This window comes from Rhyacophila brunnea, unplaced genomic scaffold (assembly GCF_057557595.1).
Source record: "Rhyacophila brunnea isolate RB1 unplaced genomic scaffold, BYU_Rbru_1.0 scaffold_14, whole genome shotgun sequence".
Classification (NCBI taxonomy): Eukaryota; Metazoa; Arthropoda; class Insecta; order Trichoptera; family Rhyacophilidae; genus Rhyacophila; species Rhyacophila brunnea.
In genome coordinates, this window is record NW_028232796.1 from 30,867,009 (window position 1) to 30,939,097 (window position 72,089).

Consider the following 72,089-nt stretch of genomic DNA (forward strand, 5'->3'; position numbering starts at 1 on the left):
ATTGTTAGATGGGTACGTCCAGTGTTCATTTCTTTGAAGAGCTCTTATTTTCACGCCAGTTATATTGACTGACTTAATTAATTTTTTATCCACTGAACGTTGCCCTGGTGGTCTGTCCAATTCAATTTTAATTGGAATTCTGAGTGACTAACCTGCCAAAAATAAGGGTTGTAAAAAATTTTAAATTCACATTTTATTTTTTATTATTATCATCAGTCGGGATCAAAGACTATCTATACCTAATAAATATGTAGTTCCTCTCTTAAAGTCATTTTTAGTCACTTATACATACTAGTGTTTGCTTGATATAACTTCATTATAATGCTTTTAAAACGTTTTCTTTGTAATATGGTAACAAATTAAATTAATATTATAATTAAGATTATTTTTTAAATTTATGCATGACAATTATTAGTCTTCGTATAATATGGAATACATATAAAACGATTTGATGATTAATAGTGCCTGTACACGTGCATTGATTTATTTGCAGCAATAGTGAGTATTTTAAACTATCGTGACAAAAACGGTGTACACGTAAAAGTGCTGACTGTCTTTCAAATCTCATTCTTCAAGGGTAAACTAGACGCGATGTTGTCATTTTATGGTACTATTTGACAGATCGTAAAAGTCGGTTAATCTTAAAATGAGTCTACGCGGTGTAGTTCGTTTTTCAACCGGCAGCTTCGCCACTATCGTTATTGTATACAAGTTGTAAATCCATGCACGATCATAGAGCGAGAAAACTCGCTGAAGGCATAGAACCGGTTTAGAAAATAATAAAATATGGCTGATGACTGATGAAGATAATAGTATGTAGACTTTTGCAACTAACTTTTCCTTTACCTAATACTATTTTACTAGCGAAATAGGCTGAAGTATCACCGTGAAAAATGTTTAAAAAAAAAAGATAATCATCTTTGAAACGAATAGTTTTTGGTATTTATTTAAAAACATCATTTATCGTTCGTTCAGTGACATGAATGACAGTTCAATCGAAACTATCTACATTTTTTTTTTACCAAAATTTTTACATGATATCCCTTTAGACCTTTACTTTTATATTGTTCCGTTTCCCTCATCTACTTACGGTGAGTTAGGATATTTGGGTGTACAGATTGAAATTTAGTAGTTTAGTTTTGTTTTCGAGTCCTATTTTTGTGACACATTTTCCTCTTTAAAAGGTTTACGCACGAAAACAAAAACAACCTTTTAAGAGGCTCAACTTTACTGATATATTGTTTTAATTTAACGAAAAAACTATCTAAACTTCAAACGTTACAAATGTCTTGCCATAAGTGAAAAATATCACTCTTAATTTTCGAAAATGGAAAATAAGGAAAATACGTTTCGTTGTCTTCCATTTATATTTTGTTAAAATAAAACGATAAATATGTGAGTGTAATATAAATATATCTTTCGTCTATGGTTTATGACTTGACTATATCAAATATTCGTCTTAGCTGTCAGTAAATTTCGTGGTGTTAACCACAGAACCAATTAATAATATTTAAGGGCGGACGTGCTCAGCGTGGGTCAAAATGGAGCTTTTATTCGATTTTCAAAGCATGATCCTGGACATTCCTTAAACGTTGTAGATAATTTATTTATATAATTTTGAAGCCTCATTATCCTTTATATGCTCGCATACAACTCGCCTCGTGTGCCTGACCGCCATAAATCAAAACTTCCGAGAACGGGCGGCAAGTGTTGCATGACACAACCTCGCACATCTATCTAGCGACAGTCGCGCGTAGCCTTCGAAACGCATGGATATTTCAATGCGGTGATCGGCGAGCCGGTATAGGAATGACCAATTCTTAGGTGTTTCTTTCTGACTTCGACCCTCCGACTCGGACCCGAGAAGGATGCAACATGTCGAATGCAACAGCCAGATGTTTTTTTCAGACGAAACAGTTGCATTCTATCAATCTGCGAAGCTCCACATTTGGCAACACGTGTTATGTTATTTCGTTAAATAACGATGACGTCACATCGACGTATTCTACACGTTTTTAGGCGATACGAGTTCCAATGTGCGAGCCGACTTAATATCGGCGCACTCGCAACGATTTTTATGATTCAAACCATTTACATACGATTATAATAATATATAAGTAAAGTAACTTATAAACATCAGTCCACTATTCCCAGATCGTGAGAAAGTGGAAAAAATAAAATGAAATGAAAAATTAATTATGCTTTCTGTACCACATAATATAATTGTTGATTATTTTTCATCGATAGTATAATAGTTTGTCTGATTAATTATTTCATAAAATGTATTGTCTACACTATGAGCATCATCATCATCAGGGGCGTGACAACCCGGTGTGGGTCCTGGCCTCCTCCAACAGCTCCCTCCACCTGTCCCTATCCAGTGTGGCCGCTTTCCAATTCGGTACCCCCAGAATAAGGCAGTCACTGGCAGCTCCGCACATACGCATTATGAGCACGCACGTGAATTATATTATTTTTCATGATTTAAAATATTATCTTAAATAATAATTTATGAACTTCCCGCCATTAAAACAATATTATTATTTTAATTCCAAATAACTTAGTTAGTACCTATTGAATTACACAGGTATTTATGTTTATTAATTAAAACTCAGGTTTAATGAAGTCTTAGCTACGTATTTATTTTCACATATGATAAGTATATTATTTTCATTTTGCTAATTAGAGACTAACTGCCGTATTCATATACATTTGAACCGCATTCAACGTAGTAAGCCGTTTATCGGCCGATTAAGGAAACTATAAAAAATGCATACGTCACGAGATGCGCACAGGAATGCGCACCAAACTTAAAATGGCGGCAATCTGCACGAGCTGTCAGTGTAACTTTAATACACAATGACTTCATCACAACAAGCGTTTAGTAGGAGGCTTGAAACCTTCGTAGGTTTTATAAATTATTGCGAAAATGTGTGTGAAACAGAAAGGAGGAGACGCTTGCGACTGCAAAAAAGATACATCAGAGATATGGACATTTGTTATTCCTTGGCTTCGCCTATTGAATTCGACTGTTATCCTAGCCCAGGCGGCACGTTTCGCGCGTTGCTGAACGCATTTGTTATCCGCGAATTTATTATCAATGTTTCCCTATCGGCACAGCTAACTAATAGTTCCTTTTCATCTTGCGTGAAGTTAAATGCCCGTCGTCGTTGTGCCACAATAGGATGCATGATGATGCTAAAAAATGAATATGAAAATGATGCTAAGCTTGTAAAAATGATCGAGATCGTGGGTCAGTGAAGGTGTTTGTAAATATTGACAATAATCCGTGAAGCTGTATTGCCATATTATGGAAATATTTACTGGGTATACTTTGATCATTTCGTGCATTATGAAGTATAAAATAAATATGATTTTATAACAAATAAATTATTTAAAGTTCATGATAATTATTTATTTATAATTATTAAATTTATGTGGTACCGTTTGCACATTTTTACACCGATTAACAATTTCAAAATTTTAAATTAATTTTCGGGAAATTTAAATTTAAAATTAGGTAACATTACCCATGGCATGACGCGTATTACGTCGGCGACGTGACGTCACTATTCGTCAGATACATTTAGGTTTATGCATGCAAATTTGCAGTAAATAGCTTGAATGCAGTTTGCTGTTATATGCATACGCCTGTTAGAATATTAAATACAAATATATACTATAAGCTTATATTCAGAGAATATTACATAATAGTAATATAAGAAAATGCTTTATATTACTATTATGTATTTCAACTCCTTATTGAAAGGTGAAATCTTTTGAAATGTTTAGCCAAAGTATACAGTATGTTAAAAGCATTTACCATTATATTCTGGAATAATAATATAGCATCGTTACGTGCATATTATGTTTTCTTTTTTATTGTTGTGTATTTTACTATTATGCGTAGGTAAGTAATAAAAATATGGATTTGTAAAAATTGAAAAAGCTGAGTAAAAATAAGTTTACTACAGTAGTTTATTCAAAATACCTATTCCAACATAATAAAAAAGCTTATTCACACAAAGTTTGTGCGAATGAAAAGAAAGCTTATCGAACTTTTTCTACTATTAGGTACACGTGTAGAACGTTTTTAGTATGGTTCAATTGGTAACTATGGGAAGATTATAGAATAGTTTTTGTATTGACAGTACACGTACGACTCATTGAAACTGTATGAGACAGAAGATACTCGTTAATCGGTCATACACCATGACTGACCAAATGACAGCATGGCTAAAAAGCTACGTTTCCATTGAAATGGTGTGACTGTGAACGGTTTTATAATAAGAGTGAGTCAGAGCGTTTTCAGTGAACGTGTCCGACAGAAAATAATTTTGTTGGCTCAAATGACCTAATCAATCAGAACGAGGCACGAAATGTAGTTGACGTGAAGATTTACGTTCTTATTTAAGTGACTATTCTTGCTTTGGTTACTTATGATCATGGACCCCACATCGTGAAGCGGGCACCCAGGCTAGGATCTTTGGTGCCTCCCCTACCTATCGTTAAGGATAAAGGCAGTATGATGCTCTACAGTAACGTTTTCCAAATGGTGTACGCAGTAAAATTAATGTGTATGTTTAGTGTTTTATTGTATACATCCATTTGAATTATATAGATGTTGAATATTGATACACAATTAAAAATTGTATCGTATAATTTTAATTAATACTTTTTTTACTATTGAAGCAAATTTTTGATGTGCGTTTATCTCACTTATCTGGTCGACTCGCCTCGTCGGGCATCTCCTGAGCCCGGGCTCCCAGGCTAGAGCCCTGTCAGTCCCCCCCCTTCCTCCTTGTGGGGGCCATACTTATAATCATAAGATACGTTTTGTTATTTACGATATTTCATTTAATAGAAAGTGATACGTCTATATTTTAAGCTTCTAACACTAACGCAATACGTTTTTATCTCAGTATGGTCCTAGAAAATAAATTTTAAATTGCAAGTTTTTTAAACGAACCTCCAATGCAAAATGACCTCTAGCTTTTTCAATCAATAACTTTACTGACATTATTATAATAATAAAATCAACTTCGCGTTTATTTATAAAAAAAATCTCCAGATAAAAAGGGTTTCCTTCAACATCTTTCTTAATAGGTACGCGATGATGAATATTATTAATTTTAATAGGATTTAGTCAGTAATGCCAAAAAGTTATCAGCATCCCAATATTATGATCACGATATTTCTAGTACATCATTTCTAGTATATCATTTCATCAGTTTAGCAACATTTTTTTAGGTAATAATATATAATATTCTTTTCAACACTATAATAGTCAATGAGGCCTAATACTAGTAGTGTCGTGTAACAGTAGTGTAGATAGTAATATAAGTAAAACAATCACAAATACCCGGACTTTGAAATAATCATATAAGGATATTGTAATTTCACTGAGAATCTAACCCGGATACCACGGATAAAAAGCCATCCTTACTTACTGGATTACGAGGATATAATTTTGTATTGTCTGATCTTTTCGTGTTATGGCCAATATGCGCCGCTTCCAAGCCACATTATGCTACACTATTATTAATTTATTTTTTTATTATAAATTAAAAAAAAACTTTCATAGAATTTAATTTAATGAAATTTTTCGATGTTTCGATTGTTCAACCCTACATTAAACGCTGTGTTTAAAAATTCCTCATTTAAAATGTGTATTACAGGCTGTATTCAGTTGCCGGTCGAGTTTCCGTAGGTAGGTATCTGAAATAACACCCCCGTGACTTTTCCAAAGTGAATGTAATTTTGATTCAATTTATATTTCTGATTTAATGTTTTTCCGATAACTTTCATCGCTGAGCTTTCTTGGAAACTTATAACGAAATCATTAAAAAATAACTATCAGTAAAAGCTCCCATTTTTTCTTATAAAACTTTTTTGTTATTCATATTATTGCAAATTATATACTGGAAATATAATTGCAGTTAAACCAATACATATATATATATATATTTATATAAATATATAGGTATATAGGTAGTGTAGGTAAATGTTTATTTAATATTTCAAAGCAAATCTATTAAATAAACAAAACGCAGACAACATTCTGTCCAGTCTTGTTAACCGAAAAAATCTTGATTCTTATAAATATAATCGCAAATTATTGTTTAATCGATTTTTAAAAGTAAATAAAGTTTAATAATGTTTCATCATATGCGAGTTTTGGACGTTATAAAATCTATTATGTACCATTACATAATATTGTGTTAAATGACAAATATTATACTTATATATCAGTGTCTTTTTTAGATTTTTATCAAAATTTTATGTAGTCTTTATAAACATCGTAATATTTTAAATATTTAAATACGTATTCACTGACGTCATCTGAGGAGTGAGTGGGTCCTATATTATTTTTCGGCACAGTATTTTTTTTAATTAGTTTCAGTATTGACTTAATTATAAAACAGAGTGCTTGCAAGAAAAAAATCTTAAAAACGTATTTTAACATAAATAAAACAATATTATAAACACGTATGTTTTGAGCAAAACATTTAAATTTAATAAAACTTGAGAATCTACAATCATCGCAAGCTGGAAGCTGCGCATTACCTTTTATAAAAAATCTAACAATATGGAACCCAGGAGCTATTTTTCATATTCCGTCAATATTAGCGGCCATATTTTCTAGTCTTGAACACACGTATTAATTAACAAATGGTAGAGTAGCTGCATTTGGTGCTTGCGTCAGGAATTTTTCTGACATTTACAGGTGTGCTATAGACAAATTTCTCAAATTTATTTCTCTTACATACCCGCACTATAAAGTATCTTAAAACAATAGTGGTTGTGATAAAAGCGACGGTTGGTACTTTAAAACTGAACCACGACTAAACGTACGAGCTCTGCTAATATTTATTTTTTTTACTAAATTTTAGTAATATCATGCTTGTATTTTATTAATAATTTTAATTGAATTAAGTATGTTTTATTCTTATAATAATTATATGCTATGACAATCATTTTCAGGAGTAACTGAATTACATCACCAATCCAAGGCACCAAAATTGATTAGCGATGAATCGAATGTCCAGCAATGGGGTTTATCCCCAGTCTATGCCCAAGACTTATTTCGCTCAGAATCCAAATCAGAAGCTACAGAATGAGAACTTGAAGAGACTCAACGCGAGAAATAATGCTAAGAATAAGGAAGCCAACGGTAAATCATGATTCATAATGTTTATTCTTTTGTTTTCTGACGTTTTAAGTCGTACAACTCGTTGATATCGACATGGACTATGATAAAATAATAAATAATAAATGCTCACAATACTGGTTAGGGTAGCTTTCAACCCCCATAATCTATCTCTATATATATAAAAATCTCGTGTCACGATGTTTGTGGTCGAACTCCTCCGAAATGGCTCGACCGATTTTTATGAATTTTTTAATGTGTATTTGTTAGGTATGAGAATATGTCAACAAGTATATTTTACACCGCTAGGTGATTAGGGTATCTCTATCCAGAAAAATTTTCTTTTATTTTTTTGACAATTTTTTTTTTGTATTTTTTTTATTATTTGGCATAAATAAAATCTATAACCCCAAATTTTCACCCTCCTACCCCTACCCTCCCATTTTTTAATCGCGATTTTATTATTTTTATATGAACAAATTTAACCGTCGTTCGTATTTCAAACAGAACGAAATTATTTATGTTGTTAAATGACAGATGGCGCTACGTCCGAGAAGAATTCAAGAGAAGCGTCGTGTCATTTTGACATTTCATTCGGCATATCACAATGCAGTGCGTGCAAAATTTTGTACGATTTATTTTAATTTATCTATTTTTATGGGCGTGTATTACAGTGCACAATGCCAGCAAGACGCAAGGGGGGCCATTTGGGCCGTCGAACGAATAAAGCAACAAACATGCAAAATAGTAGAGCAGAAAAAACAGACGAACAAATCCAACAAGATAACAAAAACGTGCGTGTAAGCATGTTGCAATTGCGTGCATCTCAATCATAAGAGGCACGAGCTGAACGAAATCAACAACGACAATTGGAACGGAACCAAGCGCGCCGGTTCGTAGTTAACACACGCAGAGCAAATGACCGACAACGCCAACAAGTACATCGAACATTTACATCCGCTTCGTTCCTTCGTCTCGCATTCGAGTACGAGCCAGATATTGAATATTCCGCTCATCCGAAAGTGCTGATTGGTGTTATGGACAAAGAATGGCTCCATTGTCATGCGCTCAAATTCAAACATGAGTCAGCCGGGATGTGTTGCTCATCAGGAAAAGTGCAACTACCATAAATTGAGATACCACCAGAACCATTGAACGGCTTGCTCATCGGCACGGTTCCAGATTCAAACCTGTTCCTGAAGTCCATTCGCACATTCAATTCATGCTTCCAAATGACTTCGTTCGGAGCAACAGAAATAGTTCACAATACTGCGGCAAATGGTCAACAATTCCATTCTACGTTCAACATCAAAGGCCAAGTATACCACAAAGTAGGCTCATTGCTGCCAATGCCAAACGAACCCCATACATTTTTACAAATCCACTTCATGGGCGGTGAGGACATCAATCATGTGGATGCACGTTGCGGCTACAATGGCCTCAATTCACCTATTTCCAGGCGCATCGTCGCGCGAACTGGATGCCCTGTTGAAGGAGCACAATGAATTATTGAAATTCTTCAAAGCACACATGCACGAATTGCAAAGTGACAATCACGCTATTGTCATCAATCCTGATAAAACACCAGCTGGAGAGCACATGCATCGATTCAATGCACCTGTTGTTGACGACATTGCTGGAATCATGGTTGGCGACCGCACATCGACGCGAGAAATCGTGATTCGAAGAAGAAACAATAATCTGGAGTTCATCGCTGACACACACCGTTCATACGACGCTCTCCAATATCTGCTAATTTTCTGGTAGGGACAAGACGGATATTGCATAAACATTAAACAACGAGATCCTGTCACAGGTAATCCATTCATTATGAACATCATTAGTCATTTTGAATTGAGAAAATGAATGGTTGATGTTTTTTTTTATCGGCAGTCATCGTCTACAGCGCTCTATTCCTCTTTTTGTCATAGATCCCATCCCCACACACTTACGATACATTCGTTATTTTTTATTTAACAACCAAAATATTCACTAGAAATAATTTATATGGCAGAACAACGTTTGCCGGGTCAGCTAGTAATATTATAATATATAACAACGAAGTAAAAACACCGCTTACATTATTATCAGTAACAGCATTAAAATGTATTTTCAGTTGAGTATTATACACATATGTAGACTATTCGGGATTATGTAACTATTTCCACGCAATCACTCCATGGAGGAATTCACATTTATTTTCACTCACTTAACTGAGGCGCGAGAGGGGCATTTGAAAAGTTTTGCTGTCTCATATTATGGAGGACAGAATAATTCCGATCCCTCCTTAGATTCATCACTTTCAACTCCTGACTCCTCTGTTTCAGAACACGGATACAGAGGATACTAATAGTCACTAAAAATAAATGACAGCATAGCAAGTCCATGATTCTACTTTTATTCTCTAAACTCTTTCTTTAAACACCAAGGTGCGTTGTTATTACATCAGTGCCATGCAGCTTCGTTTCAGGACAAAAAAGAGTGGCAACTAAAGTTTTTTCATTCTAACACGTTTATAGCGTTATGGATGGCGGCTATGTACAAACCACGGCTGCATATGGGGTACCTAACTCAAATTATGGTGATTTTTGTGTTATACCATACCGTTTTTCATCACATTTCTCTGAGATTACTACAGCACGGTTATTTTAAAAGGATGCACAATATAATGGAACATAAAAAATATATATTAAAATATAAAATTTCTTCTAAATATTGTAAAAATAAACTAATATATTGTATTAAAAATACCCATTTGTTATGAAAAAAATGTCTCTGACTTTGTTTGACTCGTGCACCCTCTTAAGTTTTATGATATAAATAAAGAAGTTATATTTTCATAAATAAATACGCTTTGTCTGATTTAATAATATAAATAACGCTTTTAAATTAAGCACAAAGAGAGTTCAAGCAACATTTTGTAATATCAACTTCATATTTCCGAACGCAACTTGTTTGACCTTTGTTTGGAAATAACTATGCACTCTTTAACAGTAAACTTTAAAAACTTATACTTACTGTTATTTTCAATTTTGCTTTAAAGACTTTCACGGGTAGGTATAATATGTGTTTTAGGTATTTTATTATGTTTTCAAGTTGTTACCCTCTATTATTCCGTCTCCACGAGTGCTAGCCGCCTCTGCCCCCGCCAATCTCTGTCGACTGTCTACCCTGCGCAAAACGATAATGCAATATTTATTCTCCATTATCACGAAAAGTAAATCGATGACACAAAATATTTTTTTTTATATCTTTCTATCTAGAAACCATCCATCAATAATTTATTATCGATCAATAGGATCATTGAAGACAAAAACAATTTTTTGGATGTTTTGTGGAAATTAACTATTTGGGATACCGGACTGCTCTCAATTTTTATAATAATTTATTGTCCCCAAATCAACACATGTGTAACATCTATATGTATACGGGAGGTAGGCGAAAATAAAATGTCAGAAAAACGTGACATATTTTAGCTTCTTTCTATATTATGGGGTGGATATTAATATTATAAATAGTATGGCTCTTGCATAACCAAAATTTTATTCAAACAATATGAATAGATACTGTCAGTAAAGTCATTATTTAAATGAAATAATAACAAAGCCTTGTTGTTTTGCTACAGAACAAAGAACACTTCATTTTAACGTTAATCAAATTGAAGGTCACATAATTTAATCACCATTCTCTAGTTTTTCCTAATAAAATTATACTTCTTATTATTGAAGCAGGAACTCTGAACAGTTATTCTATGGCAATACTACCAAGCAGGCTCACTGTACCTTACACTGTATTATGGTATATGCATGGCAATAAACCCTACCCCAGACAATACCTAAATACCTTTCCCCTTGTCCTCGGATGATACTTAAATATAATCGAATCAAATCATGTTCATGTTTATCACTTGTATATTATTATTACATATAATAAGTAAATTTATCAAATAAGAAATATAAACTTCTATTATAATATTATTATAATGCACTTTATTTTAGAAAGTATATAGTTATAGTTGGCGACACTGCTTTAAAATTAATAATACATGACTCTTTTTTTTGTTTTTTTTTTAAATCTGCTTTTGTTTTCCTTTCTGCTGTCACTATTTTTAATAATATCACACGAATTCAAATTTAAACTTGAAAAATTCTAGCCTAATAAAAGCTAAAATCATTATAATGGAGTTCTATCAGTTGTATTTTATAATAATATTATTATGGGTAAAATTATCAAATAATAAGAAATATAAATCTATATAATAATAATAATATATACTTAATACATTTTTTTTTGGGAAAAGTGAGTAAAAAACAATTATTTATGGCACTTGGTTATATTATTATAGTTGGCGATACTGTTTTGAAATATATGACGCTCTCTTGTTTCTGTTTTTTTTTTCAAATCTGCTTTTGTTTTCGTTTGTTCTGTCACTATTTTAATAATATCACACGTATTAAAATTTAAACCTGATACATCTCAGTCTAATAAAACCGTTATAATGGAGTTCTATCACGTAAATACTGGTTCAATTAATATTATAAAGCATATTGCATTTATTATAAAACCTTGATAATAAGAATGCGGTGTCCCTGATAAATCCCCAGGTCGTTAAAACCCATTAGCTGCAATTATTGTTATGACGGGGCAATTGGACTGTATTAAAGGAGTTTAACTGCATCTACGTGATAATGGGAGACGGGAGGAAGGTGGGTTTATCGATTGGAGGCATTTGCCTTTAAGTTATCTTAAAGTTCCGTAAGCGATCAAGATCCAAGGATGTGCCTTTGAATTTAATGTTCACTGTAATTCTTGTACCTAAAAGCAATGCGGCTTCGTCGACGACAATTGGAGTATTTTAGTGATTATACTTTGTTTTATCGGTATTTGATTTGAGACTGAATTTTATTTTATTTAATTAACCCAAGTGTTCACTGCATTAATTTGTATATAGCCCCCATATTAAGGAGGAACATAATTTGTTCAAACACTCACATTTAAGAGAATGTACAATTTTTTTTTATTTTTTTTCCATTTCTTATTCGATTGTATTTATTAATGTATACTTTTTTATATTTATTTAGGTGGTGAAATTGTTGACCAACCACACGTCCGTCCAAAGGTCAGGGAAAATGACGGTGATCTCTTGGAAGAGCATGACAGCTTTTACCATACTACTAAGAGTCTACTGACTCTGTTCCAGATCATGGGAATTATGCCCATCATGAGAGTTCCAAAAGGTAATTTATTTTGACCATTAGCGACCGAAAATTATCATAATTAATTAGATATATTATAATGCCGCAGATGACCGCATGACCATTAATCATTTTTTTTTGCAGAAACAGTTTATCCCATGTTGACAATTATAAATACCGTTTTCTGTCGGCGGAGATGCTTTTCGATCCAATAATTGTTAATTTAGAGTTTGATAATATCTTCATACATTTCGATGCATCATTACCACACACAAGATTAGGTTAGGTTAGATTAGGTTGGGGTAGGTTAGGTTAGATTAGGTTAGGTTGGGTTTGATCTAAAAAGAAAGTTATAAAAAGTCATGCGGCCATCTGCGGCACAATTACCATCAGTGGGTCTATTCTATACTTATCGACCGCTAAAGTGATAGTTATTATCAAACTTAGGGTAGGTTTGTATAAAAGTATTAGCACTTATTGTAACAATTACAACCCACGTATTGTAATTTTTGCAATAAGTGCTATATTTTAACAGCAGCAAGAGAGGCGCTGTTAAAATGTAGCGCTTATTGCAACAATTACATCCAACGTATTGTAATTGTTACAATAATTGCTACTTCTATGATACAAACCTACCCTTTGTTTGATAATATTTATCACTTTATCACTTTAGCTGTCGATAAATACAGAATAGACCCACGGGTGTACTTTTTCTGCACCCACGTTGGCCGCGGCTTCTATATCGAGACATACACTTCACCGTGGTCGTTTCTGGAACTAAAACCGTTAAAATATCGCCACAAGTATCGTACCGACACGTAAATGTCAATACAGGCGCACAGTAGTGCGTAGAACAGATGAAATTTCATGTATATTTGATTCAGTGCGAAGACCTAATCTGTGAAATCGTAAGAAAAACTAATTTTTCCTCGAAAAAATCTGTGAATAGAATTTCCACCCTTTGGAGGCCGGTATGCTCCGCTTAGAATCGAACATGGTAATTTGCTGAATAACTATCCTTTTTAGTATAAGTTATTTAATACTTCTATATTTTAATAAATATTATATGTGTCTTATTCTCCAAAAAATATTTACATATTTTACACTGATTGAAAAAACATAATAATATGTAATATCATCGTCATCGCCACGATCGATCTACTGACTGAATGAAGGCCTCCCCATCCCTGTGGTCATTTAATATCATAGCATCTGTCCAGCGTTCAATCTTCAAATGTGTACAGCCCATTAACATTTCAACTACTTGGCGACATCTGTCACATCACGTACCTTTGTTTGCCTTGTTACCCGTTGTTTTATCTTATTTTTTCGTTATGACTAACGTGCACCTATCCATGCCACATTGCGCTATTCGCAACTTTTGTATCACTTGCATAAATAATAAATATTTAATATAATAATATAATTATTTCTTTTATTGTGTTAACTGTCAATCCATAGTCGAAATGCATTGTATTATTGATTTTAATAAATCGTAAATTTTATCGTCGTGTTTTATAGTATATTTTTTTAGTTAAAAATGTACCCCTGAAGCGGACGAAAACGGTTCAGTTGTTTAATAAAAGTGGAATCAGTTTGATATTAAATTATTTATACAATATTATACCATATTATTAAGTTGTTATTATAATGAGATTCACGTTGCGTACTGTCACGTTGTCACTGCAACAAATTTAGTCTATGGTTTCCCCATTTTGCAGAATATTTTGAACGAACACGATCTCTGTAAATTCAATGATGGAGTAACCTAGTAACGAGTCACTGTAAATTCAATAATATTTTGAACATAACCCAACCTGCAGACCTAAAATGCATAGTGCCAACCGCTAAAAACAACAAAAGACGCGATTTAGATATGAGTCGAAAATGTGTAGGCATATAGAAAATGATAAAAAACGTCCATTGACTCATGTAGGCGTCGATGCAGTACGGTACAACTTGAGGTGACCTCATTGTTGTTCTTGTGATTTTGGCAGATTTTGAACAAGAACTGACAATATTCGTTTAAAGCAGGGGTAGTTAACCTTTTTATACCTACCGCCCACTTTTGTATCTCTGTTAGTAGTAAAATTTTCTAACCGCCCACCGATTCCACAGTAATGGTGATTTATAAAGTAAGGAAGTAGCTTTACTTTATAAAATTTATAAAGCAATGTTACAGCAAGTTAAAGCATATAATAATAATTACTTACCAAATACTTTTTGTCAGACTTTCGCTAAATTTGACAGAATAAATCGTTATAAAACTCACTGTAGTTAAATCTATCTTTTTATTTATACATTCTTTGAATACATACATAGAAACATGAAGTCTGATGAAATTACATTTAATTAATTAAATTATTTAGGAGATCCCTGAGGCTTATGCTGCGAAACCAAATACTTGATATCTGGCTCAATTTTTGAACATTTTGATAACATAATGAAAATGTTTTAAAAACCGGGCGGTAGGGACCTAGTTGACTACTCCTGGTTTAAAGGTTCAAATTGTGCTACGGGATGGGAGCATCAGTCTGATAACATTTTAAACACCAAGAAAAACACATTAAACACTTTTTCCCGTACTTACTGTACGTCACGTGATAGTACGCGACGTGCAGTATAATATAATCACAACTTTATAGTATTTAAGATGACATCACAACTATTTTTAATTTACTTTCAAACACAGATTTCACTAATTGATTTATTTTATCTTTCAATATAAAACGTCGATAAAATGAAATATTTCCGCCAAGTTATTATCAACGAGAAATATTTCGGAATAATATTCCAAATTGATAATCTCAAGTACCTAGTTACTTCTTGCTTCCAATCCACTAAACAATAAAGCGCTCGGCTTGTGTGGAAGTACTTTAACCCAGATTTTGACGTAGCCAGCCAGCGAGGCATTTGCATAAAAGCGTACGGCGTCGGTCCCCCCCTTATGGTGTACTTATTTTGAAGTGTCCCTGAGATTTTCATCACACCGTGGGGAGCGATAATGATAGGAGAAAATAGTAACAAAATGCAGAGAATCGTGGTGAATACAATAATTGCTTTAGAGATATTTAGAACTAAGATAGATTATTATTATAATATTAAATCATTCAAATGACCGGCCAACCATGAATAGTTAACATTTTCTTTGTACATATAGTGATACAAAGGCTTAAAGTACTTTGTGGATAATAGCGCCTATATACGTGCATGGATTTACTGGTAGCAATAGTGAGTATTTTAAACTATCGTGACAATAACTGTTTACACGTAAAAATGCTCTAATCTCATTCTTCAAGAGTAAGCGAAACGCGATGTTGTCATTTTATGGTACTATTTGATAGGTAGTGAAAATCGGTTAACCTCAATCATAGTTCGTTTTTTTTGCGGGTAGGTTCGCCACTATCGTTCTACTGCGCAGGCGTAAGTCAAAAAAGTCCCTACTGTCGCATGAAAATTCAAAACCTTCCAAACTTTTCTGATTCATTCATACAAGCTTGCAACTGCAGGATAATACATGTTTACCCACACATTTTCTTATTATATCCGCGATAATACTTACTGTCAACAGTAAATCCATGCACGTGTAAACGGGGTATAATGACAAAAAACTGGGCACAGTCTTGAATCGAAGGGTAGGTATTTGATAACGGGTACTTAGTCTATGGTCGGATTTATTTCGGCATTAATTTACACATTTGACAAAGCACATTTTATATGATAATTATACACGGTTTTGAAATTGATTTATTTGTTGATGATGAAGCATGATTTTTTTCCCAACCATGTCCGATCCTAATAAGATCTAATGGGCCTCCACGGAGGTTTGTATTAACAGATTTTGTTTTTACGAGAAATGGATGTCAGCCACCTGCTCAACCTATTAGGTGCATACTCGGACTCATACACAGATTGAAAAACAATGTGTACTTGCCAGACCCAAGATTCTAACCTGGGACCCACGAAGCGATAGGCTGACGGTTAAGCATGATTTATGTTGGATAAAATGATGGACGATGAATGCGCTGCATATATATCTAAATATCTAACCTAACCTAAAACCGCGTTCTCACATGGAAAATTTTGACATTTAACGGTCTGTTGAATGTTAAGCAAGAAATCGAAATAGATTTTCCCACATATTGATTAATTAATTGAGTTTTATGGCGAAAGGGACATTACAATATTAAACTTCCGAAAATAACACACTTGCAACAATAATGCATCACTAGTGAAGTGAGGTTTTAGTATAACGGCATGCATCCAAATCCAACCGTTATCGATCGCGATAGCTCAGTTGAGTGTGATACTAGCATTCGTGTGCAAATATACCGGCTGGACATCCATATAAATGAAACGGTTTGGTAATAGGACACGTCCCAAATAATCTATTTCTACTTTTTCCGTATTTCAAGTAGGTACACGAAGTCACAGACTATCGCTAGTTATAGGTACATAAAACGGTAGCATTTTACGATTAAAGATTTTTCGTTAGAAGTTTTCGTTAAGGCTCAGTTGAGGCATGGTCTAAAAAGATCGTCGCTAGGCGATGCGCGGATTTTGCAAATGACGCGAGCCGAACAAAATACAATTTGTCATAAAAATCCATTTAATGTTATGTTTATTGTTATATTACTAATAATAATAGTTTATTCATTGAAATGTTTTCTTTTTTAAGTACATACGTAAAGTTTTTTAGTCATATTTATGAGATTTAAGAATATTTTCATCCGACGCCATGACAAAACAAATCGACGATTAATATTAGGATAAACAAAAAAAATCATTTTTATTTAAAAATCATGATTAAAGGAAACCTCAAATTGTGCCAACCCAATAATATTATAAATTTGATTAATTCTCACAATTTGATAACTTTCCTAAGTATTTTTTTTAAAGTTATGGACTATTTTTAAATTAAATTTTAATTTAGAATGATTGCCAGACTCGTCTGTCTCTAGAGTGCTAGTCGCTAGGTCGAATACCACGTCACGAGATTTCACATGTTTATTTTTCATGACTTTTTTACGCAATATAATGTGCCAATGTACCAATCATTCCCTGTATCAATCTTGTTAGAAAAAAACTCCAATCTTTTAAGGCCTATTTGCTACGTTTAGAAGGAAAATTAGTAATTAGTGCAATTCACCCGTTTTAATAGCTGTGTTCAAGAAAAAGTGTACCTATTATCCTAGCATGATTAAAACTAACTGATACATATTATTCAATTTATCTTTTCAATACATTATAAATACGTTGGATGCTTTTATTTTCACAATTTATTTAAAATTAGATAAATTGATTTTGATTAAAAATATTTTACGCCAAAAATTACGTATTTAGTTTTTAAGCTCATATTATTTAAAAAATATGAAAACTTATAATTAACTTATTATATTATAATATTACCGGAACACTTTTAATAACGGTAGGTACATCAGGCATTTTACCACGTTTTTATTAGCTAGTATTCTTGTTTGTCTGGTACAGATTTTTTCTTGTGCAGTACAACTTTTTTCTTGTTTGTCCAAGATTTTTAACTAACTTTCCGACTAGCTAGACATTTGGAACATTTAGAATATATCAGAACACGACGACAATGCATTCTTTTAATACTTTTGGCCATCTAATTGAATTCATTTTCAGTGTTTTGTATGTTTCGGAAAAATCGTTAAAAGTAATATTTACTACTCACTATTATTGGTGTCTAAAGTGGGTCCTAGCAACTAAATTATTAATATATACGTGCGTTACTATGGAAATCAATATGAAATGTCAAAATGACATGTCTGTATTATATAACATTTATTCAGTATTTCTATCAAGTACAATAAAAAGTTTTTATTAATACATAGAATCGTCAAGTTTATATGATTCAACATAAAATTTAAAAACGTGGTACATAAAAAGTTATTTTTATCTTGTAAATATTGATATTATAACCTATTCCATATTTATTATTTAATCAATAAAATAATTGATCCGCATAGTTTTTAAAATTTGTTTAAGTATAATTTTCTTTGAAATTTTAAATATGTTTCTAAAATAAATTTATTTTTGAAATGTTACATGACTCTTTTTATTTTTGGATTATATTGAAGTGGGGACATGCTCAGCGTACGTCAAAATGGAGCGGTTATGCTATTTTCAAAGCATGATCCTGAACATTCCTTAAACGTTGTAGATAGTCTATTTACGCTATGTCAACGCCCGTGTTTGAACATGTACCTCACCGATTTTTTTTAAACGGTACATGTTCAAACACGCGCGTTACCATGATCTTACTCCCTACTTCATTTATCGTTTGTCAATTTATGGCTACGGCCGTATGTTGTAGCTTAGCCACTGGGAAATGCCAATAGAAAAGGTGTATTTCAAAAAAATACTACCTTATTCTTATGTCAATAATTATTATAAAGCAAACATTATTCATATAATGATTATCACATTTGAATTGTCAAAGACATAGCTTATAATTAATATCTTTAGAATTATCTTCAAATTTGTAAATTTTGCCCATTTTTTGAATAATAAAATGCCTAATTCTTGTCAAATTTGGGATCACAGAGATTATCAATATAATTTTTTATCTTAAATATTTTACAAAAATAATCTCGTCATAAATTATACTAATGGTTTTATAGATGCGTTTAAAATTTAATAAATGTAAAAAATCTTAACACCGCTGCACATTCATGCACTGAAATATGACTATATTCTTAAACATTAGGGCGAGAGCTTTAAAAGAACACTATTTTATGTAATAAAAATACTTTTTGCAGTCATCAAATGTTTAAAATAAATATAGAAGATAACAAGGCTTCAAAATTATATAAATAGATTATCTACAACGTTTAAGAAATTTCCAGGATCATGGTTTGAAAATGCAATAAAAGCTCTATTTTGACCTACGCTGAGCACGTCCGCCCACGCGATTTTGAACAAATGAAAGCAATCCCCGTAAAGTTAACCTGTGTTAAAGCGCCTGTATACGTGCATGGAATTACTGTCGGCAATAGTGCTTATTTAAAATATCATGACAATATCTGTTTACACGTAGAAGTGCTGACTGTCTCTCCAATCTCATTCTTCAAGAGTAAGCGAGGCGCGATGTTGTCATTTATAGTACTATCTGACAGGTCGCATTGAAAATCGGTTAAGCTCAAAATGAGATTTTTTTACCGGCAGGTTCGCCACTATCGCTCTACTGCGCAGACGCAGATCGAAAATAATCTTACTTGCGCGTTGAAATTCGGAACCTTCCAAGCTTGTTTGATTCATGCACGTAATCTTGCCAACTGCAGGATAATACATGTTTCCGATACATTTTCTTACTGTGTGCAGTAAATCTATGGACGCCTAAACGGGGTATTATACACATATACCTATGTTCTTATATAATTTTATAGTGCTAACAATATTTTAATTTTAATTTTAGCCGCAGTAACTTCGTTACGTACTACGTACAAGTGGATTTCCCCCGCAACCTTTTGGGCGTACTTCATATGGACCATGGAATCTTTGTTAGTTATCACAGGTGAGTAACTTTGTTAATTTTATATGGTCAAGTGTATATTGTTTCAATTAATTAGTTCATCCTTGAAAAGCTTCCTCTCACTAAAAGATATCACAAAACTGTACCAGTATGCCAAATAATAAATTGGTTAAGGCGACGTCTTTATATAATGGCATTTACATCAAACTGAATCTTGCATCTTTTATAAAACGTATATCTGGATGAAGATTCAATATCTTTGGACTTCTGTCTCTTGCAGTAACTGAAAAATTACACCATCAAACTCTTTTCTCTTACAGGAATAAAACCTTAGAGGGATGCAATAGCTACCCACTTATTGTATAATCCACACAGGCTTTACCAAACGCAGATAAAGCGTTTTCTTCTTCATTGACATATTTTTTTAATTCAATCTAAACGATTTTTCTTATTTTGAAAAGAAAATCAGCCTCACGTGATTGCTGCCCGGTGTTTGAGTGAAAATCTGTTTGATTCATTTTCTCTCCGATTCCAATCAGAATGTATTTAAAATATATGAAGTGGTGATTCAACGTATAATAGTAAGACTCGAATCTGAAATCTCTAATCTTTAAAAAAAAAATCGGTTAGGTACATGTTCAAACACGCGCGCTACCATTATCTTACTTCCTACTTCATTTGTCGTTTGTCAATTTATAGCTACGGCCGTATGTTGTAGCTTAGCCACTGGGAAATGCGTATAGAAATGGCGTATTTCAAAAAATACTACCTTATTCTTAGGTCAATAATTATTATAAAGCAAACATTATTCGTAGAATGTTTATCACATTCAAATGTTTAAAGACTTAGCTTATAATCAATATCCTTAAAATTATCTTTAAATGTGTAAATCTTGCCCATTTTTTAAATAATAAAATGCCTAATTCTTGTCAAATTTGGGATCACAGAAATTATCAATATAATTTTTTATTGTAAATATTTCACTATAATAATGTCGAAATAAATTTTACTAATGGTTGTATAAATGCTTTTAAAAAATAATTAATATAAGAAATCTTAACACCACTTCACGTGGAGGTACTGAAATATGAATATATATTCTAAAACATTAGAGCGAGAGGTTTAAAAGAATACTATTTTATGTAATAAAAATACTTTATGCAGTCATCAAATAATTAAAATAAATATAAAGGATAATAAGGCTTCAGAATTATGTAAATGGATTATCTACACCGTTTAAGGAATGTCCAGGATCATGTTTTGAAATTAGCATAAAAGCTCCATTTTGACGTACGCTGAGCATGTGGGCCGTTAAGTTTAAAATTTTTACCGTGTAGATTTTTGACTAATTCATCGTTTTAATACTTTTTATATTTATTTTAAAAAACATCGATATTTATAAAAAATATAAATGTGTATAACTTGAAATTCTTTTTATTATATTATATAATATATTATATATTATACATTTATATTAAACAGAATTTTTATACAATTACTGCAGTCTTAGGTCGTGTAAAATTATAATTGAAAAATTGTGATAAACTAGTAACAGTAACAATTCTGCATTACACTTATATAATATCGTGGCGAGCGGTTAAACATATACATGTCAAAATCCCCTTCTGTTCCTAAATGTGCGTGTTTTTTTTTACTTGCAGCTAATCTTTGGATTACGCTTTATTGTGAATATGTTTAAATATCACTGACATAATACATAAACTTATGGGTAGATAATTATTTCAACTAATATCTCCATAATATTGTATTCAACAGTATGTAGAGACCGTCTATCGCACTTCATTGCATCAGAGGAAAAGAAATTCGACGAAATAATTTACTATGTCATCTTCCTGAGTATTCTTGTTCCTCACTTCCTGCTTCCGGTGGCGTCGTGGCGCCATGGAAAGGAAGTCGCCAAGTTCAAGAACATGTGGACACACTATCAGGTGAAAGGTTTCATTTAAATTATAAAATAGGTGCCGATCTAAATACCTATAATTAAAAATCGAGCTCTTCAAATAGATTTCATTTATTAAGCTGTTTATTACAATATCGTTAACATAGATAGCGATAGATTCACCGCTGTGTTGTGTAAATTTTCTATACGTTCGTAAACAAAGCTAACTGAATACACAATATTATTATATTCACACAATAAATATTTACAGGCATTATAATTTCCGTTCTATACTTTGACTATTCAAATCATTGATAGGTAGTAGACATTTCTTTGAAATATATTGGAAATCTTCTTGTATAAAAATTAGTATTGATGATCTTACCACTCTTGGATTGATTAAAACAATCATTATCAAATTAATTAATTAATGTTAAGGGGAGACGTGCTCAGCGTAGGTTAAAATGAAGCTTTTGTTATATTTTCAAAGCATGATCCTGGACATACCTTTAACGTTGTAGATAATATATTTATATAATTTTAAAGCTTTCTTATTAAATTTTATATTTATTTTAAACATTTGATGACTGCATAAAGTATTTTTATTACATAAAATAGTATTCTTTTAAACCTCTCGCTCTAATGTTTTACAATATAGTCATATTTCAGTACATAACTGTGCAGTGGTGTTAAGATTTTTTACATTTATTAATTTTTAAACGCATTTATAAAATTATCAGTATAATTTATATTGACATTATTATAGTGAAATATTTACGATAAAAAAATATATTAATAATCTCTGTAATCCCAAATTTGACAAGAATTAGGCATTTTATTATTCAAAAAATGGGCAAGATTAACACATTTGAAGATAATTCTAAAGGTACTCATTATAAGCTATGTCTTTGACCATTCAAGTGTGATAAACATCCTACGAATAATGATTGCTTTATAATAATTATTGAGCTAAGAATAAGGTAGTGTTTTTTTGAAATACGCCATTTCTTTTGGCATTCCCCAGTGGTTAAGCTACAACATACGGCCGTAGCCATAAATTGACAAACTATAATTGAAGTAGGGAGTAAAATGATGTTAACGCGCGTGTTTCAACACGTACCTAGCCGATTTTTTTAAACGGTAAACAATGCGTCACATAATGGTTATTCTCAGTGGCCATAATATTTTTTTAAACAAATAAAAGACAAATCCTAGCAGACTTAACCCAATGTTTACGGGCTCTTTTAATTATTTTTTTTAATTAACGTGTTAATTTGCATTTGAAAAGCAATTAGCAAAAACACAATTTTGTGCAAGCATTGGGTTAACAACTGATTTTTACCATCTGTCTTGATTGTGAATTATTGTTATTTTGAATCTTTACATCGAGTCGTCGGCCGAATAGAATGATTAATATTTTCCAACCCGATTCATGTCAACAATTATATCAACGGCTTCAGGTCAGTGTTGCCAACCGTACTATAATCATTATAGTATTTGTACTATCTTGAGTTGAAACGGAATCACTTGATGTTGCCTGTAAGAATTTATCTAAAAAAAAGCTCTCGTTAATCACATACGTGTATTTTTTTTTGAAAATGCAGAAAAGTATACGTCGGTCATTCAACGCGTCCAATATTTTTTGCCGAAATAACATAATTATTATGTCTGCGTACTATAATTCGGTGACAAAAATATGGCAACACTGCTTTAGGTTGAACCGATACAGTGTTTCCAACCGTACTATAATTATAGTATTTGTACTATAATTTTGGTCCGCGTACTGTGTACGATATAAAACAGGTATAGTACGCCCAAAATACTATAATTTTGAATATCTGAAAAAACCTATAAATAGTACTAAAATTTCGATATTTTCGTTCGATAGATTGGTGCAAAGTACTATAATTTCGCAATATAAGAATATTCGAAGAACTTGGAAAAAAATGCTCGAATAACGTAAAAAAATCCCTTGACTTTGGTTTAAAATGAAATTTGTTGAATTTATCGGTAAGAATTTTTGGACGGAAGAGGTACCTACATAAAAAGGGGTCTTAGAGTTTCTCAAATTCTCCGTTTTTTTTTTCTTCTGAGAAACAAAAAACCTATACATTTTCAACAGATGATAACGCGTACTATATTTTTTTCCCAAATACTATAATTTTGGAGGCTCTGTACTATAATCCCACTTTGAAAAGGTTGCAACACTGAACCGGTATTTCACAGTGCGCTCGACATGCTCTGTCAGTGCTGTCACTTTGACATTTACTTTTAGAATGAGAGTCATCTGATTGTATTAATGATTTTCAATTTGATAACATTCGAATTAAAACTTATTTTATTCGACTCCTGTATTTGAATGTACCTACCTATATAACTATTTTCCTTTCGATAATTTTTGAAATAAGTATTGTCCGATCATCTTTCTTCAGTGACATACTCGCTTTTCAATATCTATAGGTCGCAGGTTACTTCTATTCTTAAAGCATTTTCCTCTGCGTTCTCCAATGGTTTCCAGTCCAAATCTTTTGGAACATTTGATACGTGGTCGCAGCCATGACCTATTCTGGGTAAAAACTGTTTTCTCGTTCAATGAATAATAGGTACGTTGAATAAAAAAATAGTTAATTAAGAATTATTAGTAAGTTCATGTAAGTTACAACAAAAAATCTTGGGGTAATCCGTGACGTCGGTTAGTAATTACAGTAATACCTACTTTGATTTTAAATACAAAAGCTGATCGCCAATAGTAGTTTAATTTGGAAAGCGCTTCAGTGAGTATTAAAACCAATTAGTAAAAATTAGTACGTGGGAGCGATACCCGATAGATGCAGGTTCGATTCCTGCGGGGTGTCTTACTTTTTTCAAATGATTTTTTCTGTTGGTTATAATATATTTTTTTCAGAAGTGTTTTCATAATTATGTAGGTATATATGATTTACTTATAATTTTTAACACTAGTAACGCATCGTATGTTTTGGACCAATCAAACTAAGCGTCATATATAAAATTGGTACTGAATCATTGCGTAGAGTAATGCAACTTATTGATATTTATGTTTTACAATAATTGCTGACGACGACCTCGTTAAATTGTCGAATCTACAAGTGTACTCATATAAATTAGACAATAATATTTAAGTAAGTATAATGGTGTGACAAGCTAAATATCTAGCAACCAATATACAGCTCATTTGAGGAATATAGTTTACCTGTTAGTAATTAATATTATAATTAATTGTTATATTACTCTCACCGTTGCCAAATACCTGTCAAATCAAACAAAATGATTAATACGTACACAAGGTTTACCTAAATAAGTCAATCGACATTAATATACAGTGACTGAATAAACCAGATGATTTTCTGCTTATAACACGACACGGTACACTTACTATACAGTCCTCCGCAACAGCTGGTGTCTCGCGAGACGTTGGCTAGTGTGTTATTAAAACTATAACCAAAATGTTAATTTTTCGTAGGTACTGTTTTAAGGTCTCAAAAAAAGAATTAAAAGACTATACTAGTATACCTAGAATGATTTACATGTTTTTCTATATTATAATATTTGATGATGATTTCTGGCAGTTTATAGTGTGGTTGATTTTGTACTCATTGAAAAGATAATATTACATTCCTAGGCAAGAATGTAATATTATAGTGGTATTAGTAAAATGGTTTCAGTCTTTTATTGCATTTTGTTTTAAGATGTATGTATGTATTTTGATTTACAATTTTTGTGATTTTCTATTACATATTATAAATAATTGTAATTCTTTGTTAGATAATACTGATGCGAGGCGTTTTTTTTTCAATACAGATTTGTTAAATAACCACCTTTACCGGTCTGTTTTGATGTTTCGTTATTATGTATAAATAACATAATATGCTATTACCGCACTGTGAGCATCAGTGAAACTATTATGAGAGTATCAATAATTGTTTTCTTTCATGACCCGATTAAAATAAACGATTCCACTGACTTTTTCACTTTTTCACATCTAAAATTTGCGTTGTTTGTTTAATGTAGTATAGTAACATATATTGACATAAAATGGAACTAGCGGTCTCAATCTATAATGAAGTTGGTACTCGCGACTAAAACAAACAAAAACTGACGTTAAAACATACAATATATACTATATATTATAATATGTAGATTATAAGGCATAGTCGATATCAAACCTTTCAATGAAACAGTTCACAAATAATCTCTCAATTGAATAATCGTTCCTTACAAACTGTGTTTATCAGCAATAGACAAAAAACTATCAAAATAATAAAGCCATACTATCATGACATGTAATATAAAAATAGACATAAAACAATAAAAAACAGTTCTGTGTTTATTAATCAAATAATCATATAAAAAACTAAACTTAGTAGGTCGAACGAAAACAATATTAGATTTTATTCTGGCAATGCAATAATGGAAAGGTAGCGCAGCACTGCACTAAGCCCTTGGTTAGCCTACAAGCGGCCAGGTCGAGCGGAGCCGAAAAATGTATGGGGACCACCCTGAAAGCGCGGAGAGTGAGCGGTAGACAGTCTGGCCGCTCATCGAATTTGCAGCGTTTCCAGCGGCTTATAAGCGGTGTGTCAAACAAAATTGACTGTTCCCCTCGCCCTTCGTTTGCCCGACTTCCAAAAACGTCTGCAATCGGTAGCGTTGGGAAGCCGCTGCTATATTTAATTCGGATCACAAAACATTTTGTGTTTTACGCGCGTCTTAGTTTGCTAATCATTTTTATTTGAAGGAAAATACCTACTAAACCCATAGTATTATAAATTACACTAGCATGTACCTATACTTTAAGTTTTTTTTTTAAATATGTACAGGTATAAATAATCTAATCCATTTAAGTTTTGTACTATGTATTCCGTTTGAGTCGTTTTGTGCGACCCGGTTTTTGACTTACGGCATCTTCAGGTACTATGCACACTCACGAAAGGTAAATAAACATTATCAACAAATGCAGTTAATTATATCTAATATACTTAATAAAATTAATACAACAAAGTAGGTAAAAAGCTTATTACCTACCTATTGAGTCAAGATTACCTACATATTGCCTGAAGATGTTGAATGCAGAGATGCAGAATTCCTCCTACTCACATGTACTTGTACATACAAAAAATAAACCACTAATATTATGTGTCATCACTGTTATCTTCAATAATAATTGGATAGGGAAATAGATATATTGTTATTTTTATTAGGTACGTTGGTAGTATTCTTTATTGTGGGGGGACCTCAACATCAGTCAGTGAATCGGCCTTTCAAGTCTCTAAACCCGCCACTGATATAGGTAGACTGATGAAATTTATTTAAGTTAGTTTTAGATTTAAAATACACATTAACCTTGATTTGATTTATATTGAAATAATAATCGTAATATCGTTTTTTGAAATTCATATCTGGAAACTGACTAGTACAAAAAATCTATTTATGTTATGAAGACGATTTCAAAGCATGAAAAACATAAAGTTGTTTTTTGGAAGAAGGTTGGTTGGGGACCACATGTTCGGAGCACAAAAAGAAGACGAAACTTTAGTAAATTGGTACCAATAAGCTGCTGTTCTATAAGTTGTGTTCTATAAGATTTTCATCAATCATTACATCATCCAGGAGTTTTTGAGTTATGGCCACGGAGCACAGAATTCCCAATAAATATATTTTTTTATGTTTTTGAACTGTGATAAATATTTCTTACTTTAACACTATCAGGCTCAATCATCGTAGTGCAAGGAAAGCACAAGGTCGCGCCATTTCCCTCGCCCCATCGCCATCATCTCCGGTCCAACCGCTTTGTGTAGGTGTATTATTAATTGAATAAAACATATTTTATTGTATGTGGTGCATATTGTTTCCAATATGTATAATGAATTATTATTAAAAATACAAAGGAATGTTATAACAGTAGGTATGCACATATACTGTGGTTTCATTCGTATAGTTATATCAAAAAATACGGAAGAACGAAGTGCAAAAAATACGCTCGATATTCAAATAATCTTCAAATACTAGGTAACTATGGAAGTACATAAGTAGGTACGTATTTATGTTACACTTTTTCTTTCACAGTTCAAATCGTGAATGTTTGTTCTGCTCATTAAGATATCATACGTGAAAAACGAACTCCTTTCGAGATGACATAACATCCGAGAATGATTTGATAAAGACATACTATTTAATATTATTAACTGGGTAGGTACTGAAAATACGTAGTTCTAGTTTGAAGTCATTGTGTATACTAACTGAAAACACGGCTGTCTCGACGTCACTTTTTCACATAGGTAGGTACATACATACATACATAATAGGAACGTCAACAAACATAAGAAAAAATATTATAACTAATGTTTGGTATCACAGACCACAACTTTCAACTTGCAAGTGTAGACAATAGTGTTAAAACTTTTTAATATTATAAAAATGCAATATATTCTTGAAAAACAACAAAATACAAAGTTATTGTGAGACATGTTTTCAAATATCGGATGAAATTGGTGGTAAATTAAAAATATATGTCGTTCGTTCGCATCTCTGAATAAATTTGACCTATTCTGAGCGAAATAGAACGAAAAATAAGTAACTGCTAATAACTTAAATGTTTATGATTGGATGCGAGCTGATAACAAGGTAAAACATTTAACAGAGCAAGGTTCCAATAAATTCGGCGAATGGCTGATAACCGTTCCTCGTAGGTAACCAAGTTTCTTTGCCAGCCGAACTATTTGGCGTATTTGGTCCGCGCACTATGTACGATATAAAAAATGTCTATAGGTATAGTAGGTACGTCCAAAATACTGTGATTTTGAATGGTCTCGGAAAAAGTTTATTTTTAAGTAAATACAAATACTTACCTACTATAATTAAGTTATTGAAGACATTATTATTATCATATTACCTCATCCAGTGTATTTTTTTAATTATGCGGAACAAACAATGAAATATTATTATTTTTTTATATTGTTCGCGACAAAATTATTGTGTTACGGATAAAATAATAATAATACAGACTAATAATAATACGCGGCACGTCGATAAATTTCTTATTTTATTGCACGGCGCGTCATATTTCTTTTCAAAACCATATGTGGTCAGTTCTATGAAACCTTTTATTATTTTATTATATTATTTAATTCTGAATAAAATAATATTTAATTAACTTATACCAGATTTCATACAATATTATAATTCACGTTTCAAAAAATGCGCTTGTGCGTTACTAAACATTTCAAAATTTTCAATTCTTATTGTTTTTTAGTAGTTCGGCATTTTTATGGTTTGGTTTGGTTTGGTATGCTGAAAATTCACTGTTTTTGTGAAATACGGGATTTTTACATACACAATAAAAAAAATCCGGCTTCTGTGTGGGAAATTATATACTTTAACCTTATTTTGTATATCACTTTTGATCTAGTGACTGTCGGGCTATGTAAATTATTTATGTTTATTTACATCATATTTTTAATATTTAACTTTGCGTGTATAATAAAATGAACACTTTATAAAATTACACTTGTTTACGTAGGCGTGTGTAGTCGAGATCTTTCAATATGCCGACATGATCTCAATAATTCTTCTTCTTGATCGTGCACTCATGGCTGAGGAAATTTGAATTTCGTCATCCTTTGAGCGACCAAGACTTTTCATCCTTCTCGATCTTCAGCTTCTCTCAGGGCAGAATGGATGGTGCAATAATTCTTACTTGATAACAAATTCACAAATACTAAAAACGTTGTGGAACCGCCATCAAGTGCCGAGTTATGCCAAGTCTCAAATCAAGATAAATAAAAAAAAACATTATATAAACAGTTTTAAAGTTGCATATCAATTCTTTGCAAACATTTGTATAAAAACAATAATTCATAGATAATATTTTAAACAAATGTGCACTTTTTTGTATTTCGCCACGAATAGAAAACGTATGCAAACCCACAAAGAACCATGCGAGTGTGGACGTGTCTATAGATGTTGTTTCACTAAAAGTAACGCCGTGTGGTCTCGACGAATGTTGTTTTGGTTAAATGTCATACATTTGTATGATACGGGCTGCCCAGACTACATTTAATTGATAAGAATGTGTGCAGGTGAATACGTGCGTAGACTTCCAAATGTTTGTAACGTGCATTTGTTAAGCGATATAAGTTTACAAACAAAGTGGGTATTCTACAAAAAGATCATACAATACCTTCTGGTTATAATCCAAATAAGTCTGTTCAGGTTCTCAATTTCATTAAATATATTAAATAAATATTTATATTGAAAAGGTGAAGTGCCACTGGCTCAAGCCGCTGGTAAAAGACGCTCCTACGTTGGACAGGCAAAACATTTGGAGCGGATAATTAGTCTAGACTTCAACGCGAGTCGCATGAGCGTCTGTACGCTAACCGCAGCCTTAAGGGTTGTATCGCATTTTGATTGATGCAACCCCTGTTTAGGTAACCTTTATCAAATGCCAGTATACCTGTTATTTGTCAATCAATCTACGGACTAGCTTCCAACTCCGCCGACTAATTAAGTTTGGGGCTCAGCGGTAATCACCAGTTCAAACAGCGACAAGCCAACAAAGGAACGCCAGAGGATATTGAATACTTTGTCATTCCGTATACCTTTCAACTTCAGTTGATAATTGATTGCTTTCGTGTGATCGATTTACGACTTTACGAATTGGACAGGATAGATTTTATTCGATTCAATTTTAGAATGATATTGACCGCCGTTCATAGAAATTTATTATTTCGCTTCGTGGTTTGGAAAACTTATCGAAATAAGTTTTTTTATAAAAAAAATAACTGTCTCTATACATGTAGTGAACATGCGTGACAGAAATTTAACTTTCTGGTTTGCTTTCCATTTTTAGAAATGTTGTGTTTACCAGCGTGCGTGTATTTTAGTGTAATTGCTATTTTTATTGGAAATAAAATTCTTAATTTAAATTTAAATTAATACTGCACCCTATTAAATTTTTAAACAAATATAATAATAATATCATAATATTACTACCTGTTAATAGTAATACAAAGTTATTTTGTAATAGATAATCTATTGGGTTGCGTCTACAATAAGAGTTTTCTTCTATGTCGATGAACGAAAATTATATAGATATAAATTAATAATCGTCACCCCCATTTCTAATCTGTACTATAATTATTTGAAGAATATGTTTGGATGTTTGTATGTTTGTTTGTACCATCCATCGGTTTTTCTCTATGTATGCATGGGCAGTCAGATTTCGACAAAATTTGAACAGTAGACGGAGGTCAACGAGCCGGGGTGCGTGGTTGAATTTCAGATATAACCCGTTGCACCCCGGGGACAGTTTTACAATAATAAATTGAATATATACTACTTTTATGATATTTAAATGCAATAAATGTACAAAAAAATAAAAATCTCTAATATTATATTTTTTACTTTTTTAAATTCAATCCTTTGCACTCTACTCCCGGGCAGCGCCGGGTGATATAGCTTGTTTTCTATAAGTGGGAAACTATTTTTTATAAAGTATCCATTACCGCAAATGTGCATACTTTATCTTTAGTGGATATTTCAATAAAATTGTATATGTTGCTCCATTGGCTTAAGGGCCTACGTGCAGTATGAAGGTTTAATATAAAGATTATGGAGTATCTTTGGCAAATAATCTTGAACTGTCTATTCATTTTCTAAGAAATATGCCCAAAACCACCAGTATCTCTAGGTTATCCGGTCTACGCCGAATAATACGTCCAAAAAACTGCAGAGTGCGTCTCAGACATATTGTCGAGAGCCGTTTCTTTATCAGACGTCTCTGGATGATTAACTGATTTGTCAAAATATGCTCCGTCCAACAAATATAAAGCATTCCCTACCAAAACCTGTTTCATAGCGATAATAATAATTATTTTTGAAGCTATACTTATTTTGGTGCGTTTGGGAAATCAGATCAGAGTGTATTTTTGGCGTGTGACGTATAACATATAATTTATTTTTTCACACAAAAAAAACGCGCTCGATTGGATTCGGCCGAACGCACTACATTTACGCCACGGTATGATACTGTAATCGTGACAATTATACAGTATAATATTATACTTAGTTTAGAATTGTTCCGTTGCCTAGGCAGCGAATTTATTATTGCCGGCCATTTGCAATTCCTTACGTAAACAAACGATTAAACGTCAGATTGAAAAAAGAAAGAGAAACCATTATATAATTTAGTAATATAAGTTAAAGTGTATAGAAATAAACCAACGTAGTTCCAATAAGCGGTCCTTGTTCTTGAGTATGTAATTTAACAAGATAATTAAGAGCTAGTCAAAGAATCTAGTTTATCACAAGTTTTGTTTTTGTTTTGTTACGCCAAAGAAGTATAACTTCTAACGCGCGTACATAAGTACACACACCGATTTTTTTTTATCTTCTGCTCCCTTTATCTTACGGTACATCACTCGACACCGTACAAAACCCATACATTATCCAGGAAAAAATATAAGTATGCGAAACTTAGCTTTTAAAATTTTAAAAAGCTTACGAAATTTTAGCTAATAATTGTTTCGTAATTTTGGAAAAATTGTAAAATTTTGCGTTTTATATTTGCCGTGATATAATATGTATTAAATAATAACATTGTATTTTTCATCTGATTGACATTTCAATAACAAAAAATGAGACGAAACGCTAGAATTAACACAATATTATAGTAAAACATTTTATAAAGATAATGAACAAAAAGTTTTTGAACATTTTACTATCGTTCCAATTATGCCAATAAAACATTTGCTTTATGATTAAACGCTTTCAATGGCGTAATATTTTATTTACAAAACTTGTCAACACAGAGTGATCAAAGGGATAAAAATTCTTTGAAATAAAATCCAGCAAAATTGAGCTTTCAAATATACGCTACGCTTGGGGAGTAAATTCTAGGCAAAATATTTTTTCTGTACAAAATGTTTATTCAAATGTTTACCTAATAGTCAGATGTTTATATAAAAATAAGGAAGTTCCTTCACCATTTTTCATTTAGATAGAGTAGATGAAACCTACAATCTAAAATTATGTCTATAAAAGGTATTGCTTGCGCTTTTTGCAGTGGACTGTAATTACAAGGTGATGGTGGATTACGGATCTGGGGGGGAAGGTTTAAACAGAATGCCAGACACTGATCTTTCATGTTGAGAATTCTGGCGCGCGTTGGAGCTGGTTTGATGTTCATGCACTCACATACTGGTAAACGGACGGTTCAGAATGTCACACTCACGGTTTCACTTGGGTTTTGGTATAAATGATGATGACAAGTTAAGGATGGATGATAGACGCGACGTTTGCTCAAACCGCATCAGATTTGGTGCAACGAAGGTTGAATAGATGCGTTTTGGATGAGTCACTCTGTGGTTAACGCGACCTCAGTCGTATTATATCAGATATAGTGCGATATATTGATTCTTAGATTTAACAAGCCTAGGCGCGTCGGCTGTCTATGTAACGTAATTACGGTCGTCTCATTACTCGTGATTTCTGGTCGCCTGATCTTATGATAATATCTGGGGATTTGAGGTAGGTGAGAAAAGCGACCATAATTGGCCCAACCAGATATAAACTTTAATTAAAGGGGTGAAAACAGTGAGGGGTAAGTGAAGAAAATATACAGATGAATACATACATAACATTATTAATTAATTGAAAATATAGGAACATATCAATATAACTTTCAACCCGGACTGCAACGCATCATGTACGTTATCTAAGCTCGATAGCGTGACAGTACAAACAGAACATCTATTAGGTACCTAGATAATTTTTAATGTTGACAACAGTTATCACTTATCAGTCTACTGTAAAAGTCTCTTATATGTTAAATTACCTACTTACTGCCTTTTATTAAATAACGATCAGGATATATTTCATGCGCAAAAAAGAACACCTGTCCTGATCGTTATTTGCATTAAAAAGGTAACTAGGTACTATAATATAATAATATAATATTATAGTGTACTCGATGTATTATTACATGGACGAACTGTTTGAAAAATATAACATCATCAAAGGTTTTATCCGTTTATTTTAAGTTTAGGCTACCAGAATCATTCTATAAATATATATAGGTAGGTACTATCATAATAATATATAGATTAGTATAAATAAATAGATGAAAGTGATGGAAAAATGAACTCTGACTGTGTTGAAATAATTTCCAAATTGACTTAATTGGTATACGTATTTTTTGTTATTTTACAACGTTTTTCTTAGCTCGTATTCTTATTTTTTTGTCCGGTACAAATGTTGCAATCGAGTTTTAACTAACTTTCCGACTAGCTAGACATTTGAAACTTTTAGAATATATCAGAACACGATGCCAATGTAGTTTATTAATACTTTTAGCCATCGTTAAGTAGAATTTATTTCATTTTCAGTTAATTCTGTTTTGTATGAAAAGTTATTTCGGGTAAAAAGTAAAACTATTATTGGTTGCTAAGTGTAGCTAAGTGCAAGTTTATATGATTCAACAGAAAATTTAAAAACGTTGTATATAAAAAGTTATTTTTATCTTGTACTTATTTTAATTTAAAATATATAAAAAAAATTTGGCAAAAGTATTCATTTCTCTATTCGGATATTATATGAAATGGTGTATAGCTTTATACCGTAAAAATATCGACGATACTTAAGGGGGGACATGCTCGTCGTAGGTCAAAATTGAGTTTTTATTGTATTTTCAAACCATGATCCTGGACACTCCTTAAACGTTGTAGATAATCTATTTATATAATTTTGAAGCCTTATTATCCTTTATATTTATTTTAAACATTTAATGACTGCATAATGTATTTTTGTTACATGAAATAGTATTCTTTTAAACCTCTCGCTCTAATCTTTTAGAATATAGTCATATTTCGGTACATGAATATGCAGTGGTGTTAAGATTTTTTACATTTAATAATTTTTAAACGCATTTATAAAACTATAAGTATAATTTATGACGAGATAATTTTAGTAAAATATTTACGATAAAAAATTATATTGATAATCTCTGTGATCCCAAATTTGACAAGAATTAGGCATTTTATTTTTCAAAAAATCGGCAAGATTAACACATTTGAAGATAATTCTAAAGATACTCATTATAAGCTATGTCTTTGACTATTCAAGTGTGATAAACATCCTACGAATAATGATTGCTTTATAATAATTATTGACCTAAGAATAAGGTAGTGTTTTTTTGAAATACGCCATTTCTTTTGGCATTCCCCAGTGGTTAACCTACAACATACGGCCGTAACCATAAATTGACAAACTATAATTAAAGTAGGGGGTAAAATTATGTTAAAGCGCGTGTTTGAACATGTACCTAACTGATTTTTTTTATTTTTTTTTAAACGGTACATGTTCAAACACGCGCGTCAATATTATTTTACTCCCTACTTCAATTATAGTTTTTCAATTTATGGCTACGACCGTATGTTGTAGCTTAACTACTGGGGAATGACAAAAGAAATGGCGTATTTCAAAAAAACACTACCTTATTCTTAGGTCAATAATTATTATAAAGCAATCATTTTTCATAGGATGTTTATCACACTTGAATGGTCAAAAACATAGCTTATAATAAGTATCTTTAGAATCATCTTCAAATGTGTTAATCTTGCCGATTTTTTGAATAATAAAATGCCTAATTCTTGTCAAATTTGGGATCACAGAGATTATCAATATAATTTTTTATCGTAAATATTTTACTAAAATTATCTCGTCATAAATTATACTAATGGTTTTATAAATGCGATTAAAAATTAATAAAAGTAAAAAATTTTAACACCACTGCACATTCATGTACCGAAATATGACTATATTCTAAAACACTAGAGCGAGAGGTTTAAAAGAATACTATTTTAGTAACAAATATACTTTATGCAGTCATCAAATGTTTAAAATAAATATAAAGGATAATAAGGCTTCAAAATTATATAAATAGATTATCTACATCGTTTAAGGAGTGTCCAGGATCATGGTTTGAAAATACAATAAAAACTCAATTTTGACCTACGACGAGCATGTGGGCCGTATTGCACTCGCGGATTGATTCACAAATAATGAACGTAAGCAAAATAATATCATCCAGTATTGGATACCAATTTAGTAACCACGATATTCAGTACAAAACAATAATTACTTTACGTACTGCGTTTCATCACATATAACTTTTAATAATTTCGGAATGAAGTATCTCCTCTATAATTAATTGTAAAAAAAAATACTTATACCAGTGGATTTTTCTTTATATCCATAAATCGAAAAAATGAAACTAAACTTGTATGCTGAATACACAAAAACGTTGTTTACCTCAAATATTTAATTGTGGATTTAGCTGTAAGTGTGTGTAAATATACGATATATATAATATTATGTATGTTTAGTATAAATAATATATCAAAACATCGGTAAACAATTTATTTACTTACTTACCTTAAAATATTTTCATAACTAATCTCTTATGGGTAAATAAATTAATTGCAACTTTCGTATAACTCACTAACTACATTCGCGTTAGTGAACTGTTACTAATTATATCCTTCAACGCACTGTATGGAACATTTAAAGTTCTCATGCTATAAATTTTATTAAAGTCACGCTAACAGTTTTAAATAGTTTGGTATAGTTTAAAGCACGATTTACTTTATCTAATAAATTAATGCTGAAATTTTGACATGGAATAATAATTATTAATCTCATCTCGTAAAACTTGACATTGCTAAACCGATGTGTAATAATAGTAAGTATGTATGTTGATTAAATTATAATTGAATTTTATAATATGGTAAAAAGAATTTTCATAAATTCAAGTGATAATAATATTCACTAGCTACCATTTTTTTTTGACGCTGAAGATAGATTTCGAAACGGTACTACTTTTTTAGCGATGACTCGAATAATATATTCTATCCGACTGTTTGGTTAAACTAATACAATTGGTAATCCTTCCATGGGAAAGCTACCGATGAATCAGAATTCGTGAAACTATCACAAAATGGCTCGGTGGGCATGACCGGAGTCAGGCAGGGTTGCGCCCTTGCCCCGTTACGCCGATGACGCTGTACGTCTGACATAAAATATGCTTGTAAAGGAGTTTGGGTATGCGGTGGTATAATTTTAAAATGGATGCAAAGTGAATGGTGAAAAAACTAGAACATAAAATATAAAATAAACTAAAGCTAACGTCAAATTGAGAATCAGAGTAGAGCAGCTCGGTAGTCGTATCCCATTTATGTTATGCATTAAAAACAGAAACTGTCAACTGTATTAAACATATTATATTAGACGATTTCTGATTTAGGCTTAAATTTATTTTGCAATTTATGTGTATCCCCAAACCATTGAGTCAAATAGTATTACAATACGAGTATTATCCAGATACGTTAGAGTAGGTAAATACAAATAATATAATCAGTGCTGAAATAACCAAAACAATATAATTTTTCTTTTTGTTATTTATATTAAATACTTTTCTATATATTATGATGTATTGCAATTATAATAAGCTTATGTTCTAACGACATAATTTATTTGACATAAAAATAGCCATGGGACGTGGATGGATTTACCCGTCCGCATATTTTTTTTTACTAATTCCTTTGTACATTTTTAATATGCTACTCTATCAATCAACGACAAACCCTTCTTACCCTAATAATGGCTTTTACTTGTATGCCCTCCGACGTGTGTAAATATTTAAAGTCTTTGTTAGAAAAACCATTATTCTTTTAGATCAAAATAAACCACGATACGTCGATACCTATACTATTTTTAATCATCGTATTCCATTAATTTGGATCAATTCTGAAAAATCTGGAATAGTAAGACCCAATAGACAATCTGATTTAGTTGGCCTAACATAATATATTTTACTCTATGGTCAGTCTGAAAAATTAAGTCTTGCATATAAACGGGCAACGCATAATTTGCACAGAAAGTTAGAAGTTAAAAATAATAGTTGTCATCACTCGATTTTTTTGGCTCTTCTGAAAAGAGATGATTTTATACTTATTTCCATTTTACAACGTTTTTCTTAAGTCGTATTCTTATTTGTCCGGTGGTTGTTTGTCTGGTACAAATCTTGCAATCGATTTTTAACTAACTTCCCGACTAGCTAAACATTTGAAACTTTTAGAATATATCAGAACACGATACCAGTGCATTTTTAATACTTTTGGTCATCTTTAAATAGAATTGAATTCATTTTTAGTCAATTCTGTTTTGTATGAAAAGTTATTTCGATACCATTATTATTTGCTAGGGGGTTCTAGCAACTAAATTATTAAATAATATATACGTGCGTCACTATGGAAATCAATATGAAAAGACATTTCATTATTCAGTATTATTTCTATCATTTTCAATTTTTTTGATCATTTAAGATAGTGAAGTCAAGTTTATATGATTCAACAGAAAATTTGAAAAAGTTGTATATAAAAAGATCTTTCTATCTTGTAATTATTCCTTTATGCATTCTTCGAGAATATTATTAATATGAAATTATGATATTCGTGTAACTCTCTCTCGCTTGGTAATTCTCACCCCGTAACACATCATTAGCTGTGCTCACTGATTAACTGGGTCAATTTTGTAATAATATTCGAGTATGTCATTTACTTACATCAAAAACTCGTCTACTAGCTTGAAATAAGAACAGACCTTAGGTAATCTTCACTGATACTAAATTTACCAAAATTGCTTTTCAAAATAAGCATTGTCATTATTAATTTATTATTTATCAAGATGAAATGAGCCAAGTCATCATCATCAGCCGGGGTCAATCCACTGCTGGATGAAGGCCTCCCCAAGCTTTCTCCAACTCTCTCGGTCCTGTGTCGTTCGCTGCCACGTATTTCTGCCGAACTTTACCAGTTCGTCAATCCAGCGGCTTTTAGGGCGACCCTGTGGACGTTTCGTGCCCCTTGGGTACCATTGGATGACGGCATTTGTCCAGCGGCCGTCCTTTCGGCAAGCAATGTGCCCCGCCCATCTCCATTTTAGCTGTTTGACAACGTCTATTACATCGCGTACTCTTGTCTGCTTCCTAACCCATTCGTTTCTCTTACGGTCCTTTCGCGTGATGCCCAACATGCACCTCTCCATGCCTCGCTGTGTGACTCTTAGCTTTTGGACATCTCTCGTGTTGAGGGTCCACGTCTCGCAGCCATACGTGAGCACGGGTAGCACACATTGGTTGAACACCCTACGCTTAAGACATAATGGTAGGTCACTCTTGAAGATACTATTCAGACGTCCGAAAGCACTCCATCCCAGCTTTGTTCTTCGAGCAATTTCATCGTGCATGCTTCCGTCTGTGGACACCTGCTGTCCGAGATAGATGTAGCTGCTGACTTGCTCGAGTTGGGTGCCAGAAATACAGATAATCGCAGGGTCCGAAAAACAGTTCCTCATCACTTTTGTCTTTGAGACATTTATCTTTAGACCGACCGTTTGACTGACATCCGCGAGTTCTTGCATTCTACCTTGAAGGTTTTTCGGGTCTTGTGAGAGTATAACAATATCATCTGCAAAGCGCAGGTGACTGAGGTGCTCTCCGTTAATTGGAACACTTTTTTCCTCCCAATCAAGTTTCCTAAATAAGTCCTCAAGAGTAGCGGTGAATAGTTTAGGTGAAATGGTATCACCTTGCCGGACACCTTTGTTAATGGGGAATTTACACGACCGTTTGTGGAGTTTCACGCATGCTGTGGCATCACTGTATATACTGTTCAATATGTTTATGTAGCGTCTGGAAATTCCTTGGTTGCTAAGGACGTCTATAATTGAGAATTTTTTGATGGAATCAAACGCCTTTTCATAGTCTATAAAACCAAGATATAATGGCAGTTTGTATTCCTGGTAGCGCTCTATGATTTCCCTGACGACCTGTATATGATCCATAGTACTGTAGCCTCTTCTGAATCCGGCTTGCTCTCTTGGTTGGTTCTCGTCTAGAATTGTTTCGAGACGGTTTGAGAGTATTTTCGTGAAAACCTTATACAGAATTGGCAGTAGACTAATTAGTCGATAGTTTTTCAGATCTTTAGTGTCTCCTTTCTTATGGAGAATAATAATGGAGGCATTTTTCCATGACTCTGGGATATTCTCTTCGTGCAGACAAGACGTGAACAGACGTGCGAGCACTTCGCTCACCGTCCTCCCGGCCCGTTCGAGAACATCGATAGTCAGCCCATCTTCTTTCGGGGCTTTCCCACTCTTCATGCACACTATATCATATTCAACCTCTGTGGTAGTAACCTCGGGAAGAGGATCTCCATATTCTTCGTTCACCGGAAGATCTGAATTGATGTCAGTGTCATCTTTGTATAGAACGCTGTAAAACTCTACAACAGTGTCCAGTAGATGATCCCAGTTACGCACGATACTTCCATCTTGCGGTTTTAGTGTCGTGATCTGCCGTCTCCCTATTGACAGATGCTGCTTGTTCTTATGTAAGCTCCTTCCTGACGCAACAATTGATTCTACAAGGTTCATATTGAACTTACGAAGATCTTCTCGTACGTTTTTACGTAGAGTTTTGCACAGCGTGGAGTACTCGAGATCATTTGCAACTTGTTGCTCGCTTTTCGTACTCCTACGTAGCTTCATAAGATCCAACGATTCCTTTGAAAGTTTGCTTACTCGTTCAACCACAGCAGCAACTGTCTCTTCCGAAGATTCTATAATGATTTTTGTTATTGCTTCGGTGTTTTGTAGGGAGATGGGGTCATTTTCAGCCTCGAAAGCCGCTAGCCTGTTCTCCAGCTCTTGTTGGAATTCGACTCTGCTTCTCAAACCTCTGCGGACTCTGGGCTTCTGCATCAGTTTGGATCTCTCACGTTTGATGTTAAATCGTACTTTACACCTTACCATTCGGTGGTCGCTGCCAGTATTAAATCTGTTAATGACTGTGCAGTCTAGAAAAATATCCTTCTTGTCGGTGAGGATGTAGTCGATTTCGCTGGTTCGTTTTGCTGGGCTTCGCCGTGTCCATTTTTGGGAAGCCTTCTTTTTGAAGAATGAGTTCATGATGTAGAGATTGTGGTTTTCCGCAAACTCCACTAACATGTCTCCTCGGCCATCCCTGGTGCCATGTCCGAAGTGCCCGACCGCTACATCATCCTGGTGTTGAGATCCGATTCGTGCATTTAAGTCCCCCATGATGATAGTGAAGTGACATTTCCGTTTATTTTTCAACATACTGATTTCTTCATATACCTCCTCCACTTCTTCATCAGGTGAGTTTTGAGTAGGCTGAAGTATTAAACTTGCTACTCTATCTGAGGAGAAATCAAATTCAACTATGCGATCTTTCCAGAGTCTGTGGATTAAAAATCCGACACCGCTTGTGCGTCCGGTCTTAGTCCCATTATAACAGAATACATGTCCGCTGTGGAGATTGACGATATCGTCTCCTTGTCGTCTTACCTCGCTGTGCCCGACAACATCCCAATGGATTTTTTTGAGTTCTTCTTCGAACTCTAGAAGTTTGGCGTTGCTGGATAATGTTCTCGCGTTATAGGCAGCAATGGTCATCGGTAGGCAGCCGTTACCGTCTTTCCGGGGATTCTTAGCACCCTCTGCCTTCCCTTGCTGATTGCTGCAGTGATCAGTGTTAGGTTGGCATCCGGAGAATAAGGGCCGAGATTTTTGTTCTTGTTCCATGGGGGTATTTGGACATAACACACCACGCTGTCCAAACGGGTTGGTGTATGGTTTTCTGTCTGGGTTTTCCTTCCCATAGCCAAGAGGTCTCTCGTTTTAAGGCGCCAGAGTTTCGCCTTTCACCCTTCTCTATTAGCTACAGATGAGTTATACTGTCACAAGACACACCACATCTGCATTGCCCAGGGGACGCCGCGTGGAGGCTAACGATAGGATTTGTTGGCCATCTGTAGAGTAGCGTCTCAACACTTTATAAAAATGTACCTATTGGCATTAGTGCATTTCATTGAAGCCCTAGCCAACCATTTGCCCGCCCTTGTACTCAGTACGTCTGTACTTTTATTTTTTATGAAACAATATTTTTCATGTAATGTTTTTCGTTACATAACGTCGCCATAGGATTGGTTTGTCAAAATCGACCTTTTAATGCACAATGTTTTTTTATATCTAAATGGACTAGAACCACCCTTTTCTGTAAATTACCTTGCAATGGTAATGAATACGTCATAATTCATATGCTGTAAAAATAACAATTTAAATATAGGATTAAGAAATTTGTTTTTCGTCTCCTGAACATTATTGCTCTATTCGACAAACCAATCTATAGCGACGATAAATGAATGTAATAATGTATTCATGGCTGTTACTTATTTCGTAAATAAGTTTATTTCACTTTTACGTGATTTTTATTTAGTATTATTATTATTATATAACTGACTTTGCCTTAATATTTCGTTAGTCATAATATAAAACAGTATGACATTTTCAAGTTTATTTTTTACGAAAAGCTTTAGGTGGGCACAGAAACGATTTAAATATATTATATACTATATATTTAATACATTAATATTTTTTCAACATAGTTTCTTCTACATCTTCTTCAATATGACCGTCATTAAGATGTGGATGAATTTTAGCTCTTTAGTCCATGAAACTAGCGAGAACGACGTGAGCTAATTACTTGATCAAAACATATTTATAAAAAATACTAAACGTTTGTTTAGTCACCACTTGCGCCGGCTAGACGGCAGCGACTTGCTTGCGCTATACAGTTTGTGCAAAAAATACGGAACACTTTTACAGCGCTTTTCGGTTTGCGCGAGCTACAGTTTTCCCGTCGCTGGGAACACACGGGCTTCCCGATACAAACCCGTTTGCGCATGTAATCTTGTGGTAAAGCATGAGCGCTTAGCCGGCGCTAAATATCATAATTTAAGTATAGATTATCACAATGCATCAAAGTTTTTTTTTTCAAAAATGTAAGTTTAAACACTTTACTTCTCATGGGTTCAATTGTATTTTTTTTTGTTTCCAGCTGACGTATTACCGCGTCACCGGTACCAAAATCATTTTTAATACCCTCTACGTGATGACATGGGGACTGTGCGTCTTTGCCTGGACCTTCAGTGCAGTTATTATCTTAGCCCAATACTACCTTCAACCCGACTTTGAGTTCTGGCATACATTTGCCTATTATCACATCTTAGCGATGCTGAATGGATTCTGCTCACTTTGGTAAGATAATATTATAATAATTCTAATATTGTTTTAGTTATAATATAGGTAACAAGCAAGGTAAGTAACTTCAGAGGAATAATTCTCTATCAGTTTTGCTTCGGCCGTCAATAAATTAGAATATTTGTGCTTGTAACGTTGTAACCGTAGGTACCTACATTGAAAATCTTATAATATAATTTTACATGTTCCAAATGTTGACGCCTGAAATGTGCACTAGTTTAGTCTTATGTACAGTTCCAATGAAAAAAAAAACATTAGTTAATCAAATTTTATCAAACAATAGCTTGACAAAGGAAGAAACCAATTAAAAATGGCATTCCTGTCATTCGCATTACGCGCTGAAAAAAAATATTAATTAAATTACTTCGCCCGCAATGTAGTATAGTAAAAAAAGTGATAAATGGGATAAGCTAGAAACGTAGGCAATCTTTTTTTGTTGTTTTAAGTGAGGAATATTCCTAAACTATATTTTTCTAATAATTAATAAGAAATTAGATATTTTTAATGGACTTCCATTGAATGAATGAACTTTCCATCCAGTGATTTAATAACGTAGTAAAAATACAAAAATGTGATCGCCAATATTAATAAAATTTGATAACACGTCGGATACATAGTTATTGGTTTATTTCGTCGTATTTAGTTACGGTGCAAGTGGCTTAAATCACATTGGCCGAATTCCGATGGATGCGGGTTTGAGTCCTACTCGGCACTACTGTTATTTCAAAATTATTTTATCTAATAGGTATATTTGCGAGGTATATCAGGCTATTTTTTATTTATTTAATAACAGGATCAATTACAGAGAATAAATATAATAATGTTTAATAAAATAATATGTGATGGTCCCAATAACAGGGGGATAGAAAAAACATAATATTATATAAAATCAAATTAGATCAAATTATATGTACAGCTGTAACAAATATAATTGGAGAGTTATTAAAAATGGTTAAAAAAAGAAAAACACATCATTAGCAATCATAAGAAAAACAATAAAAAAACTATATAATAGTAAATAGATAAGAAAGGCAATATAAGAAAAGAAAAATATAATAAGAAAGGCAGTCGTCCAGATACAATTAGTCGTAGATTTTGAAGCAACTTAATTTGAAAGAGGTAAGACAACAAAACAGATCCACTCGCTTACTGAAGATAAAAGAGGTTATATTGTATACGTATGGAAAGAGAAAGGCAAGAAGTTGCAGCTCTTTAGTGAATACGATAATAATATATCGGTGTAGAACTGTTTGTAACATGAAGTCGATGAATTGCAGGAAATACATAATTGAATCTCGGAAGGTGTGTAACTAATAGTTTTAATATCATATTATGTTAACGCCTCCATGTCGCTATTCTCGCAGAATCTGAGACCGAAATCAATTTGCTCAGCTTGAATGAAACCGTCCTCATACACGTGTCTAGCACTTCCGACTTGTTCAAGTTGCGGACACGTCGAAGCGAAGCGGCACAAAATGTATTTTTATGTTTAGTATAATACTACTTAGATTCGGAATTGGTTTAAAAGTGTTTTATAATTTTCCCCATTATTTGTGAACTGGGATTTTGAGAACAAAACTTTGAAACCCTTTTAAAGAGCTGTATTTACCATAAGGGGTTCAGAGCTTTTAAAATCTCACATTTGCTTTAATAATTCACAGTATATTCATTATTCTTCTTGGACGTACCCTTATGACTGAGGATCGTGACTATCTTCGAATTTTGTCACCCTTTGAGCGACCATGACTTTCCATCCCTCTCGATCGTCCGCTTCTTTCACCGCAGAATAAATGGTGCCCCCAGTCAGCTCCTTTACTTGGTCGCTCTAGCACGCTGATGTTTTTCCTCTGATTTGTCTTCCCTGGAGGCCACCCAAAACGACCAGTCTCTCCTGGTTGTCCGATCCGCGGTGGACAATATCTCTAAAAAACTGCAAACTACGCCGCAGACATATTGTTAAGAGCCGTTCCTTTACCGTAGTCTCTGGATGATTGAAATACGAAGCATTAAGCGCCAACATCACATCTCGAAGGCATCAATTGCCTCATTCATTATACATATTGTCACAAATTCATAATAATTCCTACAACAGTATTTGCTAAGATCGAATAGTTGAATATTTCTTGCTTTAATGTCAATTGAGCGTTTTTATGCAGAAAGCAGTCAGTACATACAGAGCATAAGCAAGAAATAAACATTTTTGTGTTAGGTGTGATTATTAACTATAAAGTTACATAGAGCGTATTAGCTTATAATGATAAAATATCATCACGGAGATCTATACTTATAATAACTTTTAAGGAGATAAATGAAATATTTATGTTATTTTAATATGTTTTACCGTGTTATTATGCTATTTTAGAATAAATGTTGGTGGTGGCTAATTTTGCTATCAGTAATATGTTATTAACGAGTTTATATATAATTTTTAAAAGAGCTTTGTGAGCTATATAGGACATAGAAAAAAAATATGTTACAACATGTTAAAGATGATAACTCTTTTTCTCACAAATTGTGGACTAACTGCTTTCTGCATTGCAATATTAAAAATTAAACAATATAAATTGCTGTATTAATTTATTTCTCTCATCTACCACGATAACTAGGTACTATGTAACAATAACGCATGCTCGGACGCTATCCGGACCCATATTATATCCACAATCACCGTCACCAAGTGCTATATATCCATAAAACTCGTTGGAGACTTAAATTCTCAAAGGTCAAAAAAGGTACTGGACATAAAAACTGAGTAACTATCTCAATTACATCTTGTTTCTTGCTATCTCTAGTAAAGCCGCTTTACATAACATGAATGTTATATTTCTTTGATTTACATTTTAAATGAAACTGAATATTTTTGTACCCTCTTCGCTTTGACGCGTACGTAACCTTACTTATACAAATTCTCCGACACATTTATTCGTGAAATTAACAAAAGCCCGTCGAATTTCGAAGAGAACGAACGCTCTTTTCATTAAGTTATCGTCGGTGTTTACGGGAAACTTTGAAAGGAAATCGATGTTCATTGGAAGCTTAACTTCGAAAAGTTTGAGTTTTCGGAAGTTATGTATAACACGAGGTAAAATATATGTGGGTACCTACTACCCTATATACTTATATATTGAATAATATTCAGATAATGTACAAAAAAAGTTAATTTGTTCGGCCCACTTAATACAAAGGAAAATTTAAGAAAACTTCATTCTGTTGAATATTAATTTTACTTTGTAGAAATTAATTCAAACTTAATTTTATTATAAAAATTTTGCTGTTGTTTATCTGTATTTATAGTTCTACTGTCCTATGAACAGCGACGGCTCGACGACTCTCTAGGTCAGGGGGGGGGGCAAACTGCGGCCCGCGGGCCGCATGTGGCCCGCCGGGTATTTTTTTGCGGCCCGCCATCAATAATTGTACTTCTGATTACGAATAACTTTTTTATAATTTTTTAAGAAATATTGACAATAGATTAAAATTTGAAGAATTTGTTGTTTCGTAAATGTGTTATCTCAGTAGGTACGTCTTCCTTGCGTCTCGTCTCACACTATGTAACCAATATTTTCGACGTTGAACATCGTGACATATTTAAATACTTTTAACTCCGCGTTGCAAGGAAAAAAAATATATGCCCATGATATGGTAAAAAGTTTGATTGGATTTCAATTAAAACTCAAGTTAATCCTTCGACAAATATCGAATAACAACGTGGACCACTTTCCAACTTTGAAGTTGCTGAATATACCAGAATATAAATTTGAATAATATGGTAAAATTATTAAAGCTCTGAATGACGATTTTTCACAAAGATTTGGTGACTTCCAAAAAATTGAGACAAGTTTAGCAATAGTACGCAATCCATTTTCAATAGATATTGATAGTGTACCGCATGGCCCCCACAAGGGGGGAGCTGACAGGGCTCTAGCCTAGGGGCCCGGGCTCAGGGGGGGCCCAGCGTGACGGGTCGACCAGATAAATGAGATAAACACACATCTTAATTTTGCTCTAATAGCAAAAAAAAGTCGCCTGCGGCGCTAGCTTACTTCTAACTTATTACCATTTTAAAACATATAGTTGTTGGGACGTGTTGAGAAATACTGTGTTAAAAAATCGCTAAATTACACTGAATTTTATTTGACCTCGAACACCATTTGAAAAACAATACTGGAGAGCGTCAGACTGCCTTTAACCATAGCGATAGGTAGGGGGCCCGCCCAAGACCCTGGCTTCGGGGCCCGCGTCAAGATGTGGGGGGCATGGTGTACCGACAGAGCTACAACTTAAGATTATTGATCTGCAGTGTGACACTGATTTAAGAGAATTGCATCGTCGTGAAGAAATCTCCAAATTTTACAAAGCCCTTAATTCAGACAAATTCGACCAACTTAAAGATTATGCAAGAAAAATGTTCGTTATTTTTGGATCAACCTATATATGTGAACAAACATTTTCGATCATGAACCTCAATAAAAATTCTTCACGATCAAATATCTCCGATGCCCATTTACAAGCAGTTTTGAGAATATCAACTACAAAATTAACACCTGAATTTAAAAAATGTTAAAAAAAACAGTTTCGTTCTTCTAATTAATTTTTTTGTAATGTTTATTTTTCGTGATAATAAATAGTGTATATCTAAAAATGGTATTTTACTTGCGGCCCGCCGCTCATTTTGAATACTTGAATTTGGCCCTCCATCCAAAAAGTTTGCCCCCCCCTGCTCTAGGTGGTAGGGTTTAGTCATTAATTATTATTAAATATACATACCTACCTACTTTCTCATGGTATACAATTATGTACCAAGCTACTTATAATAATATGATTTTATTAATGAAGAAATGAGTAATTTTTCAGATTAAATAATATAATTATCTGAGTCGTTACTTAATCACATCTAAAAAGCGTGCTTAAAAATATTTTAATTATTATACTTACCATTATCAGTTTTGAACAACGACATACAGCGACCATTTATACTTACATGTGGTCATTTGATTCGCTCCCCAGTATGCGTATATGGGAATGGGACGATTTGGCACCGCGAACTGGCCTCCGCCGATTGGCCTCCGGTAATTGGCCGCCGGTACAATCGGACGCCGGCCCAATTGGACGCCGACCCAATTCGACGCCGACCCAATTGGCCTCCGGGAGGATTGGACGCCGCACAGTTGAATTAAATGCGCAAAGGAATAGACGTACGTTACGATTTGTTGGAGTAAATAAGCAAATCAGTTTAATATGCTTCTATCTTCTCAGTAGTTGTACCTTATACATTTCGCGCTTGACACATTTTTAATATAGATTGAGAATAATTATTATGCCTTATGATGTTTATTAAAATAAAATAATTCTTCCCTCGCTAAAACTTAAAGATGTGCATAATCAATTAATTTATAGTCTATACATGGGTACTTATTTATATTTACAACAAATATTAAAAATAATGTTAGATGTTAGAATGAAAATAACATTATATTTCAGCGTTTTATCGACTTAATATTATAATAAAGCTTAAACATGTATATTATTATGCAGAAATGCGTATTTTAAGATAGTATGAAATTACAAACAAAATATTAAGTAAGTTATCTGCTTAGTATAAATGTTTCAGTAGTTTGATTGATAAACTACTTAGGTACTGGGTGCCGGACGAAATCCCGAAGGCCGAAATCCCGAATGCTTAAATCCCGAATGGCCGAAATTCCGAAAAATAAAAAAAAATACAAACATCAATAATTGCGCAATTTTTGCAAGAGAGACAAAAACCAATTTTTTGTGGAAATATAAAAAAATGTAAAACACAAACATCGATAATTGCGCAATCGTGAGCGCAATTTTTGTATGAGAGACAAATCCCATTTTGCGGAAAATGGGTTTTCCGATTGCGCAATTTTTTTCAGGAGAGACCATTTTGTAGAACGAATGGATTTTGTGTCTCTTTACATTTTTTTTATATTTCCACAAAAAATGGGTTGTGTCTCTTGCAAAAATTGCGCAATTATTGATGTTTGTATTTTTTTTTATTTTTCGGGATTTCGGCCTTCGGGATTTCGGCCTTCGGGATTTAGTCCGGCACCCAGTACCTAAGTAGTTTATCAATCAAACTACTGAAACATTTATACTTAGCAGATAACTTACTTAATATTTTGTTTGTAATTTCATACTATCTTAAAATACGCATTTATGCATAATAATATACATGTTTAAGCTTTATTATAATATTAAGTCGATAAAACGCTGAAATATAATGTTATTTTCATTCTAACATCTAACATTATTTTTAATATTTGTTGTAAATATAAGTACCCATGTATAGACAATAAATTAATTGATTATGCACATCTTTAAGTTTTAACGAGGGAAGAATTATTTTCTTTTAATAAACATCATAAGGCATAATAAGTATTCTCAATCTATATTAAAAATGTGTCAAGCGCGAAATGTATAAGGTACAACTACTGAGAAGATAGAAGCATATTAAACTGACTTGCTTATTTACTCCAACAAATCGTAACGTACGTCTATTCATTTGCGCATTTAATTCAACTGTGCGGCGTCCAATCCTCCCGGAGGCCAATTGGGTCGGTGTCGAATTGGGTCGGCGTCCAATTGGGCCGGCGTCCGATTGTACCGGCGGCCAATTACCGGAGGCCAATCGGCGGAGGCCAGTTCGCGGTGCCAAATCGTCCTAGACCCTGCGTATATGAACGCTTATGCATTCACATCTAATAATGTAATTTATTATGACAATGACAACAATATCGGACGTGTATTTTTTACATAGGAACATCTAAGGTAGAGCCGTATACTGCCTATGAAGATCTTATTCTAATATTTTCATTTGTTTTGATTTTTATATCATATCGAAATATATATTATCTAAATAACGTACATATACAGTGATTCATGACATATAACAAAGACTCAAAGCAACGTTATCTTAAAGCTTCGAAAACAGATGCTTCCGGCGGATACCTGGTAGTTTAACTTTGAGAGAAAATTATGAAATAAGAGAGTGGGCTATGCTATTTTCAGTCACAAATCTAAAGTTGAGTTGTGATGAAAGGTCTACGGATGTCTTTTCAGTCGCGTGGAACATCTCAAGCGAAATAATTCTAAAAGACGAGCATTTCCTCCCGATTCGTCAGCTTCTTGTATTTTCCCTCGATTATAGTTTGAAAAGCTTTATACTACATTTAGGGCTGCACACAGCAGTAGGTATTGTCTCAGCATTATTTTTTGGGCATCTAGGTTTCTCTCGCACTCGGTTCAGGTTTCTTGAAAATTTTTATTTCAGTACATTAACTTCAGTCGTCTCTATTCTTCTTATAATCGATACTACAAGTGCAAAAGCCCACGTGAGACGGTATGGCGTATTATAGATTTTTAGCTTGTTTTGTTGGTGTTAAAGTTAAAATTGTTAAAAATTAACACTCATTATTTTCTAGAATTTTTTACTTAGAACTACACTCGTTATTTATATCTAAAAACCACAAAGAATGGTTTCTTGAAAATTCGAAATTGATTTATTGAACTCGTGATAACCAGTCGAGAGCTTTTTTTAGCGTTCTTCCAAAAACGTCAGTCAAGATCGATCTTTTGGCCGCCACGAAGAGGTTTCATTACAAATGTTTGTTTTACAAGAAATTGATATTAAAAAAATTCTCAACCTATTAGGCCCATGCATTTGTATCTAATCATACATTGAAAAACAAACATATATATTTTGCCAACATAAACATTTATAAGTCGACATATTACCGCTCGGCCATCGCTCCTACTATAATAATATATATAAATTAATTATTAATAATATAATATATTATTGGTAACAAAAAAAAAACTAATAAAAATTACTAATTTCAGGTTTGTCAACTGTACTGCATTTGGGTTTGCATCAAAGCTGCTTTCGTCGAATATTCAAGATGCACTTCTGAGTGACAATGCATCAGGAAAGCTCGCGGATCTCCGCCAACTTTGGGTTGATCTCTCACACATGATGCAACAATTAGGTAAGCTTACGGTACTTACCGGAAACAACTACTTTTAATAATGTACCGTAAAGTCCCAAAAAAATCTTGTAAGAGCTTTTGGTTAATCGTGTGTGTAGGTATGTTTTAGTTTCAACATAACTCTAGTATTTGGTTAAGTTGGGGTACAATAAGAGGTAGTGTTTGAAAGTTCTGTAAAGGGTGAATATTATCGCGAAAATTTTCTATAGGTACTGCGAATATTTGAAATAAGATAAAATTATACGTGAATAATAATAAGAAAAAAAATCGGTGTGTGTGCTTATGTACGCGCGTTAGTAAATACTTCTTTGGCGTAACAAAATAAAAACAAAACTTGTGATAGCATAGATTCGACTAGCTCTTAATTATCTTGTTAAATTACACACTCAAGAAAAAGGACCGCTTATTGGAACGCCGGTGGTTTGTTTCTATATACTTTAACTTATATTACTAAATTATATAATTATTTATCGTTGTTTTTATTTTTAAAGTAACAACTGCCTCTATGACGTTTGATAGTTTGTTTACGTAAGGAATTGTAAATGGCTGACAATAATAAATTCGTTTCCTAGGCAACGGAACAATTCTTCGTACATGTAATAATAAATTCGCTGCCTAGGTAACGGAACAGTTTAAAACTATAATATTATACTGTATAATCGTCACGATTGCATTATCATACTGTGGCGTAAAGGCAGTGCGTTCGGCTGATAACCGAACAATCGTGGTTCGAATCCAATCGAGTGCGATGTTTTTCGTGTGAAAAAATAAATTATGTATTACATGTCACACGCCAAAAATACACTCTGATCTGATTTTACAAACGCGCCTAAAGAAGTATAACTTCAAAAATATATAAAATAGTATTTTGTATTCGTACACATTTACTAAAAATATTCGTTCAACGAGATTTTGAATCAATTCTACAAGTGTGTTTAATCGAAGTGTAATAAAATTATCTGTAAATAGGTATGTAATTTCAAACTTTACCTTCGGGGTTTGTTTTATTACTAAGTTAGATTGATAAACTCGCAACATAATGTAGATAATATTATATTATTATCTAGTCAATATAGAAATGAGTCTATTAGAAATAGCCAAACGTCAAAAATGACACATACAATGTTGTCAGAATTGATATAAACATATTATTATTCATAACATAATACGTTTATCCTTCATGAAATAATTCATCTAGATATATTATAACGAAGGAGAATATTTTAGACTCACTTCATGGCAATGGATATTCGAGGTATATAGTGGCAAAATTACGAGACATAATTTTAAATACAATTTACTGAAATATTCTCTTTGAACACAATAAAACTAGAGGAAATAATACAAATTGTTTTAAATAATTTCATGAATTACCGCCAAGTAAACTCCGAATCTCTTTAAATTTATAAATATACGTATTTGACTTTTTGTAAGAATGTCTCAAATAAATAGTGGATTATTAATAATTATCCAGAAAATTTAAATTATAAACTCCTATAATATTATTTATAAAACTATCCCAAAAAATTCTAAAAAATGTCGTCGTTACAGTAAAGCAGCTCGATTAATTATAAATAGAAAGGATTTAAGTTAGCTATAAATGTTGTTTGTGTCATTGACACATCACCATTATGTTTTGTTAACGTTGACACTTTTGGATTATTTATCTATCACTTTCCAGTGCTTCTCAAATAGATTCTATTAATATTAATCTACTTAAATATTTCGTCATCAAAAACCAATAAGCAAATATGTATCTGTTTAGTTATCTGTTATATGCAGCGCTCGAAATGGACAATTTTACGAATCGGAGCGCTCGACGATTTTACGAAAATAATAACCTAATTTTATGTGCATTTTCCAAAAAAGTGTGTTTGATTTTTTGTTATAATTGCCTAATTGCTCAAACGGTCAAATTATTTTTTCCACGAGACGAATCGATAATTTTGGGGATTTTATGAACCGGAACGACGCTCCGGTCCATTTCGATCCCTGGTTACATGTCTTATTAAAAAAATCGGGGAGCTTTAATTTTTTTTCCAGATTTTGACGGTCGTACAACGAAAAAGTTTGAGAAACACTAGACAATCAGCCATTTTATAAATTTTTAATTTCACTAAAAGTTCAAGCTTTTCAGCATGGACCCTGATTGTTTTCAGCGTTTTAGGCTGCGAAAACAAGTATAAAACTGCTGCATTGCGAATACGCAAAATATCATCAAATTATCCACAATCCTATCAGCAACAAATTCACCTACATGGATGTATAATTTGCCAATAATCTATTAATTCAAACAAACAGTTATTGTTGTAGAATATAGTATAAAATAGTCTTTTTTTATTGAATAGTCAAGTGTAAAAATAAAGAACACGAAACCGTTATTAAGTTTAAATTACAACTCTACACCAAAACAACTGATAAAATCAACATGGGGGTGCGGAAATATAATTCAAGCCTCTGTGAAGGCAGAGGTGGAATTTTGCATTGGGCATGTGCCAAATAATTACAGTAAACTATCCACAGCATGAGCTGGAACCAGTGGCAAAGACTGTTTACTAAACGGTTATTTATATTTTACCTTAAAAATACCAGTGACGAAAACTCAATGGCCAACGACTATTGACTTCAGACATGTGCTTAGTACTGGAAATATTGCAAATCGACATCAATAGTTATTTTCGCTTATTTTTAAGTACATCAATTCTCAATGAAATCTTAATTATTATTACTGTAAAACGGGGTGAATAAATGAGGTGGTGAATAGAATATTGATATATGGTATTGTGTGTTATTTGACAGATAATTTATTTTTCTGCCTTATGGAAACTTCAATATTCAAACCCGCTCGGCCATCGTGGCGACGTCTTGTCGGTTACCCATGGCTTACCTCCCTCCGACCATCACCACACTTCGCCACTAAATGTAATGAACCTATTGTTATTTCAGGTCGAGCCTACTCCAACATGTACGGAATTTATTGCCTAGTGATATTCTTCACGACTATCATATCGCTATATGGCGTGTTATCAGAAATTCTTGAACACGGCTTAAGTTTGAAGGAGCTTGGTCTCTTCGTCTTGGGAGGCTACTGCATGGGACTTCTCTATGTCATCTGTAATGAGGCATATCACGCATCCAAAAAGGTTCATTTTTAATCAAAATCGTACTTAGTTTTATTTCTTAATTAATTTTAGGCACCTACATAATTCAATAAATCAATTAGGGTGGTTTTTAATCTCAAACAAAATTGTACAATCTTGCATCATGATTTCAATTTATACCCATTTATATTTTTATAAAAATCGATGTTTTTTAAAATAAATATATAAAATATTATAAAAACTATGAATTAATCAAAAATCTTTTAGTATCAGCATAGAAAACTTAATAAACTAAATTTTAATAATAAATATGACCATAAAATACATTTAATAATAAGATGGGGTCAAATTCAACAAATGAGTCGCTTGGAGTCATAACTCATATATTGCAATTTTGTCGTTTTTTAGTTAAATATGCCAAGTGATTCTAAATGAATTAATCTATATACAGAAAAATAGTTGAGTATCAAAAGTCAATTCAAACCATATGAAAATCGTTGACAAAGTTCATTGTTGGTGTAATAATTCGCATATTTCAAAGAATAGAGTTTTGTCACCAACGCCTTCCTAACCAATCGGGGACCTCTATTTCTCATAGTATGCTGTATGTCTGCAACGCTATGAGTATTAGGTATATATATTTAAAAAAAATAAGTTATTCGACTCTCTCACTCATTATTATTCAAGAGAGTTCAATACTTTTCTTCTAATTACAAAAAATAGTGCTCTGTTGGTTTTTTGCGATTATCTCAAAACTTGATTTTTGAAATATGTGAGTTATGACTCTAAGCTACTCAAATTCACATTTTATTACATTTTTGCAATAATTATTGTGAGTTTATCTTTGTCTTAAAATAAAAATATTTTTCTTTTTAATGTTTTCAGATAGATAATTTATTAATTAACACAGTTGAAATTGTAAATTATCAAAAATATGTCTCAAATTGAAAGCTTCGTATTTTTCCGCTAGGTGCCTCTGGTAGGTAAAGACATCGCCTTAATGCTTTCTGTCAGTATACCTTCGATATTGAGTTTGATTTTCATTCTATCTCAAAATGTAGATGTCTCTGTATACCTATATGATTATTTAATAATAATACACCGCCCTTGATTTCAGGTTGGACTTGATTTTCAAGACCGATTATTGAACGTGAATCTATCCCTATTGGACCACAACACTCAACGCGAAGTGGAAATGTTTTTGACTGCCATATCAAAAAATCCGCCGATCATGAACTTGGATGGGTATACCAATATAAACAGAGAGCTCATCACTACGGTAATAAAATTAATATTAATGAATAAAATTGATTCCTATCCAGAAATTTGTACGTATGCCGTTGGCTGTATCACACTTTACGTGAACAGATGACTTTATAGTATTGAGATCAAATTCATGTCTACATAAAACACTTAAAAAAATACGTACTAAAAATCATCGGAATACAAGGGAAAGATAAAAAGAAATAGGTAGGTAGAATATATGCTTCATAACTTAGCACTCCGGCTCCAGCAATGACATTATTAATGGACGACGCACTCAATACAGTAGCTAGCAAGTAAATTCGCGCATTCTCATGTATAGGTAGACGTCACGCAATTTCCATTATGCGATATCACGCATCGGGAATTTATAGCAATATGACCTTTATCGTAATGGCGTTAGAGCAGTGTTTCTAATGGCAATGTTCATTTGAGCGAACCCGTTCGAACCGAACCATTCGGCAGACCCAACAAAAAGCATCAGGAATTTATAGCAATAACACCTTTATTGTAATGGCGTTAGAACAGATTAATATGCCATTCGGCAGACCCGACAATAAAGTGAGTGTCATTTTCTTTTCCAGATGATTCGTCCATATTAATGTCATTGGGCTCTAGGATGAAAATTGTGTAATATAATATTCTAAAAATATTTTTTTGATATATATATCTATTATTATATCTATTTATTTATTACTACATATTATAATATAGTACAAGTAAATATCATTTGATCTAAGTGTATGTGAGGTAATCAGGCAAAGAGGCGTATCAGTGTAAAAGATATAAAACGTATACTCTAAGTAAATTACAAATACATTCATCTCATATTATATTATATTTATAAATGGTTCAAAAGTAGGTATTAGGTGCTTGTAAGTATCAAATTAGTGTTCTTACTACACTACTGTCTGCAGTGATTCATGGGCAACACATCGTTGTTTGATCTCAATGCTATACGGTCATCTCTTTCCAATACGATAGCTTACGGTTAACTGTGATTCGGCGAAATGTAATTTATGTACAATTTACATACTGTCACCTAATTGATTTATCTAATATAATATATTAATCATTCTCAGTCGTTCCCATTTAGGACAGACATACCTACAATTTGATATGACTTAAGGGGTCGTCCATAAATGATGTCATATGATATTTGTTTTTTTACTCTCCTTCCCCCCCCCCTCCACCTCACTTTATCGTTGGGTACACTCCATCACTATTTTTTTTTCTCTAAATTACGACACATTTTATTTAACTCGCCCCCCACACATTTGATAAAAAAGAACTCGTTGAAAATAATCGGATACTTAACTAATTTTCATACAAACTCCTGGATAAAGGGATATGGGGTTTAATTTTGCCATATTTTTTATGCTGATTGTAATACAAGGTGGACTATAATGTATTTATGAAAATTAGCATTTTACTTACATACTTTAATGTAAGGAAACGTAGGTAACTCATTTTTTCTATTTTGTAAAGTTCTCTTGTAAGAGAATCTAAATACAATTTCGTTCCACTGATTAACAGGAAAGTATTTTCAGGAGATGCGTATTGAATATGTTTTTGTATGTCCAGTACCATAACGTAACTCAAAATCGTGATAATGAAAATGATATTGGTTTCTTTTTAGCTCATATGGGTCGAATTATAATATTGTAATATACGTATATTACGATTGCCAATGATGTTTACTTTTGAATAGTATTGCATAAAAAGAGGCACTTAAGTCAAACTGAAAATGCCTTCAGAGCTTTTATTAATAAATCATACAAGACTCGACAGAATAAGATTCGACATGTTTGATAGTATCAAATTGTAATATCAATATGCAAAATGAATGGCGTTACCGATTACGATGAATTATTACATAAGTACCTACTCACTACTTAATAATATTATCATTTCAACAATCATATTACAGAGGTACTAATTTCAATAGATACCTACACCCACTTTAAATATCAAATTAACTAAATATTGGGTATGAAATATTATTATATTAAGTATATTCCATACTCTGATATCAATCTCTTGTAAAGCACTTTGAGGAGCTTTCGTGAAAGCTCCTTTATATGTACATTATTATATATCTTTACGTATGTAACATGTATCTGAATACTCTACTCATCATAATACTAGCTGTATCACCCGGCGCTGCCCGGGAGTGGAATGGTTTAATATTTGAAAATAAAAATTCTAAATTTAATACGTAGAGTGCAAAGGATTGAATTTGAAAAAGTAAACAAATATAATATTAGAGATTTTTTTATTTAAATATCTTAAAAAGTAGTACATACATATTCAATTTATTATTTTAGGGCTTTTCTATATAATATAAATATCCATTAATCCAGGGCTTTTCGATATACAATATGTTTGTGGCTTTTCCATTTGGTGCCAAAATATATAGATTTTTACTACTCCCCACTCTTGATACCGCTACATACAATTATTGTACGTGAGTGAAGCACTCCGGTCCAATGTGACAGCACTGCGTCGCCCGCGCCAACCTGCTGATAATCGATTCTAATAACACAAGTATTTGCATCTAACTTCGCTATTTGACCTCTGATCGAGCTGTAGTAAACGCCAATATTTTTTAAATGTACATATTCTATCGACATTTTCAATAAAAAATGGGGGTTGCAGCATTACCTTCCGCGTTTCAGGGCCCTGTACGCCACGCCCTTTTTCCGCAAAAACCGTAAAACTATTCCCGGGGTGCAATGGGATAAATCTGAAATTCGAGACCCCGACCACGCACTCCGGTTCTGATGCCGCTACATACAATTATTGTCCGTGAGTGAAGCATTCCAATCTAGTGTGGCAGTTCTGGGTCGCCCGCGCCAACCTGCTGATTAGCAATTCTAATAACACAATTATTTGCATCTAACTTTGCCATTTTTTAACCTCCGATCGAGCTGAAATAAACAAATAAACGCCAATATTTAATTAAATGTATACATTCTAGCGATATTACCTAATTAACTCTTTCTTTTTTCAGAACATTACATTTTTAGCAACATATCTTGTTGTACTGATGCAGTTTAAGTTGACATTACTGCGACAGACTGGAGCGAAAACTACTCCACTTGCAATACCTCACGCACACCTACTAAACACTACTATTTCTACTCTTATGAATTCAGTTGGTGTTTGAACTACAGACAAGACAATATAACTATGATATCTCATCTCATAGGCGAAAGATTTTGAACCGTTGTAGCTAGGTTACTTTATTTATGAGAGATATTAATGGAGAGGGAAAGTCATTTACAATATTCAAGAAAACAAAACCCTGCCACAACAAAGGTGGGGCCGGGCTTTTGATGAAATTAAACCTTTACCTGAAAATAATTCACCTAATGGATTTACTTTAATGTTTTTAATGACTTTAATGGATGTACCATTTAAAAAAAAAATTCGGTTAGGTACATGTTCAAACACGCGCGTTAACATCATTTTACTCCCTACTTCAATTATTGTTTGTCAATTTATGACTACGGCCGTATGTTGTAGCTTAACCACTGGGGAATGCCAAAAGAAATGGCGCATTTCAAAAAAAACACTACCTTATTCTTATGTCAATAATTATTATAAAGCAATCATTATTCGTAGGATGTTTATCACACTTGAATTGTCAAAGACATAGATTATAATTAGTATCTTTAGAATTACCTTCAAATCTGTTAATCTTCCCCATTTTTTAAATAATAAAATGCCTAATTCTTGTCAAATTTGGGATCACGGGGATTATCAATATAATTTTTTATCGTAAATATTTCACTATAATAATGTCAACATAAATTATACTGATAGTTTTATAAATGCGTTTAAAAATTAATAAATCTAAAAAATCTTAACACCACTGCACATTTATGTATAGAAATGTGACTATATTCTAAAACATTAGGGCGAGAGGTTTAAAAGAATAGTATTTTATGTAATAAAAATACTTTATGCAGTCATTAAATGTTTAACGTAAATATAAAGGATAATAAGGCTTCAAAATTATATAAATAGATTATCTACAACGTTTAAGGTATGTCCAGGATCATGCTTTGAAAATAGAAAAAAAGCTCCATTTTGACCCACGCTGAGCACGTCCGCCCTTACTAGATTTGAAATAGAAATAATAGGAATAATATTAGATGGGAATAGAACCCTCTTCGACACCTACGTTACCACAAGCAACCTAACTCAGCTTAAAAAACCTCACCTCAGGGTGTGAATACTGGCTTCTATTTTGGCTAAACCCACATCCGGAGAACTGGATTCCCGAGACCTGCACGGTCTCGGAAGATCATTGCAAATAAGCTGGCTTATGAGTAACTACCAGGGCGCCACCAGTGCTCCTTATTACACAGTCTGAAAAGGAAACATATTACATGGGTGGTTCACAATAATTATTGTGGATCAAGTCCATCAAAATGGATCCTGAGATAATTGGACCTAAAGTTAAAACTACTTTTGTAAAATTTCACTGTATATACTTACCATATTTTTATAGTACATGAATCAATTTAAATTAATAGTCGAAACATTAAGTATGTTCAGGCTTTATTAATATTAGCAAATTAATGTCAGCAAATACCTCTTCATACTGTTGACGGAACTGTCAAAATGGACATGATTCACATTCGATTTGATGTCTTATCAATACTAGTATTGTCATTTATGCGGAAAATTGTAAAGCTACGATTGTTATATTATCACACAATATAGAAATTTGTTTTATCCAGCCAAATTGGACTTGACCCATAATTATAGTGAGCCACCCACATATAACGGGAACACTAGAAAGAATAAGTGGACTTGAAACTATTTGAACTTACTGTATTTACAATTTCAAATAGTCAACACAAGGTTATTATTTAGTGAGCGTGTACTAATTATAACATAAAAATATAGAAAGAATCTCCAAGCGAGACTATGTAATAATATATTATCGGTTATATTGTTGGTGTCACATAATATTATAATAATGAATATTTTTTAATGTTGTAATATTATAACCTTATTTTATAATTAAACGTATAAGAACAATGGTACTCTAAAAATATTCAATATAAAGACATACCAAAACTTTTCCATTTTCCTGTTTTTTATTATTTCCCGCTGTGTTTTCGTATATTACCAGTTTTTCCTATACCATTGAAGCTTCGAGGCCATGCAAGTTAACAAAATGTATATCACTAACTTGGCAAGTCGATTAATGTAAAATAAATTCCGTTTTAATTGTAGTGTAATAAAAAAGTAGTTTCATACCTGTGTTTTATTTTGACAATATTTTTAAAGCAGAAATATTTGTCAATAATTTAATAACGTTCCGTAAAAAAGAGAAATATTATATTTCGCACGGCAAAGAGAACACAGGATACGCGCATCACCAATATTGGGGACCCAATTGAAAAATATGTAAGTATATTTATTTTGGATGGCGCATATTATGTCCTCATTTTAATGGAAGATGTCAAAATTTCCTTTTTAAATGTCATCTTTTATTATCGTGCTGATAACAGCTGTGGAACACATCACAAAAGAGTGCTTATTTAAATTGACACAATTTTCATTCAAACAAATTCGTATTTTGTCGTACTAACGCAGCGAGAAAAAACATCCACTCATCAAACCATTTCATTTATTCAAAGAATAATTCACAAGATTTTGAGAATGTAACATTATAAAATCCGATGATGGACGGTATTAAAGAATAAAAGATAATATGCCTTTGGCTAGAGATACGGTGACAGGTATCAATTACTCAATTGTAATTTAAACTGTTTTAATGGATTTTTTTTAGAAAAAAAAATTTTCGCCATGAAAAACTGCTTGGTACGTCAGACAGTCGAAAAATATTATTTGGGAAATTTTCTGAAATTCAGAAAAAAAAATCTGATCTATGGATAATAAAGTTACCTTTCTTGTTAAGTCTATTAATTTATGTAAACTTTTTGGTTGGAATTTAAAAAAAGATTTATAGAAAATGAAATATATAATATTATGGTATGACTATTTTTGCGTAATATTTTTTTTATTATTTGGGACCCTCTTATCACCAGCAAATAATCGGGGTATGTACTGGTAAGTCCTTCCTGTATACATAATTAATTAAGTAATCTCTTGGTCATTCCATCATCTTCTGAGCGGCCAAGAATCTCCACCTGTCTCGGTCCGCTACTTCTCTTGCTAGAATGAAAACTGCACCCAGGATGCACATTAACTTAATCCAGTGGTTCTTAACCTGGTTCGGTGAGTCAGTCTTAAGGGTTCGGCGGAGGTCAAGACACGCACCCGGCTCATATGATTCGTGATGACACGCCCCGCTTGGCCTCCAAAACTGGCAGAAGTATTTAAAAATTGTAGTGGAATGCGTGAACTATGTGCGAGATAGTGCTCTGAGGCACTGCATCTTCAGTGAGCTGTGTAAAGAAACGGGTTCTGAATTCGAGGTACTTCTGTACCATTCTAACGTTCGGTGGTTATCCCGGGGACAGGTGCTGAATCGTGTTTTTGCCGTGTGTGTGGAATTAGCCCTGTTTTTGCGAGAGCACCAACATTGTCATGCAGATTGCTTGACAATGCAACACAGTGATGTTGATGCACGGTTCATTTTGTGCACCAATAAAATGAATACGTGTATTAATTAAGGCGCTAAGTACCAAAAACATAAAAACTGACATTTTTATAGAAAAATCTTCTACATACCAAGGCCAATAATTTCAACTATAGTCTAAGTGCCTCAAGTAAGTCAAAAAAATACAGCAAAATAATTAAACCTGTCGACGTTGTAAGTCCGTTGGCGTGTTTTATTTATAATGGTGTAAGTAGCACTGCAGTGGTCAACGGCATTCAATATAAAATAGCTGACGATGGTGTGTTGACACTTGCGAGTTCTTAATACCTAAAATTATAGAAGCTGCCGTGATTGATTTACACTGTAAAACTACATTTTTCAAAAGGTCTGCTTCATGAAATTTTACTGCAATGACTCGGTATTTTGTAACTACAGGCAATACTACTTTTTGGTACTTAGAGCCTTATTTAATACACGTATTCAAATATATACCTATGTTTTGAATTTGAAAAAAAATCATATTTTATTTTTCCAATTAAGAAGGGTTCGGTGAATGCGCATATGCAACTGGTGGGGGTCAGTACCTCCAACAAGGTTAAAAACCACTGACTTAATCGCTCCAGCGCGCCGACATTCTTTCTTTGCTTCGCCTTCTCTGGAGACTACCCAAAACCATCAGTTTCATTAAGTCATTATCTACAGTGACTTATTAAACCGAACCAATGGTGTGTAAATCAAAATAGCTATCAATTAATCAAACTTATTTGTACATTTTCTTATAAGTATCCACTTAGATAGTTTATGATATTATTATAAGTAGGCAATATTGTAAAATGAAAGTAAATGTCTATTAATAAACTGTGATAGCTTTGATTTAGATTTTTATTCTCTTCAATCATTCAAAATTACCACGTGCATAAATAAATTAATAATTGACATATCACCAAGATAATAAATATGTATATGTATTACCAATTAAGCATATATTACATATTGACACAAAATAAATTGCACAATACGTGGACATGCATGAGTGTTATTATCATGTGCATAATGTTTCAGTATCACATTGACCGACTTTTAACTTGGCCATTATAGTTAAAACCAGTCTAGGCGTCAGCTAACTGCATTCACTTTTACTATTATTTGCCTACGCTAATATACTACATGAATGGAGAATTTTATACAACATTATTATATTATTATACGTGATAAATTTCATCATTTGATAAAAGTGTTCCTAAACGCATATATATCGTATTATTATATTAATGTACATTGAAACTCACGACTATTATGCTAGAAATACATTATCATCACTTCACATGAGCTCATGTGCTATATCAATCAGAATATTCAATAATAAAAACTGACAACTTACAAAACATTGTGTCAAGTAACTATCATGTTAGCCCCCTACCTAACCAATACATTAAAAATATATGTGAGTACACGTAACTCAAAATATGTAAACTTTCAGAAAAAAACTTATATTACGCATCATGTCGGTCTTGTGGCGTGATAGCCTTGAGGTGACCTTATTATTGTACTGATACACTTTGGCAGACTTTTCTAACTGAAACTATTCATTTTCGGCTCAAAATGTGCTACGGGATGGGAGCATCTGTCTGACAACCAAGTAAAACTACAAGAGTCTACAGTGAGCTCACGTGCACTCGTGTGATGTGATGGCAATGTGTGTCTGGTATTAGTAGCAAATTTAGTATCAAAAGCAAATTATTGTGACAACACCGTTTATTATAAACGACACGTGAATGGATCACTAATATATTTTAACTAACGATAGCCCGCAACTTCGTCCACGTGAAATACAGGGGGAAAAAGGAAGAAATAAAGACATACCAGTATGAAGAAATGGACTGATTAAAATCAATGAGTTTTACAGCAACTGTCTGTACGCGCGCGCCCCTCTACCTGCACCTGACCTCGCCACTTCACCACTGCTATCTGACCATTTTACCTACTCGTGATGATTTTGTTGCATGTTGTAAGTATATACGCATACTGATTAAAAAAACGAAATTAGGAACGTTTTAAATGTTAAACCTGACCCAGTCTCATAAAAATCAGATGTATTATTTACCATTGACCTCGCTCCAGTGTCAAATTTTCTTCAAGACCTTGTCAACTCTGCAACGCGGAGATCGCTGGTCAGCCACGATTGTGTAATCTGAACGGTGCCTAATGTATTCTTCTTCTTCTATGTCACTACATTCCCGAGGTAGACCATGGCTGCTGCAAGTAAACTCATTCACTTGACCCGGCCCTATGCTCTCATCTTCCAGTCGATTACTCTTAAAGTTTTCAAGTCTCTACAAATGCCATCAAACTATGGAAGTAGTCGTCTCCCCATACTGCATTTTCCTTCTAGACCATTAGACATGACTCGTTTGTCAGTGTCTGTTCATCTTTATGTGTGCCAAATATTTTTTGCAAGATTCTGCACTCAAAATACGTGTAGCTTCTAAGAATAAAACTGACAGTTACAGCGCGACCCCACTACAATGTCTAACCTTTGAGACCTCACCTACAGGAAGTCAGGTCGACTATCAGCGTGAGAAGTTTGTGGGGCATAATAGAGCCATGTTTCGGTGGTTAGACGCACTAGTGGGCGCGCGCTATTAATCCCCACATCTCTGATCTCGCGGACTGTTATGTTTTTTGGCAGTCCGAAGAATTTAAGACGTACATACGAGAAGGTGCATGCGCCGTTTATGAATAAATAAATAAATATAGAAACCAATATACTCGTAATATTATCTTGAATATACATAATTTAAAAACATCTCATGCATATAAATACACACTAGAAAACATCATTTTTTAGAAGAAAAAATACGACACCCGACGGGACTTGAACCTGTATCTGCTGGATTCCCGCCAGTAGGTATGCTTTTCCAATTAAGCTACGGGCATCTTATTAAATTACGACGATTTAAACTAGTATATAGTTGTTACATGAACTGCTTATCGAATAACGTTATAATGTTGGCTATCGGTTTTAGTACATTAAATTTAGGTAGGTATCAATCAATCCCTAATTACTAACCGACGTCGCGGATTACTCCATTTATGGAAAAATTGATTTTTTCTAGTGTGTATATGCATAAAATATTTTCAAATTATGTATATTCAATATATAGAATTTTACTTTCTCAAATTGTGTGTCTTATTCGTTGAATAAAATAAATAGTTTATATTTATATAAATATAATAGTTTATATATATATATAAATAGTTTAGATAAATAGTTTATTAAAATAATATGATGTGTTAACACCTACACAATCCTCCTACTTTATGTGTATCTGATTTTACTACAGACTAATACTTATATCATTATAGCTTATGTATTGTTGTTTCAACTTGTTGAAGTTGAAAATGTCCCTCTGAGGCGGACGAAACCGGTTCTAATCTCTTGATTAAAAGTGGAATAAGTACTACAAAAAAAAATACGTTTTATTAAATAAAAACAACAATACAATGCAGTTCTACCATGAATTGACAGTTAACAAAATAAAAGAAAAAAAATACCTTATTTAAATAAATTTATTTTAATTAAATTCATTTCTCTGGCAAATTTTATTGTAATTTCTAAAACAAAAACAGTTAAGTTATTTTTGCACAACAGTGAGATAAAATGAATTGAGTTTAAATCCTATTTGTGGGTGCTTTTAAAATATTTAAAACGTTTGTTAGGTGAAAACTTTTCAGTCTAGTATCGATTCGCAGCTTTGTATTTTGTATTTTTTTACTAGTTTCCATCGTCTACTTTCAGACAGTTGTTGTGGTAAAGATTTACAACCACTTTTACAATAAACTAAAACAAATTTAATAAAACAACTATGTACGTATGTTTGTTTAATTATATAAAAAATAAATTATATACTGTACAACCGCGATAAACTTAACATTAAACATAATCAAAATTATAAACAATATTCATTGAAACGAGGATGGCCATACACAAGAAGAAAATATTATGAAAGGAATTATGGTACTTAAGACAATAAATCAAATTGGTGTAGGTATTTCTATTATTTTCAAAGACTTTTTAATATCAAACTGTTTACGTAGACTAAAAAGAATATTGTTATTTTTATGAACCTTGTATTTGAGCAATTTACTTATTGACATAATTACAGATTATTGTATTTTATCAAACATTCAATTCTTTCTTAAGTCAGGTTATTTTTTAATTTGTATGTAACGAATCATGATCGGTATGATGTTACCGATAATTTAGAATGGCACTTTATTTTTTGCAAGCATCAATTGTGCGTGGTGATAATTTATTTTAAATTATTCACCAAGCATAGTTGAAACCTAAACCATTGCTGTAAGTCATATGAGCGACGGCTGGGGCTGCAGAATACGCAACACCAAGAAGTGCTGGTGATCCTACAACCTTAGGAACGATAGCGGGGGCGGCATATCCATGAGCAATGGCTGGGGCAGCATATCCATGGGCAAAAGCTGGGGCAGCATATCCAGCATAAGCTGGGGCGGCTATTCCATGTCCATAAGCGTAAGGAGCTGCGGCGTATCCTGGGTTGCTGACTCTCACGTCTGATTTACGTACGCTGGAGAAGGGGGTATCGATCGACTTGGAGTAGGTGGATACTTGGCCGAGGTTTCCGTAGCTTCTGAGGATATTGCTGTGCTGTGATGTGATTGCTGGGGCTGCAGCATAGGCGTGACCAGCGTAGGCAGGGGCTGCGTAAGCTGGGGCTCCATAACCTATGGGGAAGGCGGCGTTGGCGCATGCCACGAGGGCTAGGAGAATGCAGATCTGTAACAATATGGTTTAGATTAAAGCTTTAAAGAAACTAAAAATGAGCGTCCGTTATTTGAAAAAAAGACATAATATCTCATTCCTTCTTTTTTATTATATTGGTTTGTATAACAATAATAAAATAAAATTAATGCAAGAAATTTTTAGTAAATTGAAAATGAATACTTTTTTCATTGCTTCCATAATCCGACGCAAAAGCTCTTCAATACAATATATATACTATTATAATTAATTTAGGAGTGATAACTTCAAACATAGACAGTGACGTCCCTAGACAAAATGCTGCCCCTATGTAGCGCCAAAATGCCACCTCATTTTTTTATACAGTATTTTTATCATCCTTTCATGAGTCTAATATATAATAAATGTGTTGTATAGATACGAGGGTGGGTCAATAAGTCCTTAGAAAAGCCGACAGGTGGCGCGACTAGTACTGTAAGCGGTTTGTTTTCATGCAGCGGCACTACCGATTCAGTATGCTGCGAAGTTTCAATCAGATTGGTCGGGTTGTTGTGTGTTTCTCGTACATTTAAAAAAAAAATTGCTTGTGGAAAATGGAAAAATGGAAAATGGAGAAAATTGAGTTTAGAGCTGTTATTAAACATTTTAATATAAAAGGGTTAACAGCAAAGGAAATAAAAAATGAGTTGGATTTAGTTCACGGCATATCTGCTCCTTCACTTGCAACTATTTATAACTGGTTAAATGAATTTAAACGTGGTCGTACATCAACAAAGGATGAACCACGCTCAGGACGTCCTGTAGAGGTGACTACACCAGAAATGATCAATAAAATCCACGATATGGTGTTAAGTGACCGAAGATTAAAGTTGAGTGAGATAATTGAGGTTACAGGGATCTCAAAAGGTAGCGTCATTTCTATTTTACATGACAAATTGGGCATGAAAAATATTTCTGCAAGATGGGTGCCGCGTTTGCTCACAGTCGACAATAAACGCAATAGGGTGGTGGCCTCTAAAGCCCTGTTGTCGCTCATGCAACGCAATCCGGATGAATTTTTTCGTCGCTTTCTGACTGTATATGAAACATGGATACACCACTATACTCCCGAGACGAAAGAACAGTCAAAGCAGTGGATTGCGAAGGCAAACCATGTCCAAAGAAGGCGAAAACCGTAAAATCAGCTGGTAAGGTTATGGCTACTGTATTTTGGGATGCACGTGAAATTATTTTCGTTGACTATTTGGAAAAAGGAAAAACAATAACAGGGGATTATTATGCATCTTTATTGGACCAGCTAAAAAACAAAATTGAAGAAAAACGGCCTCATTTAAACAGGAAAAAAATCCTCTTTCATCAGGACAATGCCCGTGTTCACACATGTTTACGATCAATGGCTAAAATTGAAGAATTGAAGTTCGAATTGGTCGACCACCCACCGTATTCGCCAGATTTAGCCCCCAGTGACTTTTTCCTTTTCCCAAACTTAAAAAAATGGCTAAGTGGACAACGTTTTTTTTTCAAATGAAGAAGTCATCGATCGGACAAATGCTTATTTTGAGGACCTTCCGAAAACTTATTTTTCTGACGGTTTAAAAAAAATTGAGAAACGTCTAACCAGGTGTATTGAGCTCCAAGGAGATTATGTTGAGAAATAAAAAAAAAATACAAAAATAAAAACTGTTTTAATGCTTTTTTCTAAGGAATTATTGACCCACCCTCGTACATTACTAACAAAATATCAGACTAATTATTCACAAATCTGCACGTGTTGTTTCTGGTCTCCAAGGACGTCGAATGGCAATGGAAGTAAACTAGATATCGCGAACCCGACAAAACCAGTGAGCTGAATTGTTTAATATAAAGATATTTTCATTACCTATTACTAAGTTTAGGTAGCTATATTATATTCCAAATTATTATCCTCGATTTGCCGCCCTTCTAGTAACTGCCGCCCCCAAGCGACGCTCAATCTGCCTACCCTCACGAGACGTCACTGAACATAGAGTCACCACACAACTAACTAATTTTTTTATTAATGACGCTATCAATCTGATCTCTTCACACATAAATTCATCGTGGACGCTTTCAAGATGAAAATGTAAAAAAACACGAATCTACCTTTCGCGATAACGTTACATTCGTGATCGACGTTTTATGAGGAATGTAGGGCTTCGATGCGGGGGGTGGGGCGGAGTGCTGAAGGAGGCCAGGGTGCAAATCTCTCGATGAGAGTCAGAACATCCTAATGGAGGATTCTGTCGCGAAAGATGGTTTGAGACCGACCCCCACAAGTAATATTACATATTATACTTTCAACAAACGATCAAACTTGACAGGTAGGTACCAAAGAAGTGATCATAACACAAATAATTACAAGATAAAAAGAACTTTTTATAAACAACGTTTTTAAATTTTCTGTTGAATCATATAAACTTGACTTGACTAGCTTAAACGATCAAAAAAATTGTGCTTAATAGAAATAATACTTAAATGTCATTTTCACATGTCATATTGATTTCCATAGTAACGCACGTGTATATTATAATTTAGTTGCTAGGACCCCAGATCCCTAGCAACTAATAATGGTGTCGAAATAACTTTTCATACAAAATAGAATTAACTGAAAATGAATTCAATTCTACTTAAAGATGGCTAAAAGTATTAAAAAATGCATTGGCTTCGTGTTCTGATATATTCTAAAAGTTTCAAATGTCTAGCTAGTCGGGAAGTTAGTTAAAAATCGATCGCAAGATTTGTACCGGACAAAGAACCACCAGACAAATAAGAATACGAGCTAAGAAAAACGTTGTAAAATGAGAAGCTTAAAAACCGTTTACTTACGTTATGATGATGCGTATATTTAATGTGTAAGTGCATTCATTTATTTATGAATAAATAATATTCATTCGACTGTCGCAATATGTTTTTGGTTATAAAATAAAAATAAATCTACACACAATACATTTTTAACTGTATTTTATTCAAAGCTCAGAGAGGATTATGAAAACATACATTTTTTACCAATCGAGCAAAACATTTCAAATAATAGTGTTTCCAGATGAAAAAAGAAGCGTTGCATTCGTTGGTTCGTGGAAACTAAAATACTTTTTCCGCTATGCTACGTAATTCTGTTAAACCAATATAACTCTCTGCGAATGTTCATAGTTTTTTATGTCTAACTCGACAACATAAACACTATAACAGAACTTTGCATATTTACATTGTCCTACAACCAATATAAAGAGAAGTTTTTAGCATTATGAGTAAATTTAATAAAACTTTGGCATTATAAAGGGGGTATTTCAGATATATAAATAAGTTATCCTTTATTTTAGTATTATTAAAGTCGTGATTTCGACACCTCAAACTATATTATGATATCTAGCTACCTACCTCTCGTACATGTGGTGATGGAAACTAATACAATATATTTATTAAAACTCTCACAGTTGTTTACTATCGTTTATTATGATTTAAAATGAAAATCAATCAAAATATATTCTTTGCGATCGCTACCATTTACCTGTATGAGTTTAAGGAACAAAGAGATTAATGTCAGGCCTGCCTTGTCCATATTCGTGTCTGGAAATTTGTACGTACGCAGTTCGCCGTATCACACTTCACCGTGAAATGTTATATCGGAAATATATGGTAGTATATTAAAAACCGTCCAATCTCTATGGGTAGGTATAGTACTATAAGATAAAATAGATAAAATGCATGTCTAAATAAAACACGGTTCTTGTCGGCTTACAGGAAGCCAGCGACAAACAAATTTTGAAAATAGCCGATATATTGGATTATTTGTTAGGTTAGAATAACTACCATCAGAAATCGCAATGTATTGCCGAATTTGTTTAGATTTGTATAGAAATAAAAAAATGCATAGTTTCCACAACATATATTATCATAGCCGTATGATAATAGTGTGTGTACTTTATATATAATGTTCTATCGTTTTAAATATGATAAAATGGAACCCTACTGAGTGAATATCAATAATAAATTTCTTACCTTGGTCGCCATATTTAAATATTTTTCTTCGCTGACAAGACGTGTGACAAACAAACAGTGAAACTTAATCTCGTCACACAATGACGGCTGTTTTATAGTAAGCCCCGCCCTATCAGAAGTACCTACATACCTAATAACACTTACCTTACTTTTAAACTATATAAGTATATAGATGTTATTATTTTAGTTTAGTACCTATTACTTACCTATCTGCCACATATCAATGGCCATTAAAACACACTGGGTGGATTTTCTGTATGCCATTAACACCGCCCTAGGCTGTGTGGTTTATTTGAAGGCGGATAAATATGTGTGTCAACCCTTTCAATTTCGGATTAAAATATTAATAATTCTTACAAAATCACTCACGACTAACAATGTCCACGTATTTATTTTGTAAAGGTCCTATACAACATACACTTAGCATAGGAATCAGGAAATGACAGATCACTCGCCAAAATGATACCATCCACGAAGTTATTATAACAAGCGTAATGAAACATAAAATCTACATCAATCACGTCAAGACTCCTCGCGAAGAAAATAGAATTACAGCCGTATAAACTTATCAAAATAATGGATGAGGGAGCCACTGTTGAAAACTACCCGATGAAGACTCCCAACTGGACAGAATCTGACATTCGAATGACGTTTTCAAATGGCGTTCATGTGTTAGTTCGTACTTCCATTTTGACTGTTCTTTAGATATGTTTGTAGAACTGTACAATTATATTGGTCCATGGATCCGATCACTGAGACCTATGTAATAGAATATTTATTTTGATTAGATACAGAGTTTGTGATTTCTTGACTTTTCTCATTTATCGATAATTCTCTAAATCCAGATTTGTTTTCTCGAGAATTCTTGAGATTCTCTATCAAAGTTATTGCGAAATTAGCTCTGTTTCATTTTTTAGATCTTCCAATCAAAAAAAAAAAATACCGGCAATTTTCCTGCGGCAATATAAATTTGAAAGAAAAACCAATATATTTATAGTATCAGATCTGACTCGCTAGAGCTTTTCCATGGCTGGCTTAGATCATAATTATACCTATCTGAAAATAGATAATATCTTTGATTCAGACTGCGACGCTGATTCCTAACCTTTCTACAGATTTCAGTTGGGTTCCAATGATAATATTATCTGTAATAGGATATTTTCCAACATATACAACCAATGAAAATTTAATTCTAAAACTTTAATATCAAAAATATTACCAAATAATTAAAATCTCTTGAAAAATATTACAAAATCAAACTGTTATATTCAGCAAAAAAATGTTAATATGATAGTACAACATTAGAGATCTTTGAACTTGAAACACCTTCTTAAAAGCTTCTTAAAATTTTGCCAAACTGCATATATGCCATTAAGGCTAGCAGCTCATTTA

General features: G+C 33.0%; 2 protein-coding genes across 2 annotated transcripts; one reads left to right on the forward strand and one right to left on the reverse strand.

Annotated features, from left to right (window-relative positions):
- The first annotated feature begins 12,353 nt into the window (after nucleotides 1-12,353).
- On the forward strand, nucleotides 12,354-58,486 carry Gr21a (Gustatory receptor 21a). Its single transcript, XM_085942382.1, has 8 exons — nucleotides 12,354-12,387; nucleotides 19,784-19,882; nucleotides 21,617-21,789; nucleotides 42,739-42,938; nucleotides 50,808-50,953; nucleotides 53,900-54,096; nucleotides 55,172-55,333; nucleotides 58,331-58,486. The coding sequence occupies exons 1-8, from the start codon at nucleotides 12,354-12,356 to the stop codon at nucleotides 58,484-58,486; spliced, it is 1,167 nt and encodes a 388-aa protein (XP_085798508.1).
- A 7,744-nt stretch (nucleotides 58,487-66,230) lies between these two features.
- On the reverse strand, nucleotides 66,231-70,709 carry LOC147075848 (cuticle protein 76-like). Its single transcript, XM_085942383.1, has 2 exons — nucleotides 70,698-70,709; nucleotides 66,231-66,716 (listed from the first exon to the last, which is right to left on the reverse strand). Exons 1-2 carry the CDS (start codon nucleotides 70,707-70,709, stop codon nucleotides 66,231-66,233), a joined length of 498 nt encoding a protein of 165 aa, XP_085798509.1.
- Nucleotides 70,710-72,089: the final 1,380 nt, after the last annotated feature.

Coding starts and splice junctions, on each gene's coding strand:
- Gr21a (XM_085942382.1), top strand. CDS start 12,354: ATGGGAATTATGCCCATCATGAGAGTTCCAAAAG. Junction 19,883..21,616: donor ATCTTTGTTAGTTATCACAG/GTGAGTAACTTT, acceptor TGTATTCAACAG/TATGTAGAGACCGTCTATCG. Junction 54,097..55,171: donor CATATCACGCATCCAAAAAG/GTTCATTTTTAA, acceptor CCTTGATTTCAG/GTTGGACTTGATTTTCAAGA.